Consider the following 72,089-nt stretch of genomic DNA (forward strand, 5'->3'; position numbering starts at 1 on the left):
AAAGTGCCTTCTGATGGATAGTTAGATCTGAAAGAAACAGAATTTAGAAGGAATTAACTCATACTTCCTGCTTTCAATCTTATCCATCAGATAAGTCACATCTATCCCAAGCAGAAGAAGTGAGTAGAGGCAGGGAGGGCAAAAAAGACTGGGGGGGTCCCTGTGGCCAGAAGATGGAAACATAAAGCATAGAGTACGTAGGCTTCCACAAGACTGGCAACAAGCAGCTCATGTCTTAAAGATACTTTGATTATTCAATCAGGTAACTGCACTTCCAGAAATGAATCCAAAGAAAATACCCAGTGATTCAAACAATTATGTACCAATATCCTCATTTTAACATTAGAACAGGAAAAAACAAAACGAAACAAAAAGGAAAAAGAATATTATATCCTTATTAAAATGTTTCATAAATGCTTTTAATGAAATAAAATGGATACAGGTTGTCATGATAAATTTCTAAAGGCAACAAAATTACATTATGACATAATCCCAACCTATTTTTATAAGTTTTTCCACAAAAAATAAAATAGATAAAAAACATTATAGGCTTATTTTTAAAATATTATTATGTATTTGCTAAATGTTCTATAAAAAACATACATCATTTATATAATCAGGAAATAGTTTTATTTATCAAATTCCCCAGCTTACCCAATCTACTATGTTTATTATGTATACTAGTTTAATAAAATAAAGAATTTCATATTTAGGCATCAGTCTTCAATCATGCATTAAATAAAAACAAATGTTCTAAACATGTACAGCAAATTACCCTATAGATAACAAATATCTATGTCTATATGAATATTCTCATTTTTCTATAATATAAAAGATAAAATATATATTTTTATTCTATTGATGCAATTCTCCTAAAAAATGAGGACAAATAACTAATATATCTATTGATTTCAGTGAACCTAATTAGTAATCAAATTATTGCCTTTGAACGACACAGCAATATGAACTTTTAATTATTCATGATTAGGGTTGCCAGATAAAGTATGTCCAATCACATTTGAATTTCAGATAATCAATATTTTTTAAATTATAAATGTGTCCTTTGCAATTTTTTAGAAGATCTATGTAATATTTGGAACATATTTGTACTAAGAAATTATCCATTTTTTATCTAAGTACCAAATTTAACTGGCTATCATGTATTTTTATTTACTCAATCTGGCAACCCTATTCATGATGTCATTTTTAAAAGCCACATTCTCTGCTCTGAATATCCATTACTCTAGTTCCAGCAGGGGCTAGAACAACTGAATTTACCAGAAACCAGTTCATCAAGCTAAAACTAGAGCTTTCTAATTCAGAGGGAAACACTCCCAGGGAGGACACTTAAAGAGACTCCAGGCTTGTAAAATTAGCTGTGTATGCTGCATGTTAATTGCCTTTAGAGGCCTCTTCCTGTCCCTATCCTTGTTGCACAGTCCCAAATAAAACAAGAGCAGCAGGGAATCTAAGCGCCCTCATTTCCAAAGCAATCCTAATGAAATATGTGGGAGCCCAGTAATCCTCTCCCACTCTGAGAGCAGACCCAGCTGTATGGCTGCACAGTGAATAAAATGGAAAGGAGTTCAAGAGACTCTAGGAATATGACTGTCCAGCAAAAGGAAACCAGCAGAAACAAGATCTTTAGATAGAGACATTTCTTTGCAGTGAGAAATAAGGAAAATAGGAGGTGAGTGGCATCCAGGAGGTAGCCAGATTATGCAGAAGGTGGCAAGCCCATTTTTACTCCAAGTATGAGGACCATTCATTGAAGGGCTGAGGGATGAGAAATGACATAGCATCATTTATATTTTACAAGGATCACTCTGGTTGCTACACGAGGAAGAGAATAAGTGACGGAGAGCGAGTTGAATTAAGAATTAGTGAGAGCATATAGGGTAGTTATTACATTAATTAAGCTTAACTAAGAGCTAATGGTGGACTAAAGTAAGAAAATAGCAATAGAGAAAGGACAGTATTGGTGGGATTCTGGATATATTCCAAAAGTAGAATTGACATAACTAGTGGATGAATTTACGTGAAAGAAATCAGGTGGGGAGGCTGACTTCAAGGTTTTTGACTTGACAGACTGGGTGAATAGAAGTGCCACTTACTGAAACAAGGAATATTGGAGAAGATGCCGATTTGGAGGTAGAGATGGTGCTAGATATCAAAAAAGTCTATTTTCAGTTTGTTCAATTGGGGATGCCAATTCAACATTCCTGTGTAAATATTGTATAGGAAGTTGGGTTTCTGAGTCTGGAGTTAAAGAGAGAGTTCGGGTCTGAAGAAGTATAGGTGACATTTAGAGCCAGTGCCACATATGCACACAAGGAATGACTACAGAAAGAGAGAAGTTGGTGGACAGATTATTGCATCTTTCAAAGCCACAGATGAGGTAGAGGATTACGGATAGAAGATGCAACAAGAACAGCCAGTGATTTAGGAGGGAACCAAGAGCAAGTGGCCAGCAAGCCAAGCAAAGAAAGTGACTCAAAGAAGAAGTGAACATCTGTGTCAAATGCTGCTATTAGGTAGAATAAGATGGGGGCCAACGTTGACCAAAACTGTCCCAATAGAAACGCCCCCTCTTAAAGTCTGATGATATTTCAACAAACCTCTTCTGAGTTGTACTATGTGTCAAGCACCACACTAGGAACCAAGGACATAGATCAGTGAGACCTATCTCACTATAAAAACCCAGCAAGTTGGTTTCATAGTCTAGCAGAAAAACTGACAAGTAAATAGGAGCATGCTTGGCTCCTGCTGTTCAATCACAAAAAGAGCTTAAAAGTCAAACTGATTAATCATACATCAAGTTCACCCTGCAACTGTCCTACTTGCACAAAATGAGGATGAGCACCATTGTCCAACAGTCTGAAATCAATGCCAATTAAATGCAAAACAATAATAGGTATCATTCTCTCTGCATTCTAATTTTTGCAATTTAAATAGCCTTTACTTTCAAAAACTATTTGTGTATATACACACATACATAAGTAAACACAAATATATGTATATGTTGCATTTCTTTGCAAAGCCAATGATACCCTTTTGTGTGTTTCTCATATTTTCTTTTAGCCACATCTTTTGTAATACCATACCTCTATCACTTGCCTTAAGAGCCTGCGGAAAGCTTGTTTCCAGTCCTCTTCACCCAGTCCGGCCTCTCTGCTGAAATTTTCTTATCTATCTAGACAGATTGTCTCAAACATACTGTAGCTGGAAGTTTCCATTTAATTAACTCTATAGCATACCCTAAGAAGCAGAGATCTGAAATAAATAACTCTTAGCCACTAAGAATAAGCTCCATTCTTTTTGCTTGTGTTTTTCACTGATACTGGCAAAGAAGGGCATTTTTTCCATAAAGAACAACGCTTGGAAGGTCTTCAAGAAATTGAAAAGCTGTGTTTCCAATAGCAGGATTCTTGTAATAACAATTTGTAGATCAAGCCTGTTCTGAGAGAGGCTAAAATCTGGGCTTTCCACTGACATAGATGTCCACCTCCCTGTATTCTCCTTCCTCCATGTGAGTGTGAGGTGGAAAAGAATGTTTATCTTGGTGATCACTCTGTGCTCTAAGAGGGAAGCAACTAAACTAAGATGGTGCTGTCAAGCTACTTTCTCTTCAGAGAAATCAAAGGAACTGTGCTTAAGAGGCAGGTAGTCCTTTTAAGATGCATATGGTTTTGCATCTTAAAAGGACTACCTGCCTCTTAAGCACAGTACTGGGGAAGGATGTGGTCAAGAGTCAGAAACTCCAGTTGAGTCCCAGGGCTGCTACTTACTAGAATTACTCAAAGGAACCTTGGGCAAGGGCAGTGTGAATGACAGCTTCCTCATCTATAAAATTAAACCCTACCTACCTCTTAGGGGTATTGTAGGAGGATATAAATGAGATAATGTGAGTGAAATATTGCACAAACCATGTTGACCCCAATAAAAGCAAGCATTTACCACTGTGAGCTCCAGCTACAGAAAGTCAGTCTCAAGGGATCTTTCTCAAAGCATGGGCAAGAAATTATGATTTAAAAGTACGTTTTTTCATATAAACATCTTTAGTGATATATATTTGCACCAAACAGAGATGTGACTCTGAAAAAAAAATAGGACCTGGTATATTCAGTTTGTTTATTTTATACCACTCATAAGGAATAGCAGAGTTCCTCTCTCCACAAAAGCTCTTTCTAATCAATAATATGTTTAACCTCAACTTTAAAGAACGATTTAAATTAGCTTGTGATTCTCAAGTTCCTTCTTCCCGGAGAAGCTCTACTGAGTAACTTCCTAAATATTGCTTTTGTCTGGGCCAAATCAAACTGCAATGCCAGAAAGACATTACTGTACAGCTGCATTATATGACAGTGCCATCAAAACAAAATGGTGAAAACCAGAGCCATTTTTATTAATAACAGCAGAACCTAATTTCATTGGTTTTAATTTACCATTTTCATGTTTTACAATAACATTATGCAGATATAAATTGTTATGATGAGAAGCCATTCACTAGAGACCCCCCAAAAAAGTTATAACTCTGCTTTTTTAAAAAAAAGACATTGCATATATCAGTGAAGGACACACTAATAAAGATTGGTCTGGAATATTTCTCTTTATGACGATTTACTTATCAGCAATAGTCACTGCAGCAGAGTTGGAAATTACATAATTGCCAGAAACTGTAGATATTTGACTTGGCAAGAACCCTAGGTTTATCTGATTTATTTTTGTAAGAATTGGGCCCCATGGATATTTAGAAATGTTTCATGAAAGAACAGTAGAATGTAAATGAAACAAGCAAAAATCCTCTTTTCAAAGGCTGCATTTAACTCCATCGTCACTGTTGTGATAACACAAATAAACCAAAGACAAACCTTTGGTGACGGTGTTGGGCGAAAGCACTACTCTAAATTAAAACATTATGAGCTACTAACATCTGGACATTTTCTCCCTCTTCATAGTCATTCTCATCCATTTTCTGTGTGTTGTTTATCAGGGGGCAATGCAGAATGTGACACTGAGCCTCAGTACATATGCACAGTAACAAGGCCCACAAAACACACAGGGCCATATTCATGGGCTGGCATGTCCTGACCTCTGTCTGCACTCTGTGAAGAGTCCATCTATTGTTTACCAAGAGACAAGTGCTTTGCTAACCTCAAATTTTGTGCTCCTGCCTTTGTTTCTCCGGTGCCTGGCACAATGATTGATACAAAGTTCTCAATGAGCATTTTGCTATTGAATTAAAGCAAATGAAAAAGGTAGGCAGACTATGAAAAAATGAAATAACATAAAAGAAAGCAGTGAGGTACAGTAATAAGAGACAGAACACAAAGACCTGGTTTCAAGTCCTAGTTTCAACATCAACCTGCTGCGTGACTTTAGATAACTTTTTCTTTCTAGGCCTCGATTTCCTCATCTCATTTTACATGAGTTCTTTTTTTTTTCTTCTTTTTGAGACAGAGTCTCACTCTGTCACCCAGGTGCAGTGCAATGGCATGATCTCAGCTCACTGCAACCTCTACCTCCCGGGTTCAAGCAATTCTCCTGCCTCAGCCTCCCAAGTAGCTGGGATTACAGGTGCCGGCCACCACGCCCAGCTAATTTTGTTGTATTTTTAGTAGAGATGGGGTTTCACCACATTGGCCATGCTGGTCTTGAACTCCTGACCTCAGGTGATCTGCCTGCCTCGGCCTCCCAAAGTGCTGAGATTACAGGCATGAGTCACCACACCCGGCCAAGTCCATTTTTCTTGATAGTATCTGAAATATTACCTACTCAATTAGCCCATATATTTTTTTAAAGTCTGTTGTCCCCCCAGAAATGTCACACTTCCTCCCCAATACAATAAACTACATTTATATTCACCATTGCATTTACTTGATAAGTTCACTCATTTTGGTGATGTCCCTCTAGAGAATGCCACCTATTAGCTAACTTTTTAGCTGTGTTACCTCACAGCTCTGATGTCATTCTATTTCTGATGTGCACCATCACATAGCAAAATGAAATTTAAATTTTAAAGTTAAACTAGCCAGAGTTTGGATTCTAGTTCCATAATTTTCTCAGAAAGTTATTTAGCTTTTCTGAAATGTGCATCTGAAAATGAAATTACTATTTCCTTCATCACTGAGTTGTTGTAAGGCTTAAATAAGATAAATACATAACGTAGCCATCTAGCACCTAGCAGGTTCTCAATATGTGCCATAGCTTATAATCTATCTGTTGCCACACAGATCCTGTTGCAGAAATGCATGTATATTCCCCTTCGTTCCTATCCCACAGCTTCCCAGCCTGAGATCAGGCTTTAAAATGAGTGAGTTAAACAGATCCTGGAGACAGAGAAGGTCATTCATTTCATCAGTCACCTATCCTTCATTCCTTCAAAAATATTTATTGAGGCCTGTGATAAAGTATCAAAGTAAAAAGTACAATCAAGGGTTTCATGATGTCACAGGAGAGGCAGACATATAAAATGACAACTAAAATGTGGTGTAATATGTTTGAAAATAGAGGAACACACATGATGTTATTGGAGGAACATCCAAACCTGGTAACAGCTGCCATTAGCTTGGCAGCTGTTTCAAAACTCTCTTGTCTGCATTAATGAAAGAGCTGGAGTAATATCCATATCTCCCTCTTGAGCTATCTTTTAAAGCAAGATAAAAATTTAATAAAACATTGACTTCCTTCATAGAAATATATGAGCGGGATTTTAATTGAATAATTATTTCAGACACCTATGTATATACAAGAACTACATTACAAAGTTCTTTTAATGAAAATATATAGAACTTGTAGGCTTTTCATTACCATAAAATTGTTCTTGAACGCAAATATTTCAGATAGCCACAAGATCTTCACAATACATTCAAAGTAAATGTTAACACAGAAAAGTTGGGTTGGAATTGAAGGTACCAATATAAACCCATAGTTTTTAATGCCATAGACAGGCAGGTAGATAAAGAGATATGGGAATAAGCGTGTGTGTGTGTGTGTGTGTGTGTGTGTGTGTAAACCAGAGTTCCATCCACTGACAGGGCCTAGAAGCAAAACGAATACTTAACGCCTACATATTGACTTCTAAATACTATTGTTCACCAAAAAAACTAGAGCTGTGAAGAAATGGCTAATTCAAGGATGTGAGAGAAAAAGCACAAGATAAGTTTGGAAAATTTTGTTATTCTAGAAGGTAAGAAAGTGCTGAAAGTAACACAGGGACATTTCAAAAGCAAGGGAACCCACTTGACAGGGCTTCCAATGGCCAAATCTGAGACAATTTGAGCATCTACATAAATCATGAACTACACCTATTGAATAAATAAGAATCTATGAGTCCATACTTACAGAAATGAGTAAATGTGAGAGAATGGGAAGTACTTTATTAAAATAGAATACCATCTAATTAACATAAAAGGAATAATGGAGCTAGGAAATCATCAATGGAAGCTAAAACTACTGATGAAAGTTTGGTCAGGATTTACACATTTCATCACAATTGCATATTACTTACACAGGGACAATTAGTAACTGAGAAACTTGGAGGGCACAAATTCAACCAAGTCACCAAATAATATTAGGACAACTTGACATTACCATTCAGAACGACACAACATCACTTCAGTGGCATTCCTGCCCCAAATCCATAACCTGAATCCAATAATAAGGAATTGTCAGAAAACCCCAAAGGAGGGACATACTGCATAATATTTTGCTTATAATTTCCAAAAAGTCAAGGTCAGCTGGACACGGTGGCTCATACCTATAATTTCAGCACTTTGGGAGGCCGAGGTGGGCTGATTGCCTAAGCCCAGGAGTTCGAGAAAACATGGTGAAAATCCTCATCTTTACAAAAAATACAAAAATTAGCTGGACGTGGTGGCACATGCCTGTAGTCTCAGCTACTCGGGAGGCTGAGGTGGGAGGATCACCTGTGCCTGAAAGGTCAAGGCTGCAGTGAGCCATGATTGTGCCACTGCACTCCAGCATGGGCTACAGAGCGAGACTCTGTCTCAAAAAAAGAAAAAAAAAAAATCAAGGCTGAAGAAATACACCAGTGATAGAAAACTAAAGAGATGAAAACTAAATGCAACGTGTGATCCTGGATTTGATCCTAAACAGGGAAAATAATAACTTTAAAGAACCTTATATTGAAGCAGTTACCAAATGTGAATATAGACCATAGATTTGATAATAATATTACATCAATGTTAATTTTCAAGTTTGTGATAGCTACACTATGATTATGTAAGAGAGCATCCTTGTTTAGTAAATGCACACTGAACTATTTATGAATAAAAGGGCACATTGACTACAATTTGTTCACAAACTAGAAAAAAGCGTCTATGTAAGAGGAAGAAAGAAAAAAAGAGATAGAGAAATTAAGTGGAATAAAATATAAACAATTGGCAAATCTGAGTTAAACAAATCTAAGATTCCTTTTTATAATTTAATTTCAAATTATACTAAAATTCAACCCTGTATTATTTATTTATTGAATGAACATAATTCCTGTTGTCAGTTAATGGTCTAGTAGAGAGAAAGATATTTTAACAAACACATGAAACATCTTATCAGTAGAGATTTTTACTCTCAGTACAGTTGTGGCCTAAAATAAGAAGTGATTACCTCGGTTTGGGGAAGTCAGTGCACCTGGTGTCGAAGTTTGTATCAGAAGCAAGAAGGGCAGGAACTAGACAGTGAGCAGGAGGAGGGTGCAGATTCAAGAAACATTACAGAAGATGAATCAGTAGAACTCAGTGACCAAATGAACAGTTTCTTGGTGGAGCCAGGAGAGGCTCTGCATGCCTCTCCAGTCCTGCTCAGGTAACAGAGCTCACTGGAATAAGAAACAGAGGACAAAGAAAAAATTTTGGAGGTAGATAATAAGTCCAGTTTTGAACATGTCAAGCTGTTCGTATTCCTGGGTCATCAGGGCAGCACTCATACCTATATTTACTTAGAATATCCTCTGCCAAGCTCTAAAGGGGACTAATCAATTACTGAATGTGTTTTGGCTGAAAGCTGGAAAAATTCAAATAGGCATAGTCTCATTAGAGCCCAGGGTTGATGGAGATAGGATTGGGAGTCTCATTTTATGGTCCTAGAAAGTGCCTCCTCAAACCCTTGTCTACCCTATGACACACACAGTCTTTCTAATTGGGAACACATGATTTTTTACTCATTCTTTTATTCATTCAGGAAACATATTGTTCAAACACTGTTTTAAACACTGGGGATACAGAGGTAAATAATGCATAGGCTCTGTCCTTGAAAGGCATTCACAGATTAGTGGAAAAGAAAAACATAAGAACAAGTAATTATAACTTGGCAGGCCTGGGGCTTAGGACAGAGAATGCACAGGGTACCACAGAAGGGCCCACGGTAAGACACTAGACATGCGATGCAGCTGTGTGGCTGATTTTTATTGGTATTAAGGAAGTCAAGCCAAAAGATGCTAGAGAGAAACAGGATGTGACAGTGAGGAAAATGCAGCAATCTGTGATTAATTTGGGATCTTTCCTGAACTCTTGATTGGGAGGATGGTGGTCCTGGCCACAGGAACAGAAACATAGGAGTAAAAGCAAGCTTTTTAAAATTTTACTGGACAGGAAGAAGTGGGAAGCCAAACGAACTAAGTAGAAAAGAAAACGAAGGTCATTGATGCCAAAGCCAAATGTTAAAAAACTGAAAAATGTCACTAGAGTGAATTCTATCTGTTTTCATCACCAAAAATACAGAATCCAAGCTGGTCCAGACTTGGGACTCTACTCTGAGCTGTGCTGCACTGAGGACATTGCTGATCTACATTTTGCAACAATATCGGGGGTTGGGGGACCTCTAGGAACAAGCTGCTCACTCCTCACATATAATAGCAAACACACATATTTTCTCACCACTGATGGGGCTTTTGCCAGGAAATCACACAGACCCAAAATAAAAAACAGGCCAAAGGAAAACAAACAGACAAGACACACAGTCTGCCGTCCATGGGGCACTGGGGTTCAGGGCAGGGCCCTCCCTAGGTGGTCACAGGGTCCAGATAAAATCCTACCCAGAGTGCCTGAAGTATGTTTATGCAGGTGAATTGGGAGACAGGGAACCTGGGAAGACGATGGTTACTGAGTGCCTGTCCTGTGCCAGGCATTGTGCTTGATCCTTCACATTCCTCATTTCCTTTCTCTCTATGAAGTCACTATTATTATTATTCCTATTTTACAAATGAGGAAATGGGCTGTGAGGCTAAGCAACTCTCAGAGACACATAGGAAGTGGCAGCACTAATATGAAAAGCCACATCTGCAGAGTATGAAGATGTTTCTTTTCTTGGCAACACGTTGCCTGTCTCAAGGAGGTGAGCATGCCACTTGGGAGCTCCTAGTGCCTGAAAGCTCCTACGAGGACCACCCCACACAAGAAATCCCTTGGTATCAATACAGGCAAGGTGTGATTAACTGTGTGTACATGCAGATGCCTTGAGCCTATTTGTTTCATTATTTTCCTTTCTTAAAAGTTACCTAATAGACAAAGTCTCCTCATCCCCACAGTCCCTTTCGGATCATAGGTTCTCCTAGCAAACTGATAAACTCCTGAAGAACCTAGGCCAGAAGTTATTTTCCTGTGCTGTTCTACTTAAGGCCTGGCCCTGGACAGCAGAAGCATTAGGACATCATACAGAACCAGTCAACATAAAGACAGCTTCTGTGAGATCCAAGACATGATCTCCTAAACACACCACGATTCCAGGTGCAGCAGCTTAAGTGCCTATGTAAGTCCTATTTAGCACCTGTTCATCTGGCTGGCGTGGAGCAGGAAACTGGATTATTTTCCCTCTTTTGGATGAGGCATAGCATGCTGATTAATGATGTGAGGGAGAATGAACCAAAGACAGGAGTTCTGCACACAAATGTCTTTCAGGAAAGCTATCACAGGCGTGGGGAAAGAAAGGTGAGCATTGTAAGGAGGGGGTGGCAGACAGCATTTGGTTGATTAGGGTTTGGTTAATGCTGGTGAGTGTTGAACTTTCCAATTCATGGCTATTACTAATGGGAGAAAGGGGTTATTTGTTAATTTTACTTACTAAAGTGAGTGTTGAAGGCAGGATGGAGGGGAAAAAGGTGAACATGCACCATTTTGGCTAAGCCTAATAAAACATGGAAAAAATTCCTCATGATTTCCTTAAAAAGAGGAAGGCATCGATTTTGCACGGACACCAAGCTCCCTTACCTTTATGAGGAAGTGGTAGTCAATTTCCACTTAGCCTGCCCAGTTTTCAAGTCCTTTGGCCATCTCCCAAGTGACCTATTTCTTTGTTCATCATGCAGATTTTTGGTGGGATGTGTTATAAAGAACTTCCTGTGAACTTCCTATGTGCTTTTCTTTGCATGACCACATTCACATTTCACAAAAAAATTGTAAGATGTGCATAGGCATTTAATTCCTATTTTACAGATGAGAAGACTGAACTTCAGAGCCCTAATCTATGCAAGTAATTGGCACTTTTATTTTTCAAGACCTTATATTTTATAGAGCATCTTTACATTTGAGACTACCTTCCCCAGGATATTTTTAAAAATTCTTTTCTTAAAGTACAAGTGTTTTTTACTTTTTAAAAATTTTTTCCCAATCCATCAAAGGTGTTCTATCTAGTATCCATGGACAAAGTTCTCTGGTGCTCTGACTCCACAGTAACTCCTGAATCATGTGGATGGTCAAGATGGACTGATTCAAGAACTATGAACTTCAAAGAAAACTTTTTTCTTCGATGATGACTTCTGAGAGACATGCTCACCTCTCTTGATAACCTTCTCAGAACTTGTATTTTTCAGCTTTGACCTACAGGAGTGGAATGTTGATGAAACTGCCACCTGGGAAGAGGCAAGTGGATACACATTGACCTCTAGTTGATATTTTGGATAAGGAATTTTCACTTACCAGCGTTTGGCAAGAGCATTCTGCATATGCACCATGAGCAGGGCCAAGCTCATGAGAAGCTGCTCCTCTATCATGATCTGAGACCTGTAGAGACTTTTAGAGTCATAGGGTTTGGCTGTGTCCCCATCCAAATTTAATGTTGAACTGTAGCTCCCATAATTCCCATGTCTTGTGGGAGGGACCCGGTGGGAGATAATTGAATCATGGGGGTGGTTTCCACATACTGCTCTCCTGGTAATGAATAAGTCTCACAAGATGTGACAGTTTTATAAAGCGCTTCCCCTTTCACTTGGCTTTCATTCTCTCTTGCCTGCCACCATATAAGAAGTGCCTTTTGCCTTCTGCCATGATTGTGAGGCCTCCCCAACCACATGGAAGGGTGAGTCCATTAAGCCTCTTTTTCTTTGTAAATTGCCCAGTCTTGGGAATGTCTCATCAGCAGCATGAAAATAGGCTAATACATAGAGATACAGTCTCATTGGATGAAGCTCATACTTAGAAACTATAATGACTTTACTTATCCAACTTTTTGACTATCCAATTAATTACATAGGATTCCAGATTGGCCTATTGTTAAGATAGGTATAAAAGACCGGACCACTGCAGAAGAGAAAGTATGATTAAACAACTGTCACTTCACAACTTCAGGCAAGTTGTTTCACTCTACACTGCTTGGTGATTAAAAAGTACTAAATAGTATAAAATGCAATGTGTCTAGCATGTACTCAAAAATATTATTTCTTATTGTCCTTATTTTCTTAACATGATTTCAAGCCACTCCATGGAAGCAGCATTCCAAGAACATAGTCACTGCAAACCTTGGGAGCCCTGGGCTCAAGGACTCACATAATGTTATTTTCTCTGCATTATATTAGTTAAAGCATTTCACAAGACAGAGCCAAATTCAAAAGATGGGAAATAGAATCCAGCTTCAAATTATTGTTCATGACTCAACTCACCATAGACCCTAACCACGAACCAGTACTTTGGGCCAAGCACATTATATGTGCTACCCATTTATTTCTTCCTAAAAACCCTCCAACTAGGTATAACACCCATTTCACAGACATAAAATAAAAAGATTTATCGAAGTTAAGTAACTAGCCTGATGTTAAGCAAGTGGTCAGTAACAGAGTCGGTTTTAAAACTCAAATTTATTTGACCCCAAAACCAATACTGTTACTTTAGTATATGTGGAGACCGACCATGAAATACACTTCCATTTCTACAGAAAAGAACTAAGAAAGATATACCACTTTATCCTTGTACTTAATTTTAGGACTATCCCAATGAAGACATCTTGAGTTTGTAAACTTTCTCTGAGGTGTCCATGTGCTCCCAGATCTGTTCCATGCCCACATCAACAATCACAGACCTCAGAAAGGTGCAGGAGAAAGTACACAACTCCTCCAAAAATACCCACACATGCACATCCAGGGGACTTAGTGACAGGCTCTAACACATCCATACATGTTACATTTCCTAGTCTATACTTTTAAAAACAGAATATATCTTCAAATCAAGTGCTCATACTAGCCCCAGATAGTCCATATGCACTGAAACAGATAATGGTGGTCACCAATTTGCAAGCCTAGGTTTTATTTATTTAGTTCCCTATTTTGAGGATTCACTTAGGCAAAGTCAATTAAATAAGTGTGGAGGACAAAATTCTAAGATGATCTCTCCAAAGACCCTCACCCTTGTATAATTCCCTGCCCTGGGAATACAATGGGGCATCACTCCCATGATTATGTTATTATACATGGCAAGACAGATTTTGTAGACATAATTGAGCTTACTCATTAGTTGGTTTTGAGTTAATAAAAAAGAGATCATCCCAGTGGGCATAACCTAATTATCTGAGCCCTTTAAAAGGAATTTTTTTCTGACTGATAGGATTCAGCACAAGGAAGATTCTCCAATAATGAGATGGAGGGGGCCATGGAGCAAGGGCCTGAGAGTGGCCTCTAGGAGCTGAGGGTGATTCCCTGGTTGACATCCAGCAACTTGGACTTCCATCCTACGACTAGAAGAAACTGAATTCTGCCAACATCCCATATGAGACTGGAAGTAGATTCTTCCCCAGAGCCTCCAGGTAACAGCTCAACATGGCTGACACCTTGATTTTACCTTTAACAGATTCTAAGCAAAGAACCCAGGTGAGCTTCCCCAGACTTTTAACCTAACAGAACTGTGTGATAATAAATGCACATTATTCTAAGCCAGTAAGTTAGTGGTAATTTGTTACATGGCCATGCAAAATTAATACAGCAAGCTGATCTAAGTGACAGGTGGAGATGATAAGAAAATGTGACCCTTTCTCCTTCTCCACAGCCTTTCTGTGAGCCTCAGGAATTATGCACCTATGCTGACTAATCTCAGGCCTGATATTTCCAAAACTATCCACCCCATGACCTAGATTGAGTCCAGTGCTAATCATGTTAAATTTTCTAAGACAGTCTTGATTTGAAATATCACATTAGCCCACATATTATTAAAATTGGAAAGTGTAGTTACTGCTGCAATGGAGTATCTAGTTATCGGTTATAGGATCACAGCAATGATTTTTTTCAAAATTTTATATTCATAATTCACTAAAATATAATGATAATACCTATCTATTATTGCCAGGCACTTTATTATACTGTCAATAACCCTCACAGCCTGTATGAGAAGTAGATGTAACTTTTCCAATTCTGATGGCAACAAAACTGAAGGTCGGATGGAGTAAGTGATCCAAACATACAGACTAGCTAAGGTAAGATTTAAACCTAGGTCAGTCCTGCTCCAAAGTTCAGAACTCTACTGGGTAGTGACGTATTGATCTGTAAAATGGGTTATGAAGAAAGTAAATTAATGATTACTCAGGGCTGGGCAGGGGATGGGAAGATAGGGGTTGTATCTAGAAGATACTGAATTTATTTTGGGGATGTTGAAAATATGCTAATACTGAATTTATTTTGGGGATGTTGAAAATATGCTACAATTCATCTGTGTTTATAGTTGCATGACTACAAATATTTCAAGAACCACTGAATTGTACACTTTAAATGGGTGACTTGTATGGTGTGTTCATTATATCTCAATAAACCAGGATTTTTTAAGGCAGTGAAAGTGTTTTATTGGGGAAATCTAGATATATGAGGCTTGCAAAGGAGGCAAGGAATGGGAGAAAGACTCGGTCACGGAGAGTCTTGGGTATCATACTAATTTGTTTCTTGGGGGAAAAAAAGGTTCTCCACAAAGGGTTTTAAATAAGGGAGTGAAAGAATCTATTAGTGTTTTAGAAAGATGTCTTTAGTGGCTATATAACAATGGATTTGAGAAGGACACAATAGTACAGTTGAGGAGATTGGTGAGGAGACTCTTGCATAGCTCACTGGAAAAGATGAAGACTTGGCAAAAGCTAATGGAATGCAAGGACGCCTGGTGCTTGAGAGACACTGCTGAGAAAAAAGACATGCAACTTGTAAGAACCTCAGATAAGGGAGAGAAAGGAATGTAAGACTGGGGTTTCTACCTTGGGAGTTCAGCTTCTTGAGCAGGTGCTGCCTCCCCTTTGTGGAATCTGGGAAACTGGACCCAAGGCAATGTGGGGAGAGGGAGGAAAGAAGGTAGGTACCTTAGAAATTCTACTGAGAGCCTAGGGCTCAGCCCTCCAGTCAAACACAAATGATACTGATACCTGGGTCTTACATTCAGAGATTCTAATTAAACTTGTCTGTGATTGCGACCTGGAAAGATCCCAGGCACTGGGATTTTTAAAAGCTCTCAGTAATTGTAATGTGCAGCCAAGGATGTGAACCTACAACTTGGACAGTTTCTTTCCAGCTGAGGCAGTCAGAAAAGGACACAGCTGTTGCTGATGAACTGCTTACAGTCCAGCCAATCAGACAGGGCCCTATTGAAAAAAGGTGAGGCTTTGTCTTGAACACTGGAGTCTGACAGGCCCATTCTAGAGACTGTTTCACTAATGATAGTCTTTACTACAAGAAATGATATTTAAGATGGTAGAGGATTATTTGATGTTGTTCACATGGAGTTGATGGACCAGCTAGAGCTTACCTGTGAGTATGAAGAATTCCTAATTACTCTGGCTTAGTGATTATCCAAGTGTGGTGCTCAGTCCAGCAGTATCAGCTTTATCTGGGAACGTGTTACACATTTAGGTTTTGGGCCCTATCCAGGTCAACTGAATCAGAAACTCTGGGGGGAAAGGCCCAAAAATTTGTGTGTATGTGTTTTTTAAAAAATTCATTAAACTTTTTAAAATTTTTGAAATAATTGTAGATTCATAGGCAGTTGCAAAAAAAAAAATACAGAATGATCCCATTACCCTTTGCCCAATTTAGACATCCTACAAAACTATAGTACAATATCACAACCCAGGTGTTGACACTGATACAACCAAATAAAAAATACAGACTTTCCATCACCACAGAGATCTCTCATTTTGCCCTTTTCTAGTTACACTCACTTAACTTCACCCACCTCATCATGCTGGCAACCACTGACCTGTTCTCCATTATATAATTGTTGTCATTTCAAGAATGTTATACAAATGAAATCATATAGTATATAACTCTTGGGGACTGGCTCTTTTTTTTACCCAGCATAATTCTCTGTGGAGTCATTCAGGTTATTGTGTGTATCAATAGTTTGTTCCTCTGCATTGCTGAGTAGTGTTCCATGGTATGAATGTGCCACAGTTTAACCATTCTCCTGTTGTAAAGTCACTTTAACAACCTCTCAAAGTAATGCACTGATGCACTCTCAGGCTTGAGAACCCCTGATCTCTAGAAAAAAAGCTTTAAAGGACAGGAAAGAAATACAGCACTTTTCTGGGTTTTCTTCCCATGCACTAACTTCATGGTCCTCCTCAAAGCCATGGGGAAATGGCTTTTTAAAATTTCCACCATGGCCGGGCGCAGTGGCTCACGCCTGCAATCCCAGCACTTTGGAAGGCCAAGGCAGGTGGATCACCTGAGGTCTGGAGTTAGAGACGAGCCTGACCAACATGGTGAAACCCCATCTCTATCAGAAATATAAAAATTAGCCAGGCATGGTGGTACATGCCTGAAATCCCAGCTACTCGGGAGGCTGAGGCAGGAGAATCGCTTGAACCTGGGAAGTGGGGGTTGCAGTGAGCTGAGATCATGCCATTGTACTCCAGCCTGAGTGACAGAGTAAGACTGTCTCAAAAAAAAAATTCCACCACTACTGTTACCATAATATTCTGTATCCTGCTTATCACTGTTAAGTAAACGCATTTCTTAAAAGATTCATGTATTTATTCAACAAATATTTATGGAAGTACCTCCTAGTAACTATTCTAGGCAAGAAGAAAGCAGCAGTAGAAAAGATATATAGGTCGCTTCTCACAAGTAGCTTTCGCTCCAGCGGGACCAGAAAAGACAAGAAGCAAATAAAGTCTTGTGAAACAAAGTCAGGTTGAAATTATTGTTATGATTGAAAATAAAGTGACGTAAGGGTTAAAAGATGAAGGAAATGAAGTATCATTTTTAGTGACAGTCAGAGAAGTCCTCTCTGAAGAGATTGCTTGAGAGCAGAGTTAAAAAAATAAGGAATTAAGGCACGTGAATATATGGGCCGCTGCAGCAGATGGAGCAGCAAATTTAAAAGTCTTGCGACAAGAACATGCTTAACCCATTATATGGTTTGGATATTTGTCCCCTCCAAATCTTATGTTAAAAGATGACTCCCAATGTTGGAGGTGAGGCCTAGTGTGAGGTGTTTGGGTCATGGAGGTCAATCCCTAATGGATGGCTTTGTGCCTTCCCATGGTAATGAGTTACGAGGATATCTGACTGTTCAAAAGAATCTGGGACCTCCTCCCTTCTCTCTTGCTCCTGCTCTTGTCGTGTTACACATTTGCTCCTTCTTTGCCTTCTGTCATGATTGTGAAGCTTCCTGAGGCCTCGCCAGAAGCACATGCCAGCACTATGCTTCCTGTATAGTCTGCAGAACTGTGAGTCGCATAAACCTCTGACTCAGGTCAGTTCATGCTTTTGCCTAGGCTTCCAGACTGTGAAGGAAGGGACTCCAGCCCACAGCCCTAGATTTGGGATGTTAGGCTTCCCTAAGTGAAGTCCTACTCATGAAACCTGTAACAGAAGCCTTTGCTCTCTCCCTCAAAGGAGTGCTAAGAAGCCATAATGAGTTTATAATCCTGAATAGTAGAAATAAAACACCTTTTTACAATGAGATGAAATTCACATTAGCTGCTCTGGCCCCAAACATAGCATACTAAGAAAATAAAGATGCTCTTGGTACTTAGGGGTGTGATTTTAATAGAGAAGGTAAGGTTCTCTGAAGTTACTCTGAAACATATAGCACTTACAACTTTGTCTACATAACTTATACAAATATTACACAATAACATCATAACCATGCAAAAACAAATGACTCCTGTACAAAGTTTGGGTAGAATGGTGGGGGTTGGGTATACAGTGGGGAGTAGGGAAGAGATGAAATAACTTAAATCCAGGCACTCTTACCTACAGCCTGAATGTTTTACTAACTAAAAGACTCCTTGGATAACTTAAATTAAAACCATCAACAACTTCCGATATTCAACCTTAGCTATCAACCTGTCCCATGAAAACAGGCTGGAAACCTGCCTCAGTCCTTGATGATTTCACCAGCTCAGGCTGGCATGGCACATGTCTCCTATCTAAAGCTTGGGTGAAGATAAAAGGCGAAAACTAAAATGGAGAACATGTTTAGATTCTGTAAACTAGAGTTAGGGGCTACTTTTTACAAATATCAATTCTATTTGTAACTGTATGTTCCCTGTTACTTGCCAAAATGAATCACAAACTCATTTGTGGACCCAATCATTTATCCATGTTCACTCTCCCAGACTTTGGGAGGCTTTCCTCAGATCTGAAAACTATTTTTGACAGCTGAGATTTTGTTCTAGACATGGAGTTTAGACTTGAGTTTGAGTTTAGCTTTAGTGTTTAAAGGGTTAAGAATGGGGCAGCCCAGGGTTAAGGGTTAAGGATGGGGCAGCAAAGGTAACATTCTACATTGAGTCTAGCCATGGGGAAAGGGCTTTGACAGTGTCTTCCTCAACAGGTTTTGCCATTGAAAGAAACATGAGACATTAAAGCTAAACTCAAACTCAAGTCTAAACTCCATGTCTAGAACAAAATCCCAGCTGTCAAAAATAGTCTCTAGATCTGAGGAAAGCCCTCCAAAGTCTGTCTGGCAGAATGAACATGGATAAATGATTGGATCCACAAATGACTTTGCCATTCATTTTGGCAGTACCAGGAAACAGACAGTCACAAATGGGATTAATATAATGAATGGCAGGGAAATGCTTAAAAAGATTTAAAAAGGAAGTGGTAATATTGATATTGCTACATATTGAACATTTGAACAATGTTTAGACATCAATTTCTAAAAACAAAGACAATGGCTATGAGCAGATACACTCAAAATGAAGAAACATTTATTTTTTATTTTTTAAGAAAAGGTTAATCACATATTCATAGAGTCAGTTTGTTACTATGGAATCACATATGATGTCATAAATTTGACATTCTAAATGCAAAGCTAGACTGAGCAAGGGAAGTGACAGGAAATGGAGCTGGGGAGACAAAAATCTGGATAACAACAAAAGAATTTCAACAGGTAAAAAATGAGTCAAACATCTCTCAAACAGAAAAAGGTGAGTGAACCGAGTGTCTTAGAATCTTGCCATGGGGCTGAAGAAATGTGGATATCGTCCATCATTTGCCTCTGCAAAGGCTCTGAAACGATCAAATAATTTCAGATAATGGCTTCAGGTAGAGGAAAAGAGAAAGGAGATTAGGCAATGGAAAGAGCAGAGAAAAGGGAAGAAGGAGAAAGTTAAAATAAATTAAGACAGCAAAGAAAAAGATTAAAACATGTAGTATATAAATGATTCCAATAAGTCAGTATTCATTTAGCATATACTCATATGTTAGTAGTAAAAGGTAAAAACAGTGGCTATCTTCGAAGAATGCATGGCCTAGTAGGAAAGAGAATAGACAAAGGACAACTCATTGATCCGTAAAAGTATGTACAAAAGACACAAGCAACACAGGGCAATATTTCACTCTGGGAACTTCCCCCAGGTCACACTGAGCTGGGTTTTGAAGAACACAAGAGAGAAGAGGAGACCATAAGGAAATAAGGCTGGTGTATGCAGGCAAATACAAGTCACTTGGTATTAGTAGAACATAGTGATAAAGTATAGAGTGAAGGGCATGCAAGTAGCAGGTACACAGGAAAATATCATGAGGCTCCTGGTCAAACCAAGTGAAGAAAGTGTTTATCCAGGAATGAAGCATTACTAGATTTACATCTTGCAAATATTACTCTAAATAAATACGGTGGACAGATCTAGAAGTGGAGAGGATTTAAGGCCATGAAACCTGTTCAAAAGGCTATATTCTAAAAATGTAGTCCCAGGATGGTCAGAGACCTGGAACAAGGCAATGATAATAGAGATAGAAAAAAGGAACTGGATTCAAAATATCATTTGGAATTAGAAGTAAGAGGATATTATGGTGACTGCTATGTATGTGTATAAGGGGAGTGAGGGTTGATGAAAAGATTTTAAAATTAGTTCAGCAGCCATACAGCTATGCCATTCTCTCATGCAACTAACATTCTCATGCAACTAACACTGATGAGATTTTTCCTGCGTGCAAGACACAGAGCATAAACGGATGAATATAAACTGCTGTAGTGGATCTTGGTCTAACAGAAGTTGTGCTCCTTAAACATATAAATAACACTAATCTTGATCACATTGCAGCTACTTACTTAGCATGAAACAGTTCAAATAATATTCCAAAAAGTATCTCCTCCAAATGAAAATGAAAACATAAATATTTGAGTAGAGTTCCATAAAGTGAGTTATCTTCTTGTGCTCTTTTACTTGGTTTTCCCTATCTGTTGTTAATTTGTTGGTAAGAAATCCCTTTCCACTCTAGATCTATGAGTAATTAGATGATAGGAACAGAAGATGTGACTTTCAATAAATATGTATGAGATTAAGGTCCTTATATTTAGAAATCAAACTAATATTGGTGAGGCTAGATCCACAGAAAATTTGAGCTATAGTAATGGTGAAAACAAGAAAAAATTGAATTCTAAATGGAAAGGAAAAGTAAGTTCCATAAGTAGAAATCTTCAGAGTAATAGAGAAAAAAAAAAAACCAAACTTATTCTACATAAACAACTTCACAATTCTCTAATATTTCCCATGTTATCAGTCTTTAAACAATAAATGCTTTATATCTCAAATCTATGAACCACCAAATTTCTATATTAAACCTTGTTTATATAATTCTTTTGAATAAAATATGTGTTACCTTTTACTCATGCTTGTTAGAACAGGGGAAACTAAGGTCTAGAGTTTATACGTTTTTATATTGGCAAATAAATAAATTATATGTTTTCTTTATCCTTTTATTCCGAAAGCCAAACTTCCTAATGCCCTGAGATTAAAAATTAATAAACATTCTTTGTTTCCTTGTCAAGAATGAGCTCGGAATGAGGTCCTCAAAAGAGAGTCTAGAAGCAGAAAAAAGAAAGGAATCTGACAAAACAGGAGTTCGTCTGAGCAATCAGGTGAGCCGATCTCTGTAGCAGAGGTGAGGAAATTAAGGAGCAGAAAGCATAATGGAAAATGTTAGGGGGCAGCGAGTTCTGGGAGAGAAGACCAAGCTGTTGAGAATTGTATTAAGGCGTCCCTAATGTCCTCATGAGGAGGTTAAGGAACTAGGAGAGGTTGGGCCCTGCCTTCCCCTCCATCCATACCCTAGTGTTCACTTAGAATGTGTGGAACCACAGCAGGCTCCTCTGCTCAGCCTACACAGGGAGCAGACTGGTCTTTGTTCAAATCAGGGAGGGGAGGGGGTCTGGCCATGGCATTGACCACTTTCTGCACAATCTTTCAGATGAGGCATGCAGTCAATCCGAATCACTCGCTGAGATGTTGCCCCTTCCGGGGTCACTCGTCGTGTAGACGCTGCCTTTGTGCAGCTGAGGGAACAGCCCTTGGCCCCTGCCGCACAATACGTATTTATATTCACATGTGCCTGTTGTGGGAGCAGGGCCAGCAGATCACCATGATGAGGGTGAGCAGAGATCGCACTACTGATTCTGGAGGGGAACCACAGACAATCTGGGTGAGGGGAAGAATATGGCAAATAGAAACTTTGCTGCTCCATGGTGTCCTTCATTCTTGTTTCTCCTAAAAGAAAAGCTTGAGGGCTCCATTCCTTTTAAGCAGCTGCCTTAGAGTCCCCCTGCAACCTCAGTGGGGCACCAGCTGCCCTCACCTTTACAGTCTGGTAAAAAATGGTGGATATATTGTTTCAGCATCTGTTAACAGGCTTATCCTCGAGGGAAGAAGTGAGGAAAAGGGAGGAACAATGGTGAATCATACTAAGTTCCATATAAGAGGAGTCACAGTGAAAAAATATGTTTGCATCTTGGTTTTGGATGCTCTTTCAAGTGGACCCCCACATAGATGCTCCAAAGAGAAGTGAGGACTAGACCAGAGTTAGAATAGTACACAAGAGTTCAGGTTGAGTTAAGAGTCATTGAGGCCAGGGATCTTCTCACTGGGTGCTGCTATATTCAGCCTGACATGACTGTTCTGCAGGCACATGTATAGAAGGAGTTGGTGATGGGGTTTTACACCCTTGGGTTTCTTCTTTCCATCACAGGGATCACAAGAATCATCAATGCGGAAGACAGACTCTCGAGGGTACCTTGTGCGCAGTCAATGGTCTAGAACATCCCGGAGCCCATCCACCAAGGCTCCATCCATAGATGAGCCTAGAAGCAGGAACATCAGTGCTAAGGTAGAGGTAAAGATGAAAAGGAGGAGTAGATGACAGAATAATAACAATGGTTAACATTTATTGATGCTTTTTATGTGCGAGGCCCTGTTTATGTGCTGTACATGTGTTAGCTAATTTAGCCCTCAGGAGAACTCCCTTCCGCCCATAAATCCCATTTTACCACTGAGAAACCTGAAGTACAGAGGGAACCTGTTTAAGGTTTCACATTAATAAGTGGTAGAGCTAGTATTAAAACCCAGGGGCTCTAGATCTAGAGGCTGCACACTTCCTCCTTCCTTCCTTCATTCAACAAATAGTAATTAACTGTGATTCTCAGAAGAGGGAAGGAAATGGTCACCACAAGAGAAAAAGAGTGTCAGATTGTGGGGGCTTTGAGTTTTTAATTAGGCCTGATCACATAAGCAATTAAAAAAAAAAGTTAGTTTTGAGATTAAGATTTTGGAAGCAGAGTGAATGATCCAGACCCAGCCACTGGGAGAGCATGCATTCCTACCCAATGCATCATCTCTATTGGATTTGACTCAATAATCTAAACAAAAACATGATTTTTTGAGTCATGTGTGAAACAATCTGAAATCATATATGGATACCGAATAACTTCTTGCTCACCTTAGTAAACGAGTTTTTTCTCTAGAATGGCCCTTTCCTGTTTAGGAGGATGATTCTATGTAACTGTGCTTCACTGGCACAAGGAGCTCTGAAGGCCCTGGGGAGATGCTCCAGTCTCCAGACAAGAGACTTTCCCAGCCATCACTGCATCATTCACATGGGGAGCGGGGAGAGACATGCCCTGAGGTGCTATGTAGAGTGTTCTGGTGAGAATGTCTGGCCCACTTTGCTCATGGAGTTAACTGGAAGTCGCACACTAAGGCACTGGCCAAGCAAGATCCATTCTGCACGCCCTCTGTCCTACCTGCAGGCCTCTGACTGAGTAGGTATATGCCAAGCAGGGGACAGAATTTTGCAAACCATGTGTCAGGTGCCTAAGCGGGAGGAAGAGGACTGGGTCCTATCTACTCCAAACAAATAAAAATGTGTGAAATGCTTATGGGGAAGCTAGGGGAGAATGAAAGCAGACAGTCTCTGTGTCTGTTTAACAGAAATATCAAACAGCTGAGGCCTAGAAATGTCCGGATCCCTTAAGCCTTACTTAAGGAGCTGAGATGAACCAGCACCCATCAGAAGTCTAGGAATGGAATAGGCAGAAGGGATAGATCCTTGACGGGAGATGGGCAGGCAGGCCTCGACTTCAGACGCCCATTGTCTTGCCGCAGCTCCCCAGCAGCTCCACGAGCTCCCGGACTCCATCCACCTCCCCAAGCCTGCATGACTCCTCACCGCCGCCGCTGTCCGGGCAGCCCTCGCTCCAGCCACCCGCGTCGCCCCAGCCGCCCCGGTCGCTGGACTCGCGGCCTCCCACGCCCCCAGAGCCCGATCCTGGCTCCCGGCGCAGCACCAAAATGCAAGAGAATCCGGAGGCCTGGGCCCAAGGCATCGTGCGGGAAACCCGCCAGACCCGCGACTCACAGCCGCGGGAATATTCGCGCACGTCCCCCACCGAGTGGAAGTCCTCCAGCCAGCGCAGGGGGATCTACCCCGCCTCCACCCAGCTGGACCGCGACTCTCTGTCCCAGCAGCAGCAGCGGGAGGACGAGGACGACTACGAGGCTGCCTACTGGGCATCCATGAGGTCGTTCTACGAGAAGAACTCGAGCTGCTCGCGCCCCTGGCCGGTGAGCCAGCCCGCCGCCCCTGGCACCCGGGGCGCCACTCCTTGCAGCCCGCAGCAGAGCCTCTTCCAGCCGCCCTCCTCTCCACTGCGCAGGGAGGTCCTCCCGCTTCTCTTCCCCAAACTTCGGGGAGTCCCAGCCTCAGCTGTCTCCAGCATCCCGCTTCTCAAAGCAGGGGCCCGCTGTCCTACTCTCACCCTACCCTGGAGGAGCCCCAATCCTGTCCCCTTCGTGGCTATGTGACTATCCTCCCGTTGACGTCCCTCTCTGCAGCCCAAACCCAAGAACGCCATCACCATTGCTCTCTCATCCTGCGCGCTCTTCAACATGGTGGACGGCAGGAAAATCTACGAGGAAGAGGGTCTGGAAAAGTACATGGAGTATCAGCTCACCAATGAGAACGTCATCCTGACCCCGGGCCCGGCGTTCCGCTTCGTCAAGGTATTCTGCAAGCTGTCTTTGGCCCGCCAGGACCCTCGATGGCGAGGGAGCGACCCAGGCCAACCCTTGGGAGGGCATCCAATTTCCCAGATCATTCCTAGCCCACCCTTGTCATTCTTGTCTCTTTCTAGCTGACCCAGGTCAGTTTATGATTTCGCACAGGCTTCCAGACTGTGGAGGAAGGGACTCCAGCCCACAGCCCTAGATTTGGTATGTTAGCCTTCCCTAAGTGAAGTCCTAATCATGAGACCTGTAACAGAAGCCTCTCTCCCTCGAAGGAGTGCTAAGAAGCCATAATGAGTTTATGATCCTGAGTAGTAGAAATAAAACGCCATATTACAGTGAAATGAAATTCACGTTAGCTCTTCTGGCCCCAAACATAGCATATTAAGAAAATAAAGATGCCCTTGGCACTTAGGGGTGTGACTTTAATAGAGAAGGTAAGGTTCTCTGAACTTACACTGAAATGTATAGCACTTACAACTTTGATCTGCTTATATAAATATTACACAATAACATCATAACCATGCAAAAACAAATGACACCTCTACAAGTTCTTGGTAGAATGTACTTATGAGACATAGTAAAAGCATAAGCAGGAGCCACAAACCTAAAGATACATGTTAATACACAAAGTACTGTCTTTGACAGAATATATACTAAAATTGGAACAAAACAGAGACGATTTGCATGACCTCTGGGCAAGATGACATGCAGATTCATGAAGCGGTCCATATTTTTCAAAATAAAAAATCATTAGATGATCGATAAAAGCAGATTTTAAAAATCAATCAAACATAGGCAAAGCATAAAAGGGTTAGCCTGACCCTACTCTCTACCTGTCCCCCAGAGATAATTCTAGTGAACCCAAAGTTGAAACAATTTTCAACAAACATTACTCATGTATTGTGAACATTAACTGAGTTCCTATGAATGAGAGGTTGATAATACAGAAATGCATGAGATAAATCTTCCTTAAAGGAGCCAGAATCTCTCAGTGAAGATTCTTCAGAGCTTGAATTTGACTCTGATGAGATGCTTCCTCTCTGGCCTCCCCAAATCCACCCTGCCTGCCCCTCTTTACACACATTCATGTTTGTAACCTGCAGGCACTACAGTATGTCAATGCTAGACTCCGTGATCTATATCCTGATGAACAGGACTTATTTGATATTGTACTGATGACTAATAACCATGCCCAAGTGGGAGTGCGGCTTATAAACAGCGTCAATCACTACGGTAAGTAAAATAAATACCATGTGGAAGACCAGCTCTCCACTCTGAAAGAGAGAAGCCATGTTATTTTGCTAACTGTGACAACCAAATGCAGTGTCTTTGATACTGACACCCCCTTCTGCGCCAGGAATGTTTATTTGCCTATGTCAGAACAAGAGAGGCCATGTTCATTTTTAACTTCAGCACAGAGTTGGGCTCAAAGCTCTGGACTTAACTTGTCAAGTGTGAATTTCAAAGTCTTAATCCTAGGTCCTGCAATATATTTCTCTGTTGTATGTTTTTCACTTCTGAACTTGACTTCAAGAAGCCGTCAACCCAAAGGCTTTTACTGTGTGATCAAACTTCTTGCTCACCACAGATTCGTGTTAAAAGTTTAAAGGTTTTCACCTCTCCTTTCCACTCTTAAAATCTGATTGTCCCCGGCTGCTCTCTCTCCCCACACATAAAATAATTTACATAGAAAATTTGATTGATTCTAGTCTCTTCAGTATTTCTATCAGTGTGTTGGGGACTTTAAGAGAAAGTTCCAAATTTTCCTATTATGGAACTACCTGAATTATTTCGGGCACAATTAGCCTATTTTCTAAATGGGTATGTGAAGTTAAAATAACATTTAAATTGGGCATATTTACAAATAATCAAGATATAAGTTATGAGTTTTACTTTATATTATTCTAACTATAAGGCTGGAATCATTGAAGCACATTTTAAAATTTTTTGCCTTTTAAAAGTACAGTCTTCATAGTGTTATGAATTAAAAAGAGAGAACATAAAAATTTAACATAGATGAGTGGCATATAGCAATCACCTAGTAAACAACAGCTAGTATGTAACAACACATAGCCTTAATTGATTTAGTAGGTGATTGAGGTCTATCTATCCGTCACCACGCTGACCTATCAAGGCTGGAAGCATAAAAAATCAGTTATTTACCTGTTAATTCTGCTAATGAACTGATTGTGTACAACCTTCTCATGCAGCTTTGTTCATGGAATAAAAATCTTTTGACCCAGAAGAGTTAGTTACTTCCTTCTCTGGGTACTGAAAGCAATTCGTATCTCCATCTTCCAGGGTCTTTATTATAACAAATGTTTTACATGCCAGGCTCCTCAGTGAACTGTGATCTCCTTAAGAAGAGGGATGATGCTTTAATCATTTCTGGAGTCTCAGTGTCACCAAATAATTTCTGGGTGATGAAATTCATATGATTTAGGGATTTGTAGAATACATTTTTGTGCCACATATGCCCAATATTGACATAAGTGAAAAAATGAGAGCATTTTCTAATACCAAAGCAGATACATCCACCAAGACAGTTAACGGACCTGACCTACTCTCTTGGTCCATACAGATGACAAACAACTAACTAGACACAGTATTTTGCTTTATATCATGTGCAGCTACCCAGTTTATCATATATCTAAAAAAAAAAAAACTTTGAATGATATTTTATCATATGGATAATCCTATACTTTATATAACTACTGTCACATTGTTGAACATGTTTTGCTTTTATAAATAACCCTAAACTGAGACCTTTCTATAGAAATCTTTATCAGAATTTCAGAATATTCCTTTTTAAAAAAATAAGGAATCTTAGGTCAAAAGGTACAAACCTGTTAAAAGCTCTTGATACATATTGCATATCATCAAATCACTTTCTAGACAGCTTGTACCAATGTATACTTTTACCCATAGTATATGAAGGTGCATATTTTATAAACCTCTTACAAACAGCCAGTGTTTTTTTGTAATTGTTACTGATTTAAAAAAGCATTTGATGTTACATTAATGTTTAATGATGATAATTCACTGTTATATGGCTAAATCCCATGTCATGAGGGTTTGGTGTAGAGATTACTTCATTACCTAGGTAATAAGCATATTACCCAATAGGTAGTTTTTCAATCCTCATCCGCCTCCCACCCTCCACCCTCAAGTAGGCCCTGATGTCTATTGCTCCCTTCTTTGTGTTCATGTGTACTCAATGTTTAGCTCCCACTTATAAGTGAGAACATGTGGTATCTGGTTTTCTGTTGCTGCATTAATTCACCTAGGATAATAGATGTTTAGCTCCCACTTATAAGTGAGAACATGTGGTATCTGGTTTTCTGTTGCTGCATTAATTCACCTAGGATAATAGCCTCCAGCTCCATCCATGTTGCTGTAAAAAAGATGATCTCATTCTTTTTTATGGTTGTGTTCCATGGTACATATGCACTACATTTTGTTTATCCACTCTATCATCAATGGGCTTTTAGGTTGATTACATGTCTTTGCTATTGTGGATGGTCCTGCAATGAAGACACGTGTGCATACATTCTTTTTTTTTTGAGATGGAATTTTGCTCTTGTTGCCCAGGCTGCAGTGCAATAGCACTATCTTGGCTCACGGCAACCTCTGCCTCCCGGGTTCAAGTGATTCTCCTGCCTCAGCCTCCTGAGTAGCTGGGATTACAGGCATGTGCCACCACGCCCGACTAATTTTGTGTTTTTTCAGTAAAGACAGGGTTTCTCCATATTGATCTGGCCAGTCTCAAACTCCCGAACTCAGATGATCTGCCCGCCTTGGCCTCCCAAACTGCTGGGATTACAGGCATGAGCCACCATGCCCTGCCATGCATATATTCTTATGGTAGAACAATTTATATTCCTTTGGGTATATACCCAGCAATGGGATTGCTGGGTCAAATGATAATTCTATTTAAAATTCGTTGAGAAATCTGCAACCTGCTTTCCACACCAGCTGAACTGTTTTACACCCCCAAAAGCAGCATATAAGTGTTCGTTTTTAACCACAACCTCACCAGCAGGTCATTTTTTTACTTTTTAATAATAGCCATTCTGACTGGTATGAGATAATAATCTCACTGTGGTTTTGATTTGATTTTCTCTAATGATTAGTGAGGTTAAGCATTTTTTTCATACACTTGTTGGCTGCATGTATGTCTTCTTTTGAGAAGTGTCTATTCATGTCCTTTGCCCATTTTTTAATGAGGCTTGTTTCTGCTTGTTAATCTGTTTAAACACCTCACAAATTCTGGATTTTAGACCTTTGTTAAATGCATAGTTTGAAAATATTTTCTTCCATTTTATAGGCTGTCTGTTTACTCTGTTGATAGTTTCTTTTGCTATGCAGAAGCTCTTTAGTTTAATTAGCTCCCATTTGTCAATTTTTTCTTGTTGTTGCAATTGCTTTTGGTGTCTTCATCATGAAATCTTTGCCAGAGCCTGTCCAGAATGGTATTTCCTAGGTTTTCCTCTAGGGCTTGGGCTTTGGGTTTTACGTTTAAGTCTTTAATCCATCTTGAGTTAATTTTTGTATCTGGTGAAAGGAAGGGGTCCCATTTCAATCTTCAGCATATAGCTAGCCAGTTATCCTGGCACCATTTATTGAATACAGAGTCCTTTCCCCATTGCATGTTTTTCTTGACTTGGTTGAAGATCAGATGGTTGTAGGTGTGTGGCTTTATTTCTGGGTTTTCTAACCTGTTCCATTGGTCTATGTGTCTGTTTTTATACCAGCACCATGCTGTTTTAGTTATTGTATCTTTGTAGTATAGTTTGAAGCTTGGTTATATAATGCCTCCAGCTTTGTTCTTTTTGCTAAGGTTTGCTTTGGCTATTCCAGCTCTTTTTTGATTCCATGTGAATTTCCAAATAGTTTTTTCTAATTCTGTGAAAAATGTCATTGGTAGTTTGATAGGAATAGCACTGAATCTGTAAATTGCTTTGGGCAGTATGGCCATTTTAACAATATTGATTCTTCCTATTCATGATCATGGATGTTTTTCCATTTGTTTGTGCTGTCTTTGATTTTTTTTTCAGCAGTGTTTTATAATCCTTGTAGAGATTTTTCACCTCCATGGATAGCTGTATCCCTAGGTATTTTATTTTTGTGTGTGGTGATTGCAAATGGGATTGCATTCTTGATTTGGCTTTTAGCTTGAACATTGTTGGTATATAGAAATGCTACTGATTTTGCATATTAATTTTGTATCCTGAAACTGCTGAAGTTATTATCAGAGCTAGGAACTTTGGGGCAGAAACTATGGCATTTTCTAGGTGAAAAATCATATCATCTTCCAGGAGAGATAATCTGATTTCCTCTCTTTCTATTTTAATGTCTTTTGTCATTCTCTTGCCTGACTGCTCTGGCTAGGACTTCAAGGACTATGTTGAAAACAAATGGTGAGAGTGGGCATCCTTGTCTTATTGCAGTTCTTCTAGCTTTTGCCCATTCAATATGATGTTGGCTCTGGGTTTGTCACAGATGGCTCTTATTATTTTGAAGTATGTTCCTTTAATGTTGAGTGTTTTTTTGGGGAGGGGGTTAACATGAAAGGATGTTAAATTTTATTGACAGCCTTTTTTGCATCTATTGAGACTATCATATAGTTTTTACTTTTAGTTCTGTTTATTTGATGAATCACATTTATTGATTTGTGTATGTTGAACCAACTATGCATCCTAGGAATAAAGCCTACTTGATCACGGTAGACTAGCTTTTTGATGTGCTGCTGGATTGGGTTTTGTAGTATTTTGTTGAGGACTTTTGCATCCGTGTTCATCAGGGATATTGGCCTGAAGTTTTCTTTTTTCTGTGTCTCTGCCAGGTTTTGGTATCAGAGTTATGCTGACCTCATAAAATGAGTCAGGGAGGAGTCCCTCCTCCATAATTTTTTACAATAGTTTCAGTAGGATTCATACCAGTTCTTCTTATACGTCTGGTAGAATTTGGCTGAGGATCCATCTGGTCCAGGGCTGTTTATGGTTGATAGGCTTTTTATTACTGATTCAATTTAGAAACTTGTTATTGGTCAGTTCAGGGTTTCAGTTTCTTCCTTGTTCAATCTTGGGAGGTTGTATTTTTCTAGGATTTTATCTATTTCTTCTAGGTTTCCTAGTTTCTATGCATAGAGGTGTCTGTAACAATCTCTGAGGGGTTTTTGTTTTGTTTTACTATTTCTGTGGGGTTGGTAGTAATGTCACTTGTGTCATTTCTGATTGTGTTTATTTGGATTTTTCTCTCTTTTCTTCTTTGTTAGTCTAGCTAGCAGTCTATCAATCTTTATTCTTTCAAATAACAAACTTTTGGTTTTGTTGACCTTTTGTATATTTTTTCACATCTCAATTTCATTCAGTTCAGCTCTGATTATGGTTATTTCTTTTCTTCTGTTAGCTCTAGGGTTAGTTTTTTTCTTTCTTTTTTTTTTCTAGTTCCTCTAGGTGTGATGTCATGTTGTTAATTTGTGATCTTTCTATCTTTTGATGAAGGTGTTTTGTGCTATAAACTCCCCTCTTAACAGTGTTTTAGCTATGTCCCAGAGATTCTGGTATGTTGTATCTTTATTATCATTAGCTTCAAATAATTTCTTGATTTCTGCCTTAATTTCATTGTTTACCCAAAAGTCATTCAGGAGCAGGTTGGTTGTTTACTTTCCATGTAATTGTATGGTTTTGAGATACAGCCTTTTTTTTTTTTTTTTTTTTTGAGACAGAATCTTGCTCTGTCACCAGGCTGGAGTGCAGTGGCACGATCTCGAGAGCCATACCTTAATAGACCTTTACAGTTAGTGAGGAGGCTGTAGTTCAAGAAAAAGTACCCTGTTTTAGCCTAGACAAGAGTCAAACACTTGGGCTCAAGTCTGCTCTATGCATCTACATCAGTGTGTTAGATAAGTCTTTATGTCTAACTTTCCTTTCCTGTAATGAAGATAATACCTTCAGTATGTTTGTGAGAATAAAATGGCATGATCTATGTGAATATACTATGCCCATAAACTATAATGTACCAAATACAACCAGTATTACATAAAATAGTTGAGGAATTTTAAATACTGGTGCTATAAGATGATTTTTAAAGTTTATTTCTAAGGTAACTTTCCTTTAGGTTCACAAATAAAGCCAGTTGAATTTACAAATAAACTCAGTTATCTCTAAGGTAACTTTTACTTGGATTTACAGCATTTTGTCTTTAATCTCTGTCATAACAAAGTCTTTCTTGCCTGATAATAGGCTTACTGATTGACCGCTTCTGTCTGACCGGCGGAAAAAACCCCATTGGCTATTTGAAGGCATATCTTACCAATTTGTATATTGCTGCAGATTCTGAAAAAGTGCAAGAGGCAATACAAGAAGGTATTAGTCTGATTTTATTCCTCTAGTTAATAAAGAGGTTTACACTAACGGTTACTTACATTAAGTTTCACATATGATTATGAGGCTTATGGTCTTGTTGGATATTCTTCTGAAGTTTTTCCACATGGGGCAACACTTAAGTCTGTCCTTTAGAGCTTTGACTTTCCTGGAAATGGACATCCTCAGTAATTGTCATACAATCCATTTTACATGTTCCCATCCCTATAGAAACAGAGGCAGTGCATAGACAACTGTTCTGAGGTCTGTGGTTGTGAAGAAGAGTTGAGCCATCAGGTAATAGCTAGAGAGAAAACATAAGGTCTGGGAGAATTTGTTTTTTTAATGGTAGAAACTATAACTCATGGGCCTGAGAAGAGTATTAATCAGTCTCCATGATCTATCAGGTATTGCCTCTGCGACAATGTTTGATGGAGCCAAAGACATGGCTTACTGTGACACTCAGCTCCGTGTAGCCTTTGATGGGGATGCTGTCCTCTTCTCTGATGAGTCTGAACATTTTACCAAGGAGCATGGGCTGGACAAATTCTTCCAGTATGATACATTATGTGAAAGTAAGCCTCTTGCTCAGGTAGGTTCAATGAGTGCTAATTAATTTTTATGTACTTATTTATTTTCTAATATATAAATATCAATATTGGTCCATGCTGATGAATGTTTAAGTTATTCTAGGCAGGGCACTCCTTCTTACTGTCTTATCTTTGGAGCTTTCTCTCTTTCTTTCATGAATTGCTCACTTCGATGCATTCACTGCTGACAACTTTATTTTTAATTTTAACATTATTTTATCTATCCTTTTGGAAATGCTTGCATGATCTTCCCATGATAAGAAGTCTACCCTCTCCAAATTGGGAGTAACAGGAAATACTGCTTATCAATAAGCCATTTCTATATAATAAATTATCAAAATAGTAGGGTCATTTCCAATAGATTAGAGTAAGCATGTGTTGAATCTCTGTCCTTGACTTCAAACTCAAGAAAGGCATCACTTAATTGAGAAAATATGCACAACTAAGAACTTGAATTGAATCAAATAATGATCCTCAAACAAGTGCAAATTATGAATATGTAATCAAACTGAAACTAAACATTTAGATTGTTTTGGATTAGTGCTGTTGAGTACCTTTCAATCCATCCACGAACTGCAGTGTTAAAATCAAGGTCGAAAATGAACAGAACCTATAACTTTTGAACGAAAGGAAATCTGAAATCAAAATGTCACTTAATCTGAATCTAAACTGATAGGTCTTTTAATTTTATTCTATCAATTTTCCCAAGAAATTTAATTGTTCTTTTTCTCAGTTCTTCCTGAACTTAAGTTAAACTTAAATATTGTTATTTTTATATAATTCATAAAAGTATGAATAGACTAATTGAAAGCTGAAAAGTTTTTCTACTTAGTCACCTCTCATTAAAGCAAGCAATATTTAAACTATGGGAGTGTGTGTTCAACTTCATATTCTCTTTCTAAATAGCTCCTTTGGAAACCCTGACCTAGTGTTATAAAGTTCCGTATTAACAAAGCTTACTATTGAGAAGAAAATTCTTTGTTATATTTTATATCAGTCTACTCTGCTGAAATTCAGAGCCTTTCACCATTATTGAAATGTGGAAATCCTCCATAAAAAGAACACTTAAACAAAAACACTTCAAAGAAAGCATTACTTCCAGACAAATGTTAAAGTAGTATTTTCCCATCTGAAGTAAATAATCTAAATTTCTTTTAGATTTTACATTTTTCAGTTCTTTTCTCATTTTGTACTGTGTTCTTTTTTTCAGTTTTATTGAGTTATACTTAATTTTTAAAAGTTGCACATATTTAATGTATACATTTTGATGAATTTGGACATATACATACACTCATGATACTGTCACTACAAATAAGGTAATAAACACATCCACCACTCTGTCTTTTAAAATTTTTTTTTGTTTTGTGGTAAGAATACTTAGCATAAGATCTATCCACTTAACAAGTTTTTAAGTGTACAATACCATATTGCTAACTATAGGCGCAACATTGTACAGCAGATCTCTAGAATTTATTCATCTTAGCAGATCTTCCAGGTCTCATCCATTTTGTTACAAATGGTAGTATTTCCTTCTTTTTAAAGGCTGACTAATATTATGTTGTGTCTTATCCCACATTTTCTCTATCCATCCCCCTGATGATAGACATTTGGGTTATTTCCAGATATTGGCCATTGTGAATAATGCTGTAGTAAACACTGCAGTTTACATAGCTGTTTCAGATCCTGCTTTCATTTCTTTTGGATATATACTCAACAGTGGGATTACTGAATCATTTGGTAGTTGTTCTATTTTTAGTTTTTTGAAAAACTTCCATTCTGTTTTCTACAGCGGCTATGCCATTTTACATTTCTGCCCACAGTGTATAAGGGTTCCACATTCTCTACATACTCCCCCAGCATTTGGTATCTTTGTTTTGTTTTGTCTTCTATAATAACCATCTTGACTGGTAAAATTTGATATTGGATTGTGGTTTTTATTTGGATTTCTCTGATGATTAATGTGTTGAGTACCATTTCATATACCCATTGACATTTGTATGTGTTCTTTAGAGAAATGTCTATTCAAGTCCTTTGCCCATTTTTAACCAGCTTAATTTGTTTTTATTTTGCTGTTGAGTTGTAAGAATTCCTTGTATATTTTGGAAATTAACCCTTATCAGATGTATAGTTTGCAAATATTTTCTCCCATTCCATAGGTTGCCTTTTCACTCTGTTATTTCCTTTGCTTTGCAGAAACTTTCTAGTTTTATGCATTCTCACTTATTTTTGCTCCTTAAATTGCCTTTTTCTCCCATCAAACAATTAAAATTGTGAATCCCAACCCTACTTATTGCAGGAATACTCAACACATTTCTAGTATACATGCTTTCCTTTATTATGCAGTACTTCTGCCAGTTTAAAAAACATGCCATTTTTTTACATAAAAAAGATCATTTTCCATAAAGGCCAGAAGGCCTTGCCAGGTGTGTTCCACTGATGAGAAAGAATGTATGAGGTACAACTCCTACTGAAGACATTCAAGTATGTTGCTAGTAGGGTGGTGGTTTGGTCATGACAGTATCTTAATTTTGTCAAATGGAAGAGGTCTGAAAGTCACCAGCAAATGGGACAGCTGGAGAGGATTAATTTAACAAGTCTGAATGTAGTTTATGAGCCTCCAATCTCCAATGTAGTACAGTGACAAGTAACTGATAGCTCCTGATTTGATCCCTATCTCTTGTCTCACCATTCTGGAATAATGGTCTCTAAGTGTGTGTGTGTATGTTTGTGTGTGTGTGTATCAGAATTTTTGAAGTATATTTATATAGAGTAAAATTTATAATTTTAAGTGGATAATTTTGTTTTAACAAATATATATAATTGTGAAATAACCACTAACATAAAAATACATACTCAACAGTTTCATTAAATCACTAAATTCCCTCATGCCCCTTTGTAGTCATCCTAGTACCCTATCTCCACACCCCATCAACCACTGATTTCTTTTTCTATAGTTTTGCCTTTTCCAGGTGTTACGTAAATGGAATCATACGGGATGCAATTTGACTTCTTTTATTTATTATAGCATAATGCATGTCATTGCATGTATCAGTACTTTGCTCCTTTTAATTGCTGAGTAGTATTCTATTCTGTGGATGTACCACGTTTTCTTTATTCATTTACCTGTTGAAGGAGTAGGTCATTTCTAGTCTTTGGCATTTATAAATGAAGCTACTTTTAAACATTTGAATACAAATTTCTGTGTAAATATAAGATTTCATTTCATTTTTAAATACCTAGAAGTGGAATTGCGAGGTCATGTGATAAGTAGTGTATGTTTTATTTGATGAGATAGTCAAATTATTTTCCCAAACGACATAACATTTTGCATTTCTAAAAGCAATGCATGATTTTGTTGCTTTGCATTGTTGCTGGCCTTTGGTAGTATTGAGTATTTTTCTTTTCTTTCTTTATTTGAGCAATTTTAGTGTTTATAAAAAAATTATCTCATTGTAGTTTTAGCTTGCATTTCTTTAATGACAAATGTTACTGAGCATCTTATCGGTGCTTTTTTCCATCACATATCTTCTTTGGTAAAGTACCTGTTCAAATATTTTCCTTATTTTATTGGGTTTTTGGTTTGTTATCAACTTCTGAGAGTTCCTCATATGTTTTGGATACTCATCCTTTATCGGATGTGTGTTTTACAAATATCTTCTCTCAGCCTGTGCTTGTTTTTCATTCTAACATCTTTCAGTGCTTTTCAGTGAGCAGAAACTTATAATTTTGATGAAGTCATATTTATCAAGTTTTTCTCTTAGAAATTGTGCTTTTAATGTCATATATAAGAAATCTTTGCCTAATCCAAGGCCACAATGATTATCTCCAGACTTTTCATATAGAAATTTTATGGTTTTAGGTTTCTTACTTAGGATTATCATCTATTTTGAGTCAATATGGTATTTGTGCAAAGCACAAGTTGTGGTTCATTTTTCCTGCTTATCCTAATTTCCTGGATATCTTAATTGTTCAAGCATTATTTGTTGAAAAGGGTGACTTTCTGTCTTGTTCCTTTAATACAGATATTCATCCTTTTATCAATATTACATTGTCTTGATTATTGTAGTTTTATAGTAGTTCTTTTTTTTTTTTTTGACAGAGTTTCGCTCTGTTGCCCAGTCTGGAATGCAATGGCATGATCTCAGCTCACTGCAACCTTTGCCTCCCGGGTTCAAGAGATTCTCCTGCCTCAGCCGCCCGAGTAGCTGGGACTATAGGCACCCACCACCATACCCGGTTAATTTTTGGAATTTTTAGTAGAGACTAAAATACCATATTGGCCAAGCTGGTCTCAAACTCCTGACCTTGTGATACACCCGCCTCAGCCTCCCAAAGTGCTGGGATTACAGGCATGAGCCACTGCACCTGGCTACAGTATTTCTTAGGACCAGGTGGTGTGAATACTTCAACTCTGTTAAAATTTATATATATATATATATATATATATATATATACAGAGAGAAAGAGAGAGAGAGTACAGTCTGATTACCTTGCACTTTCATATAGATTTAAGAAGTTTATCTATTTCTGGGGCAAAAATTTTACAATAATTTTTTATTTTTATTTTATTTATAGATAGATCTTGGGATAATAGATATCTTATCAATATTAGGTCTTTCTGTCCGTGGACATGGTATTTCTCCTCTCCTCATTTATTTAGATCATTTAAATTTTTTTTTTTTAGTCTTTTGTAGGTTTTAGCACACAGATATTACTTTTTTTATTTATACCTATGCATTTTGTAATATTTTGGTACTATCATAAATGGTACTTTAAAAATCCTTACTGTCCGATTATTTATTGCTAATACATAGAATCACAATTGGTTTTTGTATTCTGCAACCTTGTTCAATTTCCTTTTTAGTTCTCACAACAATTTTGTAGATTGATTTTCTAAGTCAACAATGATGTTGACTGTGACTAAAGACAGTTTTATTTCCGTGTTTCCATGCTGTATATCTGTTATTTATCATTCTTGCCTTTTTACCTTGCTAGTACATCCAGTACAATGTTCAGAACAGTGATGAGGGTGGACACCCTTGCCACATACCCAGATCTTAGGGGGACATCGGTCTCTCACTCTTAACTGTTATCCATAGGTCTTTTCTAGATGCCTTTTGTCAGGTTGTGGGAGTTACCTTCTCTTTCTAGCTTTTTGGGAGTTTTTATAATAAATGAAGGTTGAATTTTGACTAATGCCTGATTTGCATCTATTGAGAAAAATCATGTGGTTTCTCTCCTTTAGTCTGTTAATATGTAAATTACATTAATGGATTTGTAAAAGCTGAGGCAGCTTTGCATTGTTGGTATTAATTCAAGTTGGTCATGTGGTATTATCCTTTTCATGTATCACTGAATCCAATTTGTTAATATTTTGTATTATTTATTCATTTATGTATTCATGTTCATCCTCTATAGTTTTCTTCTCTTGTAATATCTTAATCTGACTTTAGTAACAGGGTAGTACTAACCTCAGATACAAACTATTTAAAATGTTTGGTAGAATTTTTCAGAGAGGCCATCTGGGTCTGGACTTTTTTCTTTGTTGGAAGGCTTTTAACTACTCATTCAATTATTTTGATAGCTATAGAACTTCCATTTTTCTTTTTCTTCCTTTTCTCATTCTTTTCTTCTCTCTGTTTATGAGCTTGCATTTTTCAAGGAATTTGTTCATTTAAATGACTGAATTTATGGACATAAACTTTTAGAGTGTTTTATCAAGATGTTTTTAACATTTGTAGGATCCTTAGGGATGTGTCTCCACTTTTATTTCTGATACTAGTAATTTGTGTCTTTTCTTTTTTGTTGTTGTTTTTCTTGGTCAGTTTGGCCAGAGGTAAATCAATTTTCCTGAGCCAGCTGTTCCTAAGTTTTCAAATGTGGAAAGCTGAGACTGTTAATTTGAAACCTCTCTTCTTTTCTAATATAAGCACTTAATGCTATAAATTTTCCTCTAAACACTGCTGTAGTTGCATCCCACAAATTTTGATAGCTGATGGTTTTTTTATTTAATTCAAAATATATTTTTTAAATTTCTCTGTAATTTCGTCTTTGAAGGAAATAGGTTAGAAGTAGGTTATTTAATTAGCATATATTTGGAGTTTATTCAGATATCTTTCTATTGTTAGCTTAACAATAGAAAAAGCTTAACTCTATTGTGTTGTGATTAGAAAACATATTTTGTACCTCAATTATTTAAATTTGTTGTGGTATGTTTTATGCCCAGAATATGGTCTATCTTGATGAATATGTCATGTGTATTTGAAAAGAATATTCTGTTGTCATTAAGTATTCTATAAATGTCAATTAGATTATGTAAATTAATTCAGCTCATATTGCTTGGGTTTTTTATATTGTCGGTAATTTTGTCTACTTGTTTTATGTACTATTGAGAAGGCAATGTTGAAATCTCCAAATGTATTTGAGAATTTGCCTATTTATCCTTTCAATTTTATCAGTTTTGTATCATGTATTTTGAATCTCTGTTTTTAGGTGCCCACATATTTAGGATTATTATATTGTCTTAATCTTAATAACTTTTCATTATGTAATATTCATCTGATACTCATATAATCACTCCAGCTTTTTTGGGGGGGCTAATGTTTGTATGATATGATTTTTCTATACTTTTATCTATGTGTTTATATTTAAATTGTGTTTCTATTTAACTTATTTTTCTTATAGATATTACAGTTGGTGCTGCTATTTTATACAATCTGGCAATCCCTGTGTTTTAATTGCTATTTTTAGGACATTTAAATTTAATGTGATCATTGCTTTGGTTGGATTAAAATCTACTATCTTCCTATGTTTGTTCTGTGTTCCAACTGTTCTTAGTCCCCTTTTTCTTTTCTTTTTTCCCCTATTTACTTACAGACTTATTGTGTGTTTTTACATTCCATTTTATCTTCACTATTGGCTTATGACTCATTTAAAATTTTTTATTAGTTACTCTAGTGTTTACAATATACAACTTTAAGTAATCACAGTCTATTGTCAATGTTATACTCTACAACATCATATGTACTGTAAGAACCTTGCAACAATGAGCTGCCAAACTCTCCCTCTCATGTTTTGTGCTACAGTTGTCATGTATTTTTATTTTATCTATGCTATAAACTCTCTATACTTTGCTACTGTGAACCTCAAAAATCTGAAACACGTCTCAATTTAGAAAGTTTATTTTGCCAAGGTTGAGGATACGCAAGCATGGCACAGCCTCAGGAGGATCTGACGACATGTGCCCAAGGTGGTCAGAGTACAGTTTGGTTTTATTCATTTAAGGGAGACAAGAGATATTAATCAACATATGTAATATGAACATTGGTTTGGTCTGGAAAGGCAAGACAGCTTGAAGCAAAGGTAGGAAGACTCCAAGCGGGTTTGAGTTTTTGATTAGCCTCTCCAAAGGAGGCAATCAGATACGTAGTTATCTCAGTGAGCATAGGGGTGACTTTGAATAGAATGGGAGGCAGGTTGTCTCTAAGCTGTTCCAGGCTTGACTTTTCCCTTTAGTTTAGTGACCTGGGGACTGCAACATTTATTTTTCTTTTCTACTACTATTTCTGTTTTTAGCAATTAAATACCTTCTAGTAAATAAGGATGAGGCAAAAATATGTATTTCATATTCAAATTCCTTTTAATCATTTTCAGAGATCTTCCTTTCTTTGTGTAGATCAGGTTTTTCTCTGTTATCATATTCCTTCTGCCAGGAGATCTTTTGTTTTATTTTGTTTTGTTTAACATTTCATGTAGTACAAATCTACTGGTACTGAATCTCTGTTTTTCTTTGCCTAAAAAGTCTTAATCTTATTTAGTTTTTAAAACAATATTTTATTTTTACTGAATGTAGTATTCTGGGCTTACTGTGTTTTTCTTCCAGCACTTTAAAGATGCTCTTCCATTGCCTTCTCATTTGTATAGATTTTGATGACAAATGTTATGAATTTTGTATCTTTGGTCCTTAGTATGTAATGCATCTATTTTTCTCTGGCTGCCTTCATAATTGTCTATATTTCCTTTGGTTTGAATATGAGAGGGGAGTGTGTGTATGTGTGTGTCCCACAGCATTTCAATGCTCTGCTCTTTTTTCCCCACTCTTTTTTTCTCTTTCTCTTTTCAGTTTGGGCAATTTCTGTCAGCCTGTCTTCAAGTTCACTCATTCTTTCTTTAGCTGTGTTGAGTCTACTGACACATCCATTAGGCACTCTTTATATAGTTCCATTCAACTCTCTTTTCATTTCAATCTCTTCGCCAAAATTGCTAGTCTACTCATGTATGGTATCCACCTTTAAAGTAGATATTTAAAGATATTAATCACAGTTATTTTCAATTCCCTCTGTTATATTTGTGACACTTGGGTCATTACTAAGTCTAGTTCTTTTAATTTCTCCTGAAAGTAGATTGTTCATTTTGTTTTGTTCTGTTTTACTGTGGGACTAGCAATTATTGTGATAGATTGAATCAATCAAATCAGGTATTAAAGTTGTTTTAGGTTTTGTGGTTGCTATGGTTATCTTCGTGGCACCACAGGATCCAAGTTTGTCTGGTATCAACTTTGTTCTTAGGGTGCAAACTGGCTTGCCAGAGGGTTTTTCTCAAGATTTCTAGTCGACTTTCAGCAGCAGGCCTTCCCTGTGTGTCTGCTGCAGAGAAGGTCTCCTCATTCTTACCCCTTCCCAGCTATTTCTTCTATCTTCCTAGGGCTTAGGGATCAACATCCTGGATCTTGCCATGCCCCAGTGATAGCCAATATCTAATGGTACCAATCCTTGATAGTCTCTTATCCTCCCAAAGTTAGAATGTTTTCTTCTGTAACAGTGGATCTTTACTCATGCCCTGGAGGATAACAGTGTTTGAAGCTCTTCTAGCAGTCTAGGCTCTTTGTTCCTGAGGGTATAAGCAACTAGGGGGAGTTTTAGTCTTTGCCCCCCAGTGGCAGCTGCTCCCCTCCTCCACACCTGTACCATCAAGGATGGCTTTATTCTATCATCCCACTGCCTGCAGTCTTTGTCATCAGCATCTAGTGAAGTCCATGGAGAAAAGCCTAAAAGAGAATGTGTACTTCTTGTGCCTGTGAATCCTAGGGCTCCTATGCTCTCTCATTGGTGGACCCTAGTTCTTTGTCAATGTCTTTTTAAAATTACTTGAATTGCTTGTACTTGTTTGTATGGAACCTGGTATAACTTTCTTCAACACTCTACCAAAAGTACGCAGTTCTTGCACTCCATGTCTTCTTGAAGATGACTGTTTTTCCCTAGTTTTCATGCTAGGTGGTTACCCTGCAATCTCAGCTCTTTGATGGGCTCAAGAAAAGTTATTTTTTAGATTGGAGTTTTCTTGTTATTAGGGTGGGAGTAACAGTCTTTCCCTAGTATTTGCTTTTTGTAAGTTTCCCTAGTATTGTTATATTTTTATTGATAAATTATATGCTGTACTAGTGTGCAAATATATAAATTATAAAACATACCCCAAAATAGAAGTAAAAGAGAATGAGATGGATACTTGGTTTGAATGTGGTGACATAAACTCAGCATTCTCTGTTTCTTCCATTTGGAAATCATCCAAAAACAGCAAGGGAAACTGTGCGCCTCTGTGTTTTAAAGACTAACTGCAATGAGGGTGGTTCCTGCCAACAGTCACTATGAGTTTGCTGCTCTTGTCATAAAAACAGTCCCAGTTTTTTTACCTATATGTATGGCCTCTTACCGTGAGAAAGTAAATTTACTTGTTTTTTTCTAAGATATACAACCTTAAAGAAAATTTAAGCAAATGGTTACACAATAAGTCATGTTTACAGAAAACAGTTTGTTTCCATGACAGCAAAGAAGGGAGCCTTTGAATCATGAAAACAAGTCAGTTTCCAAATAGTACGCTTGACCTTCCCCTAGAAACCCACCAATTGTCCCAAGAAAAACCAGTCTACTTCAGTGTAAGTAATAATAAAAAGAGAACTGATATTGAATACATTCAAAGATACTATGAGAAAAAGGCAGATTAAAAACGAAAAAAATCCAATAACAGATGAAGAGCTCTTAGAAGAAAAAGTTGACATAATACAGATAATTATGACTGAACATTTGCCATGACTTTTAAAGACTTAAAGCAAGATCATAAAGTAAAAATGCAATAGTCAAGGAAGAGATGATAAAATGTGAAAGTTATAGAATGCTGTAAATCTTTCCTCCCTTCCAATAGAGTTATTACCCATCTGGTACAGTTAAAAATACAATTACATATAGAAAAATGACAGAAATAGATAACAGGTAAAGAAGACCCAGCATATGCCTAAGTAGAATCCCTGAAGAAAAACTTTAAAATCATGTTGGGGGAGGCGGATTGATGTTAAATATAAAGATGCAAATTAATATAAAAATATAAATTAAAAACTGCTAAATTATCAAAAGATGTTTATAAAATATTAAAGATTAGAAGCCCATATTATATGATAGAGGTATAGAATCAAAACGACCATCACTGAGACATGGCCTAGTGAAATTATTGGTCTTCAAAATGAAGAAATAATTATCTGGGGTGCCTACTCATGTAAGTGGTGGAAGAGGTGGGGATGGGAATCAAGAGGCCCTCAAACTTCTCAAGAGCAGCATTCAAAAGCAAAAGACAGTGGAGCACTACTTATAAAATCTTGTGGAGAATCTTATATGTAAATCATGGATTCTATATCTAGCCAAAAGTCTATTCAAGGACAGAGGAAACAGATATACAGTTGAGAATATACTATATTTTCAGGGATTATTACCATAAGATGTTTTTTAGAAAATCAGTACTACAGGACAAATTTCGGCCAACATGCAGAGGACTAGAAGCACAAAGGCACAAATGGTCATATAATATACCTAACCATAGAATTAAAACTAAAACAACTGTACAAATGAACAAATTTGTATGATATACAAATTATATAACTAACAAAAAATGGAAAAATATGGGGAAAGAAGGTCTACGGAAGAAGTATGCTGGAATTTTCAGTTATAATAGCCAATCAAAGGATGAAATGTAAACAGAAATAAAACAAAATGTAATAATGCAAAAGAAATACCAAGGAAAAGTAAATAAATGACTAAAATTAGATGGTGGAGAAGAAATAGAGGACTACAGAGACATTGAAGAAATGCCCTGCTTTCATTATTTCTTGTTATGAAGAATAACAGATCTGGGATTCTTTTTAAAATAGAGGACTGAGGGTACTATAAAAGATTATAGTTGTAAAGGTAATTCTTAAAAGGAAATAATATAAACCTTCTTAAATGTAAGAAGAACCACGCATACACAACTACAAAGAAGAAAGAAACAGATTATTGAACAATCCTTTAAAATTTTTAAAACATGGAAAATGCAATAAAAACATAAGACAGAAACAATCTCAAGTATATTTGTAATATGAATAAATGTAAATGAACAAAAACCATTGTTTTAAAAAATAAGATTTTCAGGTTGTATCACATAGCAAAATCCAATTCTAGGCTCTATACAAGAGATACTAAAACTAAGTGTTTGGAAAGGTTAAAAATGAAAGACACAGTTAGATTCAAGCCAAACAGCATTAAACTAGACAAAAGCATATACTTCTTCAAGTTAAAATGCACAATTCACAAAAAACAAATGAAAAGAGTAGTGCTTCGGTAACTAATTAGAGTTTATTTAGAGTGACCCTCTATTCCAGCTTACCATGGATAGTTTATGTCTGTTGTCCTGGCTTAATTATTTATTGAACATTCTTTCATACTTAAAGTATATAGGTTTGCATGTTAAATAATACAGTCATTTTAGGCACATTCCAGGAATGCAAGGATGGTTCTATATCAGAAAACATTTTCACATAAATTCCTATCGAGTTTTAGCATTTTGCCATCAGCTTCACAACACTGCATGTCATGCTGTATTATATCCTTTGTATTGTATCGTATCATATACGTCTCTGCTTTTTAGCATTCACTTTCTTTGGCTCACTGTATCACAGCTGTGATATATGTTCCTTTTACAGGGTCCCCTAAAAGGCTTTCTGGAAGATTTAGGCAGACTGCAAAAGAAGTTCTATGCCAAAAATGAACGGTTACTTTGTCCTATCAGGACCTACCTGGTTACAGCTAGAAGTGCAGCCAGTTCAGGCGCCCGTGTGCTGAAGACCCTTCGACGCTGGGGTCTAGAGATAGACGAAGCACTTTTCCTTGCTGGAGCCCCCAAAAGTCCCATCTTGGTGAAGATCCGGCCCCACATCTTCTTTGATGACCACATGTTCCACATTGAAGGGGCACCAAAGTTAGGTTCCATCGCAGCTTATGGCTTTAATAAAAAATTCAGTAGTTAGGGGCAGGAAGGAGAAATAAAGTGGTAATAGTCTGGTATTATAGAAGCCACTTCTTTTGGCTCTCTAGGATAATTAGATAGGTATTTCAGAAAATTGGACCTTAAAACTTTGCTTCTTTGGAAAGGTTTTCTCTTGATTTTTTGGAAAACCTTTTGAACCCTCAAGTTACCATCAAACTACTTCTCTTTGAACTACCAATACTGTTGAATGCCATTACACCTATCTCTGCATAAGTCATAATGATGACTCTTTAGGATAAGTTTAGAACTTGAATACTTGCATGCTTAAGGCACTGTTTTAGAAGCTTACTTAGTTTTATAAAGCACTGCTCATTTTTGGATGTTTGTAGATAACAATGAATTGTTACCCATCAGCATTGTAGAATAGTGTCTTCAAAGGCAGAAGGAGTATGGTTAAGTACACTCTTGAAAACTGGAGCTTTGTATTCTCTGACTGCTATGGCCAGCTTTTTAACCAAAGCAAAATGAGAATTTCACTCTCCCTGCATGAGTAAAACAATTTTGATACTGCTCATTTAGAAATAAATCATCTGGTTGTTCCTCCAGGGTACTTTCTAAGATAAGCCTTAAACAGAAACCCCTAAGAAAGGTTCTCTGAAAATTATTTGGTGGGTTAAATGCCTCTGGTCCACAGAGTTTCATATTTAAAGTCTCTGGCTTTGGGCCTGGCAGGCTGGCACACCCATATTTGTATGGAAAAAAAAAAAGACCCTATGCTACCACTTCAAAAAGTGACATGAAGTGTAGTATCCTGGCCCTTCATTGTCATTCTCTTGTGATTTTTGTTTTGTTTTCAACAAAAATTGGTTGGTCATTAAATATATCATATGTTAGGCACAGTGACCTGGTTATTTTCACATGTTACTTCATTTTCTTATCAAATTAAATGTTTGTGACATAGTATTATTATTACCTTCCTTTTTAGCAATGAGGAGCCTAAGGTTAAAAAAGATTAGATAGCTTGTTTAAGGATATGGAGCTAATAAGTGTTAAGACTAGATTCAAATTCAAATCTCACTTGAAAAGTTATAATGAGGTCTCTTTCCTCCCTTCCAAATAGAGTTATTAATTTCATGGCCTTTCGACCCATCTGGTACATATTAATCATTTCATTAAGTTCCATGCATAAACTACACAGCAGTTACACTGCAGGTCTAAGGATTCCTCCCTCCTCTTTTCCTCCTACCCTCTCCTGCTCTCTCTACCTCCACCTTCATCTCTACTCCACCTGTACATATGTATTCCACCCCTGGCTCTAGATGAGAGAAGACCACAGCTGAAACACATCTTCTGATGCTCCCTAATTTTATGTAAACCAGTCCAAAATATATCGGTTGTGACATGTGACACTTACTGAGTACCTACCATTTTTAAGTGTCCTCCCAGGCAAAGACCACAAGAGGTATGCAGACACAATCCTATCCTCTAGGAAACGTAAAACCTTAACAATCTGGTCAAGGAAGTCAAATGTGCAAACTCAAACAGCCAATACTAGAAGGCCCTTTGTCTTCGCTGCCAGTGAGGGTCACACATGACCCTGAGGGTCACACATGAAGGAAGCAGAGATCTTTATAGGCTGGAAGTGGTCAGGAAAGAAAGACTTGAGGTAGCCTGTGATTTTGATGGACGGGCAAGATGTGGATGGGTAGAAAGGACAATAAAGTGGAAACAGATATGCTGGGGGATCAATGAGTTTGAGTAGCAGCTTCAAATTGGGGATAGGGTGGTGTAGGACCACTTCTCATGATTCCTGTTCCTGGTGCCTTGTATAATCCCCAGTAAGAGGGCTGTTTCCCACCTCTGAGTTCCATTCTCATTACTCATAAGAAACCTCCTGGAATCCATCCCTTTTTCTTTGTATTCTGACTATTAGTTGCACATTACATCCTTCCCAAATGTAAGGGAGTGGAAGATGGATTATCACAATTATTGGGGAGTTTGTCTCAAACTACACAAGCTGTGGCTCTTTTTCCTTGTCTGAAGAACCTGCAATGGGTGGAGGGTGGGAAGTGGGAGATCACAGTTCCAGAAAGTAAGCACCCTGAGAGCAGAAATGGTGTCCCATTTCTCTGTGGCTCTAACAGGGAACAGGCAGGGCCAGGCACATATTGGATGGAGAGGCAGACGAACGAATGAGTCTTTAAAAGTAGCTTAGTCTACAGCTATGAAGTTTGTAGCTTGAAGAAGGGTCCCTGTGACACTAACCCTGATATTAATGAGGCATTTTACAGTGAGCCAAGCACTTTGCCTTCCATCATTGTGTGTAATAGTCCCATGGAGAGGGCAGGGAGGCATTTGTAAATGGCCTGCTCAGAAGCCTATATTTACAATAAGTCCAAGCTTTTCCCACTGTACCTCTGCCAGTGTCAAGATCATTTGAAGATGACTTTTTTTTAATAGGGACCAATGATATGTCTTGTTCAGTGATTCTCAAAGTGTGGTTCCTAGATCTGCAGCAGCAGCAGCACCTGGGAACTTGTTAGAAGTGCAAATTATCAAGCCCCACCTTGTACCTACTGAATTAGAAACCCTAATACTGGGGCCCTGGTTTTTTGTTTTCGTTTTGTTTCATTCCCCCACCCTGAACCCCCACCCCAAGTCCTCCAGGTGATTCTGATGTGCATTTAAGTTTGAGAACTACTCGACCATTCTATTTCCAACTGATTCATGTTGCTTAATTCTTTGTCTCATCTATGAAAAACAGTCCTACCTCAGACTTCAGCTTGTCAGGGCCCATTCCTCAGAAGGTGAATTGAACTGAATTTACAAGTCCCAGGAGCCCTCAAAGGAAAACACACGAAATGCCCTGAAAAGTGGCATTTGTAACAGGGCCTGTACAGAGATCTGTAATTCAAAGTACTCATCAGACATTCCCATGGGGAAGTCCGCCCCTACTCTGGGATTTCAATACATATGAACCCCAGCAGCCTGAACACTGTACTGGTTGCCCAGCCTCCATCATTAGGCTTGAGCAGCTTCCACGGAGGGCGCAGGACCCAGGGCGCCGAACTCTCACAACCAATCAGGCGCCCCCCAGAGGGAAACTACAAGTCCCAGCATGCCCCACGCGCACCGTCAGGGGCCGACCCGCCGCGCCCCAGAGTTCTCCGCGTACAGGTGGTCGCTTGGGTTCCGGTAAGGCGGCGGCTCCGGAACTCCCGTAGAGGGGCAGGTGGGCCCTCGGGCCCGACGATGGCAGTGGCCACTGCGGCGGCAGTACTGGCCGCTCTGGGCGGGGCGCTGTGGCTGGCGGCCCGCCGGTTCGTGGGGCCCAGGGTCCAGCGGCTGCGCAGAGGCGGGGACCCCGGCCTCATGCACGGGAAGACTGTGCTGATCACCGGGGCGAACAGCGGCCTGGGCCGCGCCACGGCCGCCGAGCTACTGCGCCTGGGGGCGCGGGTGATCATGGGCTGCCGGGACCGCGCCCGCGCTGAGGAGGCGGCGGGTCAGCTCCGCCGCGAGCTCCGCCAGGCCGCGGAGTGCGGCCCAGAGCCCGGCGTCAGCGGTGTGGGCGAGCTCATAGTCCGGGAGCTGGACCTCGCCTCGCTGCGCTCGGTGCGCGCCTTCTGCCAGGAAATGCTCCAGGTGTGGGCCTCGGGGGGCCGGGCTGGTGGGGAGGGTCTGGGCACGGGGTGGGAGGGGACTGCGGGCTTGGGCTGAGCCGCGAGGGACCGCCCTGGGGTTCAGGGTGTCACCTTGGGAACCGCTGAGGCTGAGAGGAATCCAAAAAGCCACTTTGAGGCGGCCGGGAAGCTGCAAGGTTGAGAAGGAAAGAGAAACTAACTGGGAGGGCTGCCTTCTGTCCTCTAAGGATGTCGAAAAAGAAATGGGCCCAAGAGAAAAATAAATAAACCAGTTTCTGAACATTTCATTTCGTTACGTGAGGACCGCCCCGGAGTAGATCCATGGCCTCTGAATTGTTTTTCCTGTGTCAGAAGTGAATTTGCACCGAGCTGTGTCTTCAGAACCCCAGAGCACTGGGGGAAGTTGCTAGCCAAGGACCTCAGATCAGTCCTTTAAAAAAAAGTTCTCCCTCCCCTGGCCTCTGCCCCTTTTCTGCTGGGGTAGGGAGCTCGCTGCCACCAGTAAACTCAGCACCATCCTTAACGGGACTGTGGCCTGATTCCAAGTAGAATACAACTTGGAATCCAGTGGTCATGCTCCATACAGGAACAGGAATAAAAATAATACCCAGCATTACTGAAGATCTGTATGCCAGGAGCTGTGCCAAGCATTTCAGATTTTCCTTTTTGTTTTAAATGAAAATGAAGTGTCCTTGCCTATAACTGTCATTGAAGCTACACAGTAACCCTGTGGAGTAGGCATTATTATCATCCCTATTTTACAACGCGAGGAAACTGAGGCATAGGAAGGCTAAGAAACTTGCTTGTGGTCTGTCTCCAGAACACTTGCTTTTAACCCTTGTTCTTTCCTCCTGCTGCCTGGCAGTGAGATGTGAGGATTTCTTTGTGCAAATGGTAAGTAATTCCACATAAGTGGATGTTCTCTGTTGAGATTGAGGTAGAAGAGTTTCTTGCAGGGATAACTGGCATTCAGAGGGCATTTGTTCAGAAGAGTGAAATTTAAAATTAGCTGGGACAAGAAAGGTGCCTATATGACATGGAGTCTCTTGAGTGTAGAGAATAGGTTCCCAAATTTTCTCAGTAATTTTTTCATGATGCCCTTAGGCCAGAAATATTTCCCAGTTCATTTATTTAGAAAGTTTATTTTGCCAAGGTTAAGGATGCACCCGTGGCAGAACCTCAGGAGGTTCTGAGGACATGTGCCCAAGGTGTCGGGGCACAGCTTGGTTTTACACATTTTAGGGAGACATGACACATCACATGTGTAAGATATACATTGATTCTCCTGGAAAAGTGGGACAACTCGAAGTGGGGGCTTCCAGGTCATAGATGGATGGGAGACAAAAGGTTGCATTCTTTTGGGTCTTTGATTAGCCTTTTACTGAATACAATTTACATGTGCAGGAGGGATAGAGGAATAATCACTTATGTCTTAGACTGGCTCAGTGAGTCTGCATTTTCACATAAACAATAGGGCAGAGTCAGCAATCATAAGCATTTATCTCAGGTGAGCAGAAGGATGACTTTAGAGTTTGGTCTTTTGTTTGGCACTTGTGAAGATGAGCTATCAATTTATTAATACATTGCCAGGGTGAAATTCAACAGAACTGTTTTAGGGTAAAGATCTTGAGGCCCATGTGGGCAAATTGTGAGGGTGATATGTAGCTTCTTTTTCTTTGTAGCTATCTTATTTAGGAATAAAATGGGAGGCAGGTTTGTCTGAGGCAGTTCCCAGCTTGACTTTAACCTTTGACTTAGTGATTTTGGGTTCTGAGATTTATTTTCCTTTGACACAACCTAATAAGTAGTTATGTCCTAACAACTTAGTAGCTATTTGAGAAGATAACACAATTGAAAGAAAAAATAATATTTTTATTTTGTTCTTAAACAGCCATAACTACTAATGGGAAATGTATCCTTGTTGGTCATTACACCAGTGTCTGAAACCTTGGAATCAGATTGGACACTGCCACCCTTATTTCTTGTTCTAGGTAGATTTTTAGCATTGTTCTTGTTTTTTATTACAGCAACTGCTAACAGCTGCTTAAAAGTCAGCTCCACAAAGAAACAATGTCATTGAAAGGAATATAGCACAATGTAATGTTCAAGCTGTGAACCACCTGGAGCTAGTAGTTTTTGAGGTATTGAGCAAATATTACTGTGTTTCCCTCGAAAATTTAAAATATTCCACAACACCCTGAGAATTTGCTGCAATGCTGTAGGCCGCAGTTTGAGAGCTGTTGCAGAACTAGAGAGTTGGTTTTTTGTTTATTGCTAGTATTTAATTATGTGTAACACAGGTTAAGAAATAATACTCATCAATGAGATTTTGGAAGCATTAAAAATGGATCTTTCTGTTCCTCTTTCAAATATAGATGGGGCTGGGTTTGCTTCTTTGGCACTTGAGGCAGAACTAATTAAAAAGTGGGGACACAAAGAGATAACTAAGTTGTCCTTGCTTCTAAGTATTTCTGTTCCTGCCTGGCTGTGAAGTTAAGTGACTATAATTAGAAGGAAAAAAAAAAATGGAAATGTAGATTTCCCACAGGTTGGTATTCTTGGTATTTATTTCATTTATCTCCTAGAATTTAAAAAAATAGTAAATGATAAAATTTTAAAATAACACAAGCCCAGCAAAGAATGCTGGCTAACAAATGATTAATTCAGGAAAATCTTCCAAAGGATTAGTGAAAAAGAATACTCCTTTCTTTCCCCCATGAGTGAACTCTTGCCTTCTTTTTGAAGTTGACTATTGGAAAACCCAAAAATGCTTAGACAGGGCAGAATGAGAAATAGTTAATCCTCTGACAGGTGGGCTTCGATAACAGTTGTGAAATGTAACACATTTTTCTTTTCACTTATAGTTGGCAGAAGGGCCAGTGAAATTTGAAATTTGACCTCATATTAATCATGGGTCATCACAGTGTCTTTATGCTTGGAACATGTTGTGCGTTTCTTTGTCCATCAAAAGAAACATAGAACAACCGAGAAAAGGCTAGAGAAGACCATCTTACATGATTTAAGGAATAAAAAGACTTCCCTATGAGAACAGTCTAAATTTTAGGACTTTAATTTGGAAAGATACAGAAGCATATGTTCAAAGTATAAAATGTTGACTGTACAGATCTCCTAGAGTCCCCTTTACGCTGGATATTTTTATATTACCTGGTTTTTTTTTCTTAATCTTTGATTATTCTTTATGAATCTCGATTTATTCATGATGTTCTCTCCAGTGTAAGTTTGCATTTCAGACCTTTTCTATTGCTTGTTTCACTTTTAAGGAAATGACTTGAAGTTGTTCCACCCCCATGGTGCCATTTACCCTGAGAGAACTACAGAATAAAGCAACCATCAGTTTGCCCTTGGTGTTGATAACTAGTAGCTCTGGGAATAAACTATGCTTACCTGTTTTCTACAGCATATGGTCTGTCTAGCTTTCATTGCCTCTCTAGCTGTTTTGAAAATCCCAATTAGCCATGCCAGCTTACTAATTAAGAAAATAGGCCTTGATGTCAAAGACTTCATCTTCAGATCTGATCTTATTTTGCTACTTAGGAGTTTGATACTGGGCAAGTCACCTAGCCTGTGAGCTTCATTTGCTTATACAGTTGTTGGAATTAGATGTGGTGACATGTGAAAAGCACAAAGCCTGGCTCCTATCAAGCTTCTGCATCTATTTTTTTTTTCTATTTTTCTCTCAATTATTGGAAACTCATAGAAGCATTTTGTAGAATTTTAGTAGTTTGCAAGTATTTTTAAACATTTTATCATAGGTACACTTATAATTTTGATATGATCTCAGTATTAACATGATAACTCCCAAATTGATATTTTCCTAGTTCAACTGAAATTAAACGCAGAAATATGGGATTATAGGAGTGCCTTGTCCTCAAATTGACTGTATTTCTGTTTTGAGAAAGATCTTGGTACTGATCACATAGTCAACTTTCTAGTGCAATGTTAAAGTTTATATATTTGTAAATGTTATTGTTATAAAAGCATAAAACCAGAAATTAAGTCTTAGATTTAGTTTCTACATCTTTTATTGGAAGATGACTGTGGATAAATGTCTTTCTTTATATCATTTTAATAAATGAGAAAAAAGAGCTGTTGAATGAAAGATCATGAATATCAGTGTTTATCTGAGGAACATCCTGCAAAGGAATCCCTTTCCCCATTTATTAAACACAAAATTGCCAGTGTTTCAAGTAGTTCTCTGATCGATAGACCAACAACTAAAATTAAATGCTTTTAGTCTCAAGTTCCCATTTTTATTAAAATGTAATTATCATGAACAGAAAAAGCAATACAAGGCGTGTGTTCTTAATAATTCTGCCATTCTCTTTTTGACATTTAAAGGAAGAGCCTAGGCTGGATGTCTTGATCAATAACGCAGGGATCTTCCAGTGCCCTTACATGAAGACTGAAGATGGGTTTGAGATGCAGTTTGGAGTGAACCATCTGGGGCACTTTCTACTCACCAATCTGCTCCTTGGACTCCTCAAAAGTTCAGCTCCCAGCAGGATTGTGGTAGTTTCTTCCAAACTTTATAAATACGGAGACATCAACTTTGATGACTTGAACAGTGAACAAAGCTATAATAAAAGCTTTTGTTATAGCCGGAGCAAACTGGCTAACATTCTTTTTACCAGGGAACTAGCCCGCCGCTTAGAAGGCACAAATGTTACCGTCAATGTGTTGCATCCTGGTATTGTACGGACAAATCTGGGGAGGCACATACACATTCCACTGTTGGTCAAACCACTCTTCAATTTGGTGTCATGGGCTTTTTTCAAAACTCCAGTAGAAGGTGCCCAGACTTCCATTTATTTGGCCTCTTCACCTGAGGTAGAAGGAGTGTCAGGAAGATACTTTGGGGATTGTAAAGAGGAAGAACTATTGCCCAAAGCTATGGATGAATCTGTTGCAAGAAAACTCTGGGATATCAGTGAAGTGATGGTTGGCCTGCTAAAATAGGAACAAGGAGTAAAAGAGCTGTTTATAAAACTGCATATCAGTTATATCTGTGATCAGGAATGGTGTGGATTGAGAACTTGTTACTTGAAGAAAAAGAATTTTGATATTGGAATAGCACTGCTAAGAGATACATGTGGGTATTTTGGAGTTACTGAAAAATTATTTTTGGGATAAGAGAATTTCAGCAAAGATGTTTTAAATATATATAGTAAGTATAATGAATAATAAGTACAATGAAAAATACAATTATACTGTAAAATTATAACTGGGCAAGCATGGATGACATATTAATATTTGTCAGAATTAAGTGACTCAAAGTGCTATCGAGAAGTTTTTCAAGTATCTTTCAGTTTCACGGCCAAAGTGTTAACTATTTTTACTACGATGTTTGGTGTTTGTGTGGAAATAATCTGCCTGGTGTGTGCACACAAGTCTTACTGGGAATAAATTTACTGGTACAAATTCTTAACTGCGCATTTCTTTGGAGGCTTCACTGAATACAGTCCTTTATCATGTCACCATTAGCCTATGCTGATCTTGGTCTGCCCAGTCTCTTCTTGCCGCATATCTTGTACACTGCTCTGAGAGATAATATTCCTAAAACCCAAATCTATCACATTCCTGCTTAAAAAACAGTGGGTTTTGAGCCTTAAAAAAAAAAAAATGGGCAGAATTCTTTCTTCAAAAGAAGTGTTTCACTGAAACATAGAAGCTGGAGGGGTAAAGCAGGTTATTGCAGTGCTGCCAAGGTGGAGTCCCCCACGGCAATTCCTAAAGGGATTTCGTAGAATATAGTGGTTTATAAACCACTTTTATTTAGACTAAAGATTAAACTGTTGAAGATAGAGTTGAGGCTCCATGAGATAGCACCATGCTTACCCTGCACTGTCATACTCAGCACTGTTCAGCAGAACTTTGCAGTGAGGAAAGGAATACTCTGTGTTGTCTGATGTGGTGTACTCTAGAAACATGGGATTATTAAGTACTTCAAATTCAACTGAGAACTGAATTTCTAATTATATGTAATGTTAATTTAAATAGGCACATGTCTAGCAACTGGTATCTTGGACAGTACATCTCTGGTCATCCCATCAGATAATCCAGTCCTGATTTTAGAACAGTCACCTACTCACGTGCTTTGGGCCTTTCTTTATATTGTTCTTTCAGTCTGGAATACCCTCTCCTTTTTCCTTGGAAATACGACTTACCTTCAGGTTCCTTTCAAATGTGTTCCTTTCTCCAACCCCCGTAGGCAGAGACAATTCTCTCTTCCTACTTTTTTTTCCCCTTGATCTTGGTACTTTTACTAGGAGTTTAGTGCACTGATTATTCATTCACAGGTTCAGTCAGATAATCAGAATAGAAATTCTCTAAGGAAAAGAGATTTATTATTAGCTTTCCTCCGTCAAGAATCAAGTATAGTGCCCAGCACACAGTAAAAAATCAGTAAATAATGGTATGCATAAGAATAATTGAGCCCAAATAGGAATATTGCAGGCATCTGTGTTACAACATCAGAAGTATCTACTTAATTTTAATTATTTGTTTCACTATCTCATATCGGAAAAAGGAATTATAACACTAAAGTATAGACAGTTACACTGAATTTAATGACTATTTAGCCCAGGGATAATTCTTGGTTATTATTTTTAAGACCATTTATAATATCAGCTTATGAGTATCAGTTATTTTCAAGAATGGCAGGATCTTGGCATATCATGCAGAAGGTCTGTTTTCTGTTAGAGCATTGCCTTGTGAATTGGAGAAACAGTGTATCATCACAGGTGTGCCTCTGCAGGTGTAGTGGATATAGCTGCATCATGTTCTTTGAAACATTGTATTTTTAAAAAGTAATCCTACAAAGAGACCTGCTGAACTTAGAAATATAGGCAGGAAATACACCAGAATGCAACTTGGAAAAATGGAAGCTAATAAATCTGTCCTACACCTCAACTTCATTAAAAGGGAGCCCCTTTTTTTCATTTAATACCATCTTTTCTGGCTGCATTTTGATACTTGATGCTTTTCAGGGGATTTGGACCTTTTGTAAGAGTTGAGCCTTTCAGAGTTCTTGTTTGTGGCACCATAATAAAATAGGATATATTAACTTATCATGATGGAAAGCTAGAAACTTATATGGAAACACCAACTATTAAGGTAAAATGAGCTGCCATTTGGAAGATGTCCTTCCCACCACTGTGTTTGATGGAATCGAGGACTAAGAGCTCCAAAATGATGAGGTCGATTTTGAAGAAGTCCTTAACTTCACCTCCTCCTTTCTCCCTTTTGCTGACTCACTTTAAACCATTTTACCGGGCAAAGAAATAAGTAAAAGGCAGTCCTGTTATTTTGATATTGTTCTCACCCTCAGCAATATATTAGAGGGGAAACTGTAATGTGCCAGATAATGGAAGAAGTGAGTTGGAAGCCCATTTTCCATGCTGGTTCTCAGCTTCATTTTTTTTGAAAAATTGACTCCTGTTTCAAGCGGCTTATTCTGAGAAGGGTTGAGGTTGCTGGCCTTCTGTTTCAACTTTGCTCAGAGTAACTATTTTATGTAGTGGGGTTCTAAGTAGCATTTAATTGGACAAGGGGTTTCACAGCTTAAACATACCACCACATTGGGTTTGACTAACAGCTCTACTGTGTAATGCTTCCTGTAACCTTGGCAAGTTACTTAACCTTTCCGAGCTATTATTTTTTTTGGCTTTATATTGAAATATAAGTGTCTACTTTAAAGGATTACTCAGTGAATGAAAGAGACAGAGTAGGTAAAGTGTTTAGCAAAGTGCCTGGCACATACAGGTACACATCCATTTCTCCTTCCACAATGCGCATAATCATTACTATCCATTAGCAGTAATAGTAATTAGCGATGCTAATGGTTAGGCAAGTACATATCATGGAAACAAAACTCTAAACCAAGGGTCAGCCAACTTCATCTAAAAGGCCAGATTTCTTTTTATAATCTTATAAAAATGTAAAAACCATTTGTAGCCAGCACATACCATACTATTGTACTTAAATGACTGGTACAGTCTTCCAGGCCCAATGGACTGGTACAGTCTTCCAGGCCCAATGTACTCACTTACTTGTTTACCTTTAAGACACCTTGTTTGGGAGTAGTTGTTGTATATGCTGTGACTCCTATTACTCTATAAGGCTGCTGTTGTTTCTCCATATTATTTCTAATGTTGTGGACAACTATTTGCTTGCAGACCAGGAAGCCTAAAGAGTATATTTTAAAAGTCTGTCTCCAGCTGTAGATTCTGGTGTGAGGAAGAGCAGTTATCTGCCTTCAAGTCCCTCCCCTGACAAACTTGCTGGGCCTGGCCAGAGATCTGAGGGACTCTGTATTTGAATATTTAATTGATTCCAAATGTCCTATGGAACACTGAAGAGAGAACATGTTACTAATCACCCTTCAGGAGCTTGGCCCCCACAGACAGCTTCAGATGTTCCACAAGCCTTCTCTGGGCGATGGGGAGTTAAATTAGTTACAGGTTAACATGGAGAAAAGTAGTTTATTCCTAGAGGAAACTAAGACGAATGCTTAGTTTTATGCAAACAGTAAGGAAAAGCTTTTGCTAAGCCAGATGTGTAATCAAAGTGCAGTGGAAGCACTTTTAAGCAACTACCATCTAAGAGATTTGCTGTAATAACTGATTCTCCGTTCTTTTTTTCTAAAAAAAAAAAAAAAAAAAAAAAAAACTAATGCACATAGCATGTGAAACTCTAGGCTGATAGGCTTTCTTCTAGCACACAACAGTCCTTCTGTTTCCTCTTGTTCTATTATATACTTAAGAGTGAGTTGTGTACCATTTGTTATTCACTTAGCAAATATTTATTGAGTACCTATTATGTAACCAGGCATTATTCCAGTTCTGGGAATGCAGGAGGCAACAAAGAAAACCCAACCCAATTTGTGTATGCATATGTCAACTGTGCTGGTTAATAATCACATTACAAATTATTAATCATACTGCAAGTCAATGAAATGTGAGTACAAAGAGAATTTATATGAAAAGTAGAAAAGTAGTTTTGTAAAAACTAAATGAAAGCAAGTCACTAAAAATTCACTGTTGACTAAAGTTTCAAAGCAACTATCAAATACTAAAAATAAATACAAAAATATGAAAGGAGTCTGTAGTTAGTGCTTTGTAAGTAACTTTAAACTTTGAGTCCATTTTAAGGACAAAAAAGCTAGAAATCCGACTCTACTATTTAAGTGAATACAGGAATACCTCAGAGATACTTCTGATTTTGTTCCAGATCACCACAATAAAGCAAATATTACAATAAAGTGAGTTACACAACTTTTTTGTTTCTCCATGCATGTAAAAGTTAGGTTTATACTATACTGTTGTCTATTAGGTGTATAAGACCATTATGTCTAAAAAAACAATGTACATACCTTAATTTAAAAATACTTTTTTTTGCTCAAAAACCTCTAACAATTATCTGAGCCTTCAGTGAGTCATTATCTTTTTTCTGGTGGAGGGTCTCACCTCGATGGCTGCTGACTTCAGGGTGGTGGTTGCTGAAGGCTGAGTTGGCTGGAGCAATGTCTGAAAATACAACAACAATGCAGGTTGCCAAATTGATAGACTCTTCCTTCCATGAAATATTTATCTGTAGCATGTGGTGGTATTTACCCACAGTAGAACTTCCTTCAAAATTGAAGTCAATCCTATCAAACCCTATTGCTCCCTTCTCAACTAAGTTTATGTAATATTCCAAATCCTTTGCTTTCATTTCAGAAATGTTCACGACCTCTTCACCAGGAGTAGAGTCCATCTCCAGAAACCACTTTCTTTGTTCATCCCTAAGAAACAATTCCTCATCTCTTCAAGTTTTATCATGAGATTGCAGCAGTTCACTCACATCTTTAGGCTCCACTTCCAATTCTCTTGTGATTTTTACCTCATCTGTGTTTACTTCCTCCAAAGAAGGTTTGAACCTTCAAAGTCATCCATGAAGGTTGGACTCAGATTTTTCAAATTTTTGTTAATGTTGATATTTTGACCTTCTCCTTTGAATTATGAATGTTCTTAATGGCATCTAGAATGGTTAATACTTTCGCAGAAGATTGTCAATTTATTTTGCCCAGATCCATCAGAGGAATAACTGTGGCAGCTTTAGCCCTAGGAAATGTTATTTCTTAAATAATAAGACTTTAAAGTCAAAATTACTCCTTAATCCATGGGCTGCAGACTAGATGTATCAGCAGACGTGAAAACATTAATCGTTTTATACATCTCCATCAGAGTTCTTGGGTGACTATGTGCATTGTCAATGAGCAGTAATATTTTGAAAGGCATCTTTTCTGAGCAGTAGGTCTTAACAGTGGACTTAAAATTTCAGGAAACCATGCTGTAAACAGATATGCTGTCATCCAGACCTTGTTGTTCCCCTTATAGCACATAGGCAGAGTAGATTAAACATAATTCTTACAGGCCTCAGAATTTTTAGTATGGTAAATATGCATTGACTTCAACTTAAAGTCACCACCTGCATTAGCCCCAAACAAGAGAGTCAGACTGTCCTTTGAAGCTTTGTTTCCATGCATTGACTTCTCTCTAGCTATAAAAGCCTCAGATCGCATCTTCTTCCAATGGAAAGCTATTTTGTCTGCATTAAAAATCTGTTGCTTAGTGTATTAGTCCATTTTCACGCTGCTGATAAAGATATACCCAAGGCTGGGCAATTTATAAAGAAAAAGAAATTTAATGAACTCACAGTTCCACTTGGCTGGGGAGGCCTCACAATCATGGCAGAAGGTGAAAGGCACGTCTTACATGGCTGCAGGGAAGAGAGAAAATGAGAGACAAGCAAAAGGGGTTTCCCCTTATAAACCCACCAGATCTCTTGAGACTTATTCACTACCATGAGAACAGCATAGGAAAGACCCATCCACATGATTCAATTACCTCCCACAGGTCCCTCCCACAACACGCGGGAATTGTGGAAGCTACAATTCAAGATGAGATTTGAGTGGGGCACAGTCAAACCATATCACTTAGTGTGGCCACCTTCATCAATGTTCTTAGCTAGCTCTTCTGGATAACTTGCTGTAGCTTCTGCATTAGCACTTGCTGCTTCACCTTGCACTTTAATGTTGCAGAGATGGCTTCTTTCCCTAAACCTCATGAACCAACCTCTGCTAGCTTCAAACTTTTCTTCTGCAGCTTTCTTACCTCTCTCAACCCAGATAGAGTTGAATTAGGGCCTTGCTCTGAATTAGGTTTTGGCTTTAGGGAATATTGTGGCTGGTTTGATCTTAGAAGATCACTTTAGACAGCCCACTAAAACTTTTTCCATATCAGCAATATGAGGCTGTTTCACTTGCTTATCCATGTGTTTCCTGGAATTGCATGTTTAATTTCTTTCAAGAACTTTTCTTTGTGTTCATAACTTGGCCAACTGTTTGGCATGAGAGGCCTCGCTTTTGGCCTTTGTTGGCTTTTGACATGTCTTCCTCACTAAGCTTAATAGTTCCTAGTTTTTGATTTAAATTGAGAGATGTGAGACTCTTTCTTTCACTTGAACGCTTAGTAGCCATTGTAGGATTATTAATTGACTTAATTTCAATATTGTTGTGTCTCAGAGAATAGGGAGGCCCAAGGAGAGGGAAAGAGATGTGGGAATGACTGGAGCAGTCAGAACACACACAACGTTTATCAATTACATTTGCTATCTTATATGGGTGGGGCTTCTAGTGCCCCAAAACAATTACTATGATAACATCAAAGATTACTGATTACAAATCACCATTACAGATAAAATAATAAAGTTTGAAATACATCTCTTTTTTTGAGATGGAGTCTTCCTCTGTCGCCCAGGCTGGAGTGCAGTGGCACAATCTCAGCTCACTGCAAGCTCTGCCTCCTGGGTTCACGCCATTCTCCTGCCTCAGCCTCACAAGTAGCTGGAACTACAGGCACCCGCCACGACGCCCGGCTAATTTTTTATATTTTTAATAGAGACAGGGTTTCACTGTGTTAGCCAGGATGGTCTTGATCTCCTGACCTCATGATCCGCCCACCTCAGCCTCCCAAAGTGCTGGGATTACAGGCATGAGCCACTGCACCCGGCCATAAAGTTTGAAATATTGCTAAGCACTACCAAAATATGACATAGAGACATGAAGTGAGCACAAACCATTGAAAAAATGTCACCAATGGATTTGCTCCATGCAGGGATGCCAGAAACCTTCAGTTTGTTAAAAAAAAAAAAAAAAAAAAAAAAAAAAAAAAAAAAAAGCAGTACCTGCAAAGCACAGTCAAGTGAAGCATGATAAAACAAGGTATTCTTGAACAATGTAAGAAAATGAAATTCCAAGTGAGTCCATGCTCAAAAAGGAAAACAACAAAGATACCAGTTGAACCCATAGCCTTATATTAGAAGACAGACAAAGAAATGAACATGCTATATGTTTTAAGTTCAAACATTTTGTGGTACATATGATTCATCTTTTTTATTTTCTGTTTTAATCAACTTTTTAAATGTAACCAACCAATTCAAAATAAGAATGCTTCTATTGTACAGCAGAGATATCACTTCATATCAGAAGAGTTTTCGTTTGGAGGGATTGACAATAAATGTGTTCTGTGTAGTGAAGCATGTTTTTCCAAGGAGTTCTAATCTAAATTTGGGAATAGTTTTATTTTTTAAAATGCACCAATATATTGAATTGATAACTTGATATATTTGGTCCTAAAGTGTTTTTGTAGCCAGTTCTTAAAATTTAGTTTCATCATCAGATTTGTTTCTCTCTCTCTCATTTTAAAAGCTCCTATTAATTGTGATAAATATGTTTCTGAATATTTAATAAAGTTATTTTTCAGTATGTCATTTTATATTTGGAAGTTGCCATGTTACATATGGACAATTCCAGGCTGGTTTGTCCTAAGTTGGGGGTTTTAGAGTCTATTAAAAACAAAGAAGTTTCTACCTTCCTTTATAATGTTGAACTTAAGCACTTGTACCTTCCTCTTTTTTCCTTTTTGGTATAACCCACAGATGTAGATAGTTCTCCAGCTTTTGACAGAATGAAATTGGTTCTAAATCTTCCTAATAGCCCCCATTTTTGCTACTATGAGAGTAGTAAGGTGAATAAATAGTAGAGTTTTAAGTTGTAAACAGATTCAAAACATTTCATCTGTGCAGGCATACATACATGTTGGCATTTTAGTTATATCTTGAAGTTATCCACATGGTTTGAGGAAATGTTGAGCACAGAAAAATATATAATCATTATTAGTCTGTGAAAAAAGCAGAGCGAGTTTCTGCCACCAACCCATGAAAGCACAGGAAATGGCTTTGTGTAGTAGGTGTTTGAGTCTAGGCATTCTGTTGACAGAAGTGGGTTCTACCCAGGGGTTTTGTGTTAATGTAATCAAACACTTCAGAGCTGCAGCCTAGCAAGATCAAGTCCACCCACCTCAGAGTTTATCTTTAGCTCATCTGGAAGAGTTTATTTTAAACATTGAACGTTGTTTGCTGCTGTTGAAATGAAAGTGAGAGAGTTACAAGCTTTCTTCCACTGCCATCTGGCAGGTTTACTGATGGATCGGGTTCTTTAATCCATGTAACCCTGTGTGTGGGAGCTATTGTCTTTGTGTTGATCATGCAGCTGGCTTGGCTGAACTTTAAAAAGCTTACATAAAGCTATCAAAAGCCATCCTATAGATAAATGAAGTTGAGGATGTTGCAAAAGTCACTGAGGCCTTTTTGGAGAAAGCTTGGATATATATTTTTCATTCTTCACTGAACACACATTTTGCATGTTCTCTTTATGAGCTGGAAAAGAGGAAGATAACTGTATTTGGATATTTTGAAAGAAATAACTGAAGCTACCAAAAAAAGTGATTATTCTTAAATAAGAAAAGTATTGTAGCATAGTAGAAAGGAAAGAAACAGCAGATTAGGGCGTCCATATTTCATTAAAGTAAATGTGGGATGTAAAAAGTCACATGCGTGTGCTCTTTTCTCGTTGGAGGTTTGTCTGGCTTTTTCTTCAGCCTACATATGGCATAGGGATGTTCAACGATACACTTATTACATACTTAATCATTAGCTATAGCATCCTTAGTTATAGTACTACACAGAATCTCATGTAGTATGCTACTAAGTATAATAATTTACAACCAACTCCAGGGCAAATTTTCAACCATATTCTCAAATGCGTACATACATCTGCATGAAGAGACTGCATGCAAAGAGTAGACTATGTGTAAGATAGGGTATCATGCATAAATTTTTATATTACATTTGTAGGAACATAAGAAGACAAATGGAAGATGAAATAGCTTGGATATGGTCAATTGGTATTCAGTTTTCTTTCCTACCTACATCTAGAGTGCCCTTTTTTTATCTTGCATGACTTGGACAATTTAAAAACAAAAACAAACTACATTACCTACATCATGAATGAAAACCAGTTTCCAGCAAACATATACCCATGAAATTAGATGCTGAGGGGACAACTGAGCAGGCCTTTTTACCTACAGTTTTTGGCTATTTTCTGCTGGCAAGAAAGGCCATAGAAACAGAGTCAATTTTGTTTAGTTTTGTTTTCTTTGATAACAAGAGGCCATTGGGGCAGACTCTACAATGATTCCATGTCGACTCACCTCCTGATGGGTGTTGAGAGGAGGTTGCAGTGGCGGTGGTATCTTGATTCCAGTTCCCTGATGTTTAGATCCTAGTATGACACACATGATGCCATGTGTTTTAACTTGTATTTCCATTGGCAGTCTTTAGGTCTTACAACTTCCTGAAGGTGCAGATTTGGGCAGAAGTAGTACCTTCCCTTCGCAGGTCAGTTCTTGTGGATTCTTGGAGTCATTTCTATTTCTAGAACGTATGCCATTCTTCCAGCCCTTGCCATTATTTTATACATACTTACTTTAATGTTTTCTGTTCCTCTCTCCTTAAAATATCTGGGATGGATTCTGTTTCATATAATGAATATAATCTACCAGGATTGCTGACCAGAAAGGAAAAACATAAGTTGGTAATTAAAATCACTTTGCAAATGACCAAGACATGGCATATATAGAAGGCACAAAGAAATTCAATATTACTACTTGAAGGGCTGGGGGTGGGTTGGGGGAAGAGAGGCAATCAGTATGACACTTCTTTAATCACAATTGTACAATGTTTAAGCCTTAGCTTAGTAGCCTCAGATATTTGAATTTGTCAAAATATCTGTCAATAATGAGAAACCAACAAAAGAACAGGAAACTTTTCTTTGGGTAGCAAAATGTATCCCAATAAAGAAAATCCATTTGGGAAGCCAACTTATACTCAGAATCTTAATTAGTTCTTCTAGAATCAGAGCACAGGAAGTGACTTCTGAGACTGAATGTTTAGTGGCATTAGCAGTAATATCTGCATTAGGCCCATCCTTAAGCAGGAGATTTATGCTCTGGATGTGTCTCTTTAAGTGGGCCTTGTAATTATGTGTTCTGTTTTGCTGACTTTACTGCATCTGAGTGACATTTTTTAAAAAAAAAATGTGTTTATCATTTAAATGTTTCTAGCCTAGCTGAGGAAACATTTTGTCTCTGCTGTATGACAAAGAAGTAGAAGGGGCCAAGTGAACCAGCCGCATTCAAAGACACAGGTAAGGTAGAGGAAGATATTATTCTTCCTCTTCCAGTTGGAGACACTGACAGTTGAGAAAAATCTATATCAGGATATAGATATTCCTATATGAGAAATATGAGACTTCATTTCCTAATGTGAGATTTCTGGTGAATAGATTAATTTATCACAGCTGTTTTCCATTTAGGAAAAATGTAATAAATACGAGGCTTCCTTCAGCAGCCAGTGTGATTAGGGCTGTAGAATGACTCGTGATGGATAATCCTGCATAAGTGTTTTGGGTAGTGTGAATGGATTAGAAAGACATTCATGACCAAATTCTTGGTTACCTTAGGAATATTTATTCCTATGTTTATGCTGCAAATCAAGTCAGAGAAGTAGAGATAGGAAGGGATTCAAAGGTTAGTTGTGAGTGCTCAAGCACTAAACTGTGAGTACACTGAAAGCAGGAATCTGTTTGAACCTTTTCTGCATCCTGCTAACATCTGGAATGGGGCTATTATATATCAATCACTCACAAAATATTAGGTTGACAAATTAGTTAATTAATGACCTGAAAGCTCAGGTGTCTACCACATTACTGATGGTCAGGGTAGATGGGGCTGATTTGGCTGTCCTGGTAGATGGTCTCTTACTATACCCTAGGAAATGAGTTCCATCTTTATTGAAGAAAAGAGAGCTCTTCTGGCTTGTGAAGCCAATGCTGGATTCTTCTTTAACACTCATATTTAACAGTCAAAACAGTAAGCATGAAAATGCCATTAAGTAAGTGTGGCATTATTTTTGACAATGATAGTCAAAGGTAATTGGGAATTAGTATAAGGAAAACTAGAATGTCTACAAAGAAAGCATACAGACAATCATCATCATCATCATCATCATCATCCTGCCACAAATTCCCCTGGAAACTTCTGCATAGTTCAGTCAAATTATTGACTACCATCTTCTAGTTCTTTCTGCAGATGCCTGTGTATTTTAGTAAGCAGCCTGTCTTCAGTTGACAGATTTGACTTGCTAAAGCCAACACAATTAATTTGCCATATTTAGTATTAATTTACTCCAGCTCTTAATTAATTTTCAAATAAGTTTACATGTAGGAAAAAAACTAAAGAAGACTTATTTTCTTTTTAAGATAGTGCCACATTCTTGCAAATCCCTAAGACCATGGCTCATCAGTTAATAGAATAAAATAGGACATGTGATTAAACTCATTAGGGAAAATTCTTTCCAGAATAAAAACTACAATTTATTTGAGATAGTTTACATATATTATCTCTAATTCTTGTAACAACATTGTAAGCTATTCTTATTCCTAATTTATAGATAAGGAAACAAGGCTTCAGAAAACTCAAGTGACTCATCTGAAGCCACGATTTGGACCAAAATATTTAGGGTTTAGAACCTTTGGCTTTTTTACTCTACCAGCAGATCCTTCTTTTAGTGAACTAAAATGATGTACTTAGAAAAAGTTAAAATTTCCTCTGAAATCAAAACAATCATAGATATTTAACTCTCGTATATGGTTATTATTCAAAATCTTTCTCTTTCATATATTAATTTTCTAGAGTAGATGTTATTTCAAATAAGATTATTTCTGCCTGATAGGTCAAGAATGTGTTAAAAAAAATTCACTGACTACTATATTTAGTTTCTCTGTCAACACAAGTTAATTGAAAAGGTTTCTGCATAATATCCCCAAGTGTAAATTATTTATAAGGGTGGTTAAATAACCCAGTGCCACTCTAGAGGGTTGCTTTCCTGCCAGAGGGATATATATCATCTTTCAGGGGTTTGGAGAAATTGCACAAACAATGAACATGTCTGAGTTAAATCACAATACGGTGATCAAAAGAACCATATTACAGTACTATATAGTAAATGCAATTATTTCTTTTGAAATGCAACCGTTTTAACTCTTCAACATCTGCTGAGAATTCAGAGATTAGACATAACTCTGAAAACCCAATAAAGACTCCAAATATTTAGTATAGCTTTCCCACTATACAACCAATAACACACTTCACATAGCAATATTATTTCATAAAAACTGTCTGAATAAAATTAGAGTTCACAGAGAAAATGTTGTATTTTCCTTTTCAAAAACGTTATTTAAGGGAATGTCAGCTTATAGACATGATGGGCTAAATTACTTTGACCAATTTTTATTCCAGAACAACTAGAAATTCTGGATGAAATTTAGATAGATAGATAGATACATAGATACATAGATAGATACATAGATACATAGATATCCATATTCTACTCTTTTTTCTTAAAAACATCATAATGCTACAAGCTGGTGAAAAATTTTTAGGTCAAAATCAAGCCAACATGAAGGTGAGAACCCTACCTAAAAGTTAAGAGAGAATGCAAAATCACTTTTACCCAGAGGGTATTTGTCTTCCTAGAAGAAACAACAATGAATGTGAACGTTTGTTTCGACTGCCTAGCACCTCAAGGACAACAGAAGTGAAAGTGCAAAAAATCTGGGGTTTGATAGATACCCACACAGATTCACAATAAGCTGGATTCTGAAGGACTACATGTTTATCTTAAGGTATGCATGAATTAACACTATTACACTCCTAACTCTCCCATGGAACAGGAGAGTTGCCTTAACACTGAGCAGAGAGGGTATGTATAAAAGGGAAAAAAGGAAAATCTTTCCCAGGAAGGTTACAAGTTAAGCACTGGCCTCCATACAGAAGTACAAATGATTTCACCAGGGCAATCCAAGAAAGTTCAAACCATCGATTTGGTCTAAAATTGTTAGGGACTGATAGTATACTAAATGACTGGCAGGAAAAAAACCCACATCTTCTTTGAGGAAGATAACTTCATAAAAAGGCTTGGGCAGCCTCTGTAAATAATTTTTTTAAGGGCAGTGAGTAGCACCAAGGATACAGGTACAGATACCATGAGTGAGAATCAGCAGCACTGATCCAAATATTTCAGATATGGGAATTGTCAGACACAGAAAGAAAATAAAGAGAGAATAGGAACAGAGGCAATATTTGAAGAGATAATGAAAATTTTCTAGAATTGATGAAAAACAACAATTCACAGCTCCAGGAAGCCTAATTTTAAATAGAAACATTGAAAAGGCATATATTAAAAACTTACATTTACACATGAGTGCACATAAGATCCACAGATGTTCAGAGAATCTTTATTAATAATTGCCAAAACTTGGAAGCAACCTGCCCTTCAATAGGTGAACAATAATAAACTGTGATACATTCAATCAATAAAACAGGACTCCTTCTAACAAGAAAAATGTGCTATCAAGCTATAAAAATACAAGAAGGAACCTTAAATGAATGTTGCTAAGTGATAGAAGCCAAACTCAAAAAGCTTCATACTATATGATTTGAACTATATGACATTCTGGAAAGGCAAAACTATGGAGACAGTTTAAAGATTAATGGTTGCCAGAGGTTGAGGGGAAGGAAGAATGAATAGGTAAAGTACAGAGGATGTTTAGGTCATCGAAACTATTCTTTGTGGTATGACAATGGTAGATGCATATCAAAACCCATAGAAACTATTATACCAAAAGTGAATCCTATTTAGAAAAAAAATTCATATTAAGATACATCATAAAGAAACTATAGACAACAGAATGCAAAGAGATCATAAAAACCACAGAGAAAAAGAGAAAGATCATCATTAAAAGAGAGACAATTGATGAACAACTACCTTTTCACCAGCAATTATGTAAGCCAGGCCAGAGGAATTAATCTAATGAATAAAAATAACTGCCAACTTTAATTGAGAATTCTATACTCAATTAAAATATATATCAAGAATGGATATGAAACAAAAATGTTAACAAACATACCCAAACTGAGAGAACTGGCAACAGCTGAACTATAACAAAGGACATTCTAAATGATTCACTTCAGTTTTAAGGAAAATAATTCCAGATGGAGGTTCTGAGACTTGTGAAATAAGCAAAACCAGAGAAAATATTAAGTAAAAATAAAACTGAAAATTATATTAGAAAATAATAATATAAAATAATAAAGTAAAATGATGACTTACATCTAACAATATTTAGGTATAAATCAGAAAGGGGTAAATTGAGTTAAAGTATTCTAAATGTTTTCCATTGTCTAGAAATAATATAAAAGTAAAGATAGATATTAAAATTTAAGTCAAGGTTACATGATACAATTGAGAATAGCCATTGAAATAATATTAAGATGGTATAATCTCCAAACTAAGAAAGCAGAAAATAACCAGAAAGATAAAAATAATCTTTCTGAAAAAAAATAAGATAGTGTGAGTCACAAAATAATGTGAGATTTAACCAAAACTGTATAGTCATAATAAATGTAACTGATTAAATACTTCTGTAAAAAGAAGAGATTTTAGACTTTTTAAAAAAGTCTAATTTCATGCTGTTTCAAGAGATGCATCTTAAATGTAAGTATGAGGATAGGTTGAAAATAAAAGAAAGAAAAAAGATACTTCAGGAAAACAGTAACCAATTGAATAACCAGTTATTCAATTAAGTTACTGAACTTATTCAACTATATTAAGACAAACTAGAACTTCAGCCAAAAGCCATTAGCATAGAAAAAGAAGGTCACTTATGATAAGAAAAGTTTTAATTCACCAGGGAAATATAACAGTTTTATAAAAAATTTCAAGAATTTATCTGTATGAAAATTTAAAATTGTGGAGTCTCAAATGTACAAAACAAAAAGCAAAACTGTATCTTCAAGAAAAATAGGCATATCTACTGTCATAGCAGATTTTTAAAATGCATCTCTCTCAGTAGTTGAGAAAGCAGACCAAATATCAGTGAGCCTACAGATGGTTTGAACAACAATTTGATTAATAAAGTTGATGCAATATATAGATATGGAACACTGCACTCAACAACTCCAGGATACATCAAGTTTCAAGCACATGTGGAATTTCAAAATGTGACTTTCTATCGGAGTATAAAGCAAGATTCAACATATATTATGGATTTGAGATTACATGGAATGTATTCTCTAGTCACAATTCAGCTAAAATAAACATCAGTAACTAAATGATAATTTGAAACTCTCATAAGTTTGAAAGGAGGGAAATATACTTCTAAATTATCCATGGATCATATAAGAAATCAAAATGGAAGTTGTTTTTGTTTTTGTTTGTTTTTGAGACCGAGTTTCGCTCTTGTTGCCCAGGCTGGAGTGTAGTGGTGCAATCTCGGTTCACTGCAACCTCCACCTCCCAGATTCAAGTGAGTCTCCTGCCTCAGGAGAAGCATGTGCCACCACGCCTGGCTAATTTTTGTATTTTTAGTAGTGACGCTGTTTCTCCATGTTGGTCAGACTGGTCTGGAACTCCCAACCTCAGGTGGAAGTTTTAAAATATTTGGGAAAAAAAGAGATAATGAAATTATAGTCTTGAATAAATATATAAAAATAGAGCATAACTGGAAATCAGTCATTTATGTGGTTATCTCTAGAAGTTAAAGAAAGTACAGCAAAAACTAAAGGAAGGTTTAAAAAAAAATGAAAGCAAATGAAATGGTTCCTCTATTGCTAACTCTTCTGACACTAAATGTGTGGGGTACCAGTTTTTCAGTTCTCTGCAATTACCAGCTGGGTGTCCAATTATTCAATTATATTCTGACATTATCTATGAATAATGAATGTCAGACTCTGAGAGTTAAAGGCCCAGTCTCACAAGACCACTCTCCCCTACAACTTAAGGCATTGATTCCAAGTAGCAGATCCACAGGTTACCTACATTTTGTCCAACTTGGCCACAAATCACAGGTTGTCACCAACCTATCCTCAGGTTCAATAATCTGCTCACAGAGAGTGGATCATCCTTCCAGCACATGGATGCCTTCAGCAACCCAGAAGCTCTCTGAACCCCATTGTTAGGGGGTTTTATGGAGGCCCCATTATATAGGCATGATTGATTAAATCATTGTCCGTTGGTGATTGAACTTAATCTCCAGTTCCTCTACCCTCCCCAGAGGCTGGGGAGTGAAACTATAAATTCCAACCCTCTGATCCTGTGGTGTAACCTTTCATTATGAAGAGTTAATCCAATCAAATATTCAGCGGCTTAAGAAAAGTTGCAAGAAGTAGGTTGGTTAACATGCCCTGTTCCTTAGAGAGCACTCTGGGGTGCTGAGCCTCTTCCATCACATCTACTAGCAAGCTCTCTTTCTACTTTCCATTGACCAGGTCAGAAGCAGTCATACTTACTGGCTTATGGATGGTGCCCCATCTAAGACTGAGAAAACTGGCAGATGCTTTGCAATTGGCTTACTTCCTGAGAAGCATATTGTTATTTTCCCTGGCTCCTTCTGGCATCTGCATCCTCTCATCAGCCTGCTTCATTTGATAATATTATAAGATCTCTCAGAAATGCTGTTCACGTCTGCCTATTTTAGCACTGTCTACTAATACAGAGGAAAGTAGTATATTTTGAGCAGTTTTTTGTGTATCAGGTGTAAACCTAGACAGTTATCTGTGATATAGATCAGTAACCATTTTAATGAGAAAATTGTTATACAAAAGTCAAGTCATTTACTCACTACTATGCTGTTTGTAACTGAAGAAGCATAAGTGCAAACCCATGTCTGCATGCCACCCCAGAAATTCTAATTTAATCAACCTTGGGTGGGCCCCAGGCCTTGACTTATTTTTATGGGAATAATAAATGTTTTGAAGAAGCAGCCAGGATTGAGAATGTCTACATTAAGAAGCTCTCCTGAATAATGAAGAAAAATAATGAGCTTGATCTAAGCCAGCTTTCAGGAAATGCATGAAGTCTTTGAACAGGACTTACCCTTTGCTTGCATGCTTTCTTGCTTTCTTCTCTCACTCTGGCATCACCCTCTGATATCCCATTCCTGATATTTCTTTATATTTGGAAGATGCCTTAACCAAAACATTTTAGATACATTACTAATGGTTTTCAACTTTTTCTACTATCTATATGTTACATTGATACCCCTGAAACTTCTGTATATGTTGAATTTAGACTTTCATGATCACTAATAAAAAAAAAACTGTTTGAATTATCCCTAGGACATTTTTGGAGGCCAAAAGTTCTGTTTGACAGTGGCGTGTATGTTCTGCAGTGTTTGTGGACTTACATGAATATTGACTGAATTTTATAATTTTTTAAAGAAAGGTTAAAATTTTAAAAAAGACAGCGATACATCAATCTAAGTTTCATAATTCTAACACATTTGAGACTAAATTGCCAAGTAGTTGATACTCACTTTGTTGTTCCAGTTGAATGATTGAATAAATGAATGAATGAAATGAAATGCATGTACTGAAAGCAAAAAATTGATGACCTTAATGAACCTCAATATGCATTGGGCTTACACTCATTATCATTGTGTTCAATTATAAAATACAATTTAAAACAATTATTAAAGAATAGAAATAAAATGCTAAAAATATTTCTAAGAATAAAGATTTTTATACAGAAATAGTAAGGTGTAATTAGAAATTTTGTGATTTATATTTATCTGGAACCAGCTGTTTCTTACAATATATCTATATGCTTGTTCAACTTAAATATACTTGACTTTTACACACATCTAAGAAATATATCATGTCTAGGAATAGGTGTCTGACTTTGGACTTTGATCTTTATAA

At 37.7% G+C, this 72,089-nt stretch overlaps 2 protein-coding genes and 1 non-coding gene across 9 annotated transcripts; all 3 read left to right on the forward strand.

The window, feature by feature from the left end:
* Positions 1-19,019: 19,019 nt before the first annotated feature.
* Positions 19,020-46,129, forward strand: NT5C1B (5'-nucleotidase, cytosolic IB). 7 transcript variants are annotated; one of them, XM_054548357.1, is made up of 11 exons: positions 19,496-19,629; positions 21,474-21,563; positions 21,893-22,072; positions 22,667-22,810; positions 24,079-24,537; positions 24,808-24,975; positions 26,085-26,214; positions 32,229-32,351; positions 32,756-32,940; positions 37,038-37,174; positions 44,943-46,129. In XM_054548357.1, the coding sequence occupies exons 1-11, from the start codon at positions 19,600-19,602 to the stop codon at positions 44,950-44,952; spliced, it is 1,656 nt and encodes a 551-aa protein (XP_054404332.1). In that variant the 5' UTR covers positions 19,496-19,599; the 3' UTR covers positions 44,953-46,129. The 7 variants fall into 7 exon arrangements, with proteins under 7 accessions (XP_002812309.1, XP_009235799.1, XP_009235801.1 ...); XM_054548358.1 differs by having other exon boundaries at positions 22,667-22,804; XM_009237524.3 differs by lacking the exon at positions 37,038-37,174 and having other exon boundaries at positions 19,489-19,629; positions 22,667-22,804.
* LOC112132134 (U6 spliceosomal RNA) lies at positions 25,613-25,716 on the forward strand. The gene has a single exon (XR_002913948.1). It is a non-coding gene; the product is annotated as a U6 spliceosomal RNA (small nuclear RNA).
* A 2,200-nt stretch (positions 46,130-48,329) lies between the features above and the next one.
* On the forward strand, positions 48,330-54,316 carry RDH14 (retinol dehydrogenase 14). The gene is made up of 2 exons (XM_002812264.6): positions 48,330-48,871; positions 53,230-54,316. The coding sequence occupies exons 1-2, from the start codon at positions 48,479-48,481 to the stop codon at positions 53,845-53,847; spliced, it is 1,011 nt and encodes a 336-aa protein (XP_002812310.1). The 5' UTR covers positions 48,330-48,478; the 3' UTR covers positions 53,848-54,316.
* Positions 54,317-72,089: the final 17,773 nt, after the last annotated feature.

This window comes from Pongo abelii, chromosome 12 (genome assembly GCF_028885655.2).
Source record: "Pongo abelii isolate AG06213 chromosome 12, NHGRI_mPonAbe1-v2.0_pri, whole genome shotgun sequence".
NCBI classification, from domain to species: domain Eukaryota; kingdom Metazoa; phylum Chordata; class Mammalia; order Primates; family Hominidae; genus Pongo; species Pongo abelii.

Coding starts and splice junctions, on each gene's coding strand:
- NT5C1B (XM_002812260.4), top strand. CDS start 19,600: ATGAGTCAAACATCTCTCAAACAGAAAAAG. Junction 22,811..24,078: donor ACATCAGTGCTAAGGTAGAG/GTAAAGATGAAA, acceptor GTCTTGCCGCAG/CTCCCCAGCAGCTCCACGAG. Junction 24,976..26,084: donor CGGCGTTCCGCTTCGTCAAG/GTATTCTGCAAG, acceptor TGTAACCTGCAG/GCACTACAGTATGTCAATGC.
- RDH14 (XM_002812264.6), top strand. CDS start 48,479: ATGGCAGTGGCCACTGCGGCGGCAGTACTGGCCGCTCTGGGCGGGGCG. Junction 48,872..53,229: donor TCTGCCAGGAAATGCTCCAG/GTGTGGGCCTCG, acceptor TGACATTTAAAG/GAAGAGCCTAGGCTGGATGT.